At 40.4% G+C, this 72089-nt stretch overlaps 3 non-coding genes across 3 annotated transcripts; 1 reads left to right on the top strand and 2 right to left on the bottom strand.

The window, feature by feature from the left end:
- Positions 1–7098: 7098 nt before the first annotated feature.
- Positions 7099–7205, bottom strand: LOC122077707. The gene has a single exon (XR_006139944.1). It is a non-coding gene; the product is annotated as a small nucleolar RNA R71 (small nucleolar RNA).
- A 24861-nt stretch (positions 7206–32066) lies between these two features.
- LOC122077620 lies at positions 32067–32173 on the bottom strand. The gene has a single exon (XR_006139867.1). It is a non-coding gene; the product is annotated as a small nucleolar RNA R71 (small nucleolar RNA).
- A 6018-nt stretch (positions 32174–38191) lies between these two features.
- Positions 38192–38298, top strand: LOC122077619. Its single transcript, XR_006139866.1, has one exon. It is a non-coding gene; the product is annotated as a small nucleolar RNA R71 (small nucleolar RNA).
- Positions 38299–72089: the final 33791 nt, after the last annotated feature.

Here is a 72089-nt window from a genome sequence, read left to right on the forward strand (position 1 = left end):
TTAACTAAAAAAATTTCAAGACAACTAATAATAGAAATGCACATAGTAGGAGACAAGTGTAGGTGTGAAAGCTGTTTCATTATATAAAGAACATGATTACATATGCTTACATCAAATTTTCTCAAATAAAATGACTAAAAGAAGGAAACCTAATCTAGCCTAAATTTCTAGGAATTCAAATTGACATAAGCAAAGAATAGGAGATAAAAGTGCATAATTAACCCTAACACACTTCAGCTGGAAACATAAAAACGGCTGTGTCAAAAAGCATAAAATAGGGAAATCCTAAAAAATACTGTGGCATCATAAGCCACTACTTCTGCTGCTCTTGGTCTTGATCCAACCTTAGTTTTGCCTATGCCCTAGGCTCAGTCAAGGCAATCCCAAGGTAGAGAACCATGTCCTTCATATGCCTCTCCACAGTAGCAACTCGACTATCCAGGAGACAGTAGCTCCTATACATGCTCTCAAGACGGTTGTCTATCCTCCTAGAATGTTGTTGGTGGCATCCAAACAAGCCATTACATCATTCAATCCCTAAGGTCTCGAGCCCCTAGAGCCCTTGGATGAGGAAGCCACTGTTGTCCCCATAGTCCTTGGGGGTGGTGGTGGAAATACCCTTGGAGTAGATACGCCATGCTGAATAGGTGGATCAACACCCTCTTGATCACCCTCTTGGTCCTCCTCCTGATCATCTCCATTACCCCCTCCCTATTGATAACATCCATGGGCTACTGCCCCACTTCCTCCTCATCCTCTATCACCTCATCCATGACAAGGGTCATCTTCTTCAAGGACTTTTGGTTGAGTCAATGACATCAACTCCAAGTCTCTCTTTGTTCTCTAGTTCCACCCCAAATCAACTGAACACCATCGTCAGTAGCTTGCTGTATCAGAGATTCCAGGATCTACGGTCCTCGGCCTTTACCACCATAGTCCACATCAATAGGTAAGGGAGATGGAGTGGCACTCTCATAAAGGTATAATAGGTGACGTAGGCCTGAATACCGATGCCTAGTCATAATGCCCACTTATGGGAAGGACATTCAGCTGAATCATTCTACAAACCACCTTGGGGGCAGCATCATAGTTAACAATGTGATGCCACCTGGAGCCCTCCTTCGTGAGGATAATGTCCATCTCCTGCTAGACATCAAAATTTTGGAATTCATACGATGGCGTCCTGGGTGGACAATAGGCCAACTCCCCTTCATTGGAGATCCTCAAAATGGCCACCAACTTCGCCATGTTCAAGGAGATATCAACCCCCTTCACCAATGAGGTGATCCTCATATCCTCGGTGCCACAGTTCTCAAACTGAAGATTGTAGGAGAAGTAACACACAAGCCGAGGATAGTAATGCATATCTGGCATCAGAATCCAATACTTGCCCAGTTCCTCAAACTGCTAACAGATACCAAATTTTGGAAGGTCCCTTACTCGCACATACTTCCCAGGGTCAAAATTCTGGTACTCAAAAGTCTCCCAACAGTCTTTCTCGACCACAGAACGAAACCAAAAGTGATCATATTGCTCCTCTGTGGCGACAACCCGTTATTGCTGAGTGGCGGAACGACGGGAGAGAACTCTTCTTCCAGACATGATCATAGAGAACAAGTACCTGGGCTTTTGGGAAAAAAAATCAAAACCTAGGTTAGGAGAGGATGCTCAAATCAAAATAGAAAAATCTCAAGACCTAGGTTAAAGAAAGAGAGAAACTCACCTTAAAAGTGTAGACGACAGCAATTGGGGGAGAAAACACAAGCAAAAGGTGGGGAATGGCTTGGGCAACCTTCCTTGGCTATTCCTCCTTCCTCTCCACAGCTTAGAATAGGGTTTTGTGAAAGAAGAGGGACCCCTGTACCTATTTATAGTAGTTTCTAGGTCACCAAAAACAAGGTCACAGGAAACACCAGAGCTGGATCCGGTGAACTATTTCCGATAAAGAAAATTTTTGAAATTGGCCGCTGCCTTGTTCATCGGAAATATGACTGATATTTTCATTGAAATTTCACTATTTTTGGTGGAAAATCACCCCTGTTTTGGGTGAAGGTTACAGTGTGTAAATTTTTATTATTATATTTTTATTTTTAGGAATTAGTTGTTTATTGTTGTTAATTGAATAAATGCATGTGCTTAAGTGTGTACTACCATGTGGACCCCCCTCCTATGGATGTTAACTTTAACATGCTACTTGTACATGCATGTGTGACTAATGAAAATTCCTTAACAAGAATCATGTCACGAAGGAACACCCGATCTTGTTCCCGTGTATCATCTCCCGCTTCCCCTACGCAGAACCAAGGTAGACCATGTAATGTGCAGTTGGCCCCACCCGTTCTCTCGGCCCTAGATGTTGCCACCATAATGGGCAACATGATGCATAAGGTGGAAGAACGATAAACCCAATTTATGGCTAGGATCGATGCTTGCACCCCCTACTCTGAAATGTACCACCCGCACCTCTACTCTACTAGTGCCAGCCCCAATACCTATTGGCTTGGCCACCCCTCAAACATCCGATGGAGACAAGTGCAAGAACAAGTACAAGGGCGGGTGCAAAGTCAAGTTCAAGGACAAGCTCAAGTACATGTGAAAGGGTGGACCAACTTAACGAAAATGATGGAAAAGTTCCAAAGGCTTAGGCCCCCATACTTCTTCAATGTGGGCCAAGATCAATTGTTGCCATCAAGATAGATTGTGGGTATAGAGAAGATCTTTAGGTTGATGGGTTGCAATGACGAGCAGAAGATACTATGTGCTGGCTACCAACTGGAAAATGAAGCTGATGCTTTGTGGAGGGCTACCAAGCCCATTCTATGGGTAGACAACTGAAACCCTGATTGGGATGATTTTAAGGAAACACTCTTCAGGAACTATTTTCCCGAAAGCTTCAAAGACAGATAAAAAATTGAGTTCTCACACTTGGTGCAAGGGATCCATTTAGTACTGGAATATCAGCAATGCCTTGAGGAGCTATTCTACTTCGCTCCTGAGCTCATCGGAATTGATCATACAAAAGCCAAGAAGTTTGATAAGGGGCTGAGACTAAGTATCAGTTCAACAATGATTGGGTTGAAATTATAGACTTATGCTGAGGTGGTCTAACTAGCCAAGTCCATTAAGGACTGGCATAGAGATAACTTCATAGCACAACAGGGAATGGGAAAGAGGCCCATGGGGTCGGCTGATTCTAAGGGAGCAAGCAAGATTTCCAGAGGCCCTTATATCAACCCAACTCCAGTCCAATTTAGAAACCCAGAAGCAAGCCAAGCATCCCAGTCCTCCCGCTCTAGTGGTGTATCTCAGTCTATGGGTTCAAACTCACTGTGACTAGTCGGGTCACTTAGCCAGATGTGAGGGTAGCGATCATCGATAAATCTCCTCTCTCTCTCTATAAATCTTTTGATGTGTGCCTCCGTGGGCCCCGCACCACCATTTTGCAGGGCTCCGCTCTCTCTCGCTCTTGAGAGGAGGAGAAGTGTAGTTTGGAGGTACATCTTCCTTGGGTCGATGATGGTCCAATAAGGGAATGGGATTATGCAAAAGGGGTTTGGAGTTGCCACCTAGGGTTATGGGCCTAGGACCCAAGGGGTGGATCTGATCTTTAAAAAAGGGCCTTGTTAGGCACCCAATCAACCTAGTTCGACCGGTCTTCCTACTAAATGCTTGAGAACGAACATTTTCCATAATTATTTTTATACCACATGCATGGCTAAGTTATGACACATATATATACACTAATAAAAGAAATAATTACATATGTACACTAAAATAGGGTCAATAAAGAGTCTACATTATGCTAATTCAGATGAGAGATTATACCTGAGCTTAACCCCCTGTTTCAGGTCAAGAGGGATGGACCCCTGATTAGTACAGATACAGACTGTCTTGTGAATTCTCCCAGCTCAAGGGTAGGTGGTCTTGACCTTCAACTTCCTTCTTTTAGAGATGTTGATTGTGATGATCTTTCTGGTATTTGGATAGAGATTCGGCTAGGGAAGAGTGGTTTTCGAGCTAGTAGTCTGGAAAAACTTTGGCAAGGCTTCGGCTAGGGAAAGCTGGTTCCTAGACTAGTATTTCGGTAGAGCTTCGGTTAGGAAAATGTAATAAAAGGCTGAGACTTTAGTGGCAATTTGGCAGGGCTTCGGCTAGGGAAGGACAACTAGAAGGCTAAGGCTTGGGTGGTACTTTGGCAGATGTGAGGGTAGTAACTGAAGAAATCCCTTTCCCTTTGTGGGGAAAAAAAGACTTGCATTCAGTCCTCTCTCCTCTCTTTCTCTTTCTTAGGGAGGGGTGTATTGTTTGTGTGCTTCTGCGGGCCCCACATAGTCATACCATTGCTCGGAGATACGTGGGGGCCTATTTCACAAGAGTGTAAGGGTCAACATTGAGATGGGTATTTAATGATGGTCCATGATGAGCACATTTATGTATAAAATCTTAGGATGTATGCATGCATTATGAGCTACCTTAGGTTTTACCCTCTTTTTGTAGGTTTTGTATTTTAAAGGCCTTAAGGACTATCAGGTGTAATATCTCCAATTTTAAATGTAACGAGGTCCTATTTTTTTTTTTTTTTTATGGCTGTGAAGATGATGAAATTTTGAGCAAGATGGATGTGTTGCATTAAAAGTACACATTCGTTTAGACACCCGTGCACGTGATTATTCTTTTCCGGCCAGAAAATGAATAATAGACCAGAATAGAATCGAGATGTAAGCCCAACCCTTTTGTAGCTGTCCCAGGGGTACAAGAGAATATTTCATATGCCAACAAAGAATGAGGGGCCCACCTTGGGCACCACTCTCCCTCTCCTTGGGCGTGGAACACAAGATCTCCTATGTTTTAGAGATTTGGTTGAAGATTCTCTATTTTCCACCTACTTAAAGACAAGGGGCATGGATGAAATTTCCAATTAAATTAGTAGATAGCCCAAAATCATGCAAAGCAAGGAGAATAAATCGTCCAAGAAAGGGTTTGTGTGCAAGATAGAAGAGAGAGAAAAGAAAATAAAGAGAAAAAAAAGGAAGAGAATTCATTGGACTCCTCTCCTTTCTCTCCTACGATTCCCTCCTTTTCTCTCTTCTCTCTCTTGCACATCATCACCTTAGACCTAAAAAAACCCTAATTAGGAAACCTAAATCGTGGGAGACTCTCCCCTACCTACGATTCTCTCCCTTTCTCTCTTCTCTCCCCTCCACCTCATCAAAACCTAAATCGTTGGGCTCTCTTTTTACCCTATCTCCTTTCCATACATATCTCTTTTTCTCTTCTCTACCCTCCACCTCACCACACAAAAACATCCAAGGGGATCCACCCTTAGACGTCCTCCCTTCTCCACTATTCCCTATAAATAAAAAACATACAAGGGTGGAGAGGGCGCACTTCACTTTTAGGGTTTTCTTTTCTATAGTCTCTCTTCTACGGTTTTCTCTAGTTCTTCTTCTTACTTTTTGGTTTAAGCACTTATGTAATGGATTTTTATTTAATGAATGTAAGTTTCTTTTTTATGTTTATTGTTCATGGTATTCAGTTGTAATTTTACTTTCTAGTTCTAGGCTTAGTTCTAAGTGACAAGAACCAAATGTGGAGCACAAGTTTTCAAGTTCAGATTTGTCTTCTCTAAGTATAGCAATTTCAGATTTGGTTTATTCCAGATCTGGTTTTTAGGGCTGGTAGTATTTCAAATCAAACAAGAAGCAACAAGTTTTAATTCAAGAATGGAAGTTCAGGTAGGTAGGCTTCTTCATAAGTCTTCTTGCCCCCCTCTCATTCCCTCTTCTGGCTAACCATTCATTCTTAACTTAGGTTTTTAATTTTAGTTTTACTTTATTGTTTTCCCTTTCCCCCAAGGTCCTTGGCTAGACTATGTATTGGCTTTGCCCCTCTCTAGCTATGAAATCATCCTTTTATTGCCTTGACTTTCAGTTTTTTACTTTGCCTCACTTTCCCTAAAGCTAAGTGGTGAAGCCCTTGTAAGAGTTACTCTCTTGTCAAGTAGGGAAGCTTGCATTATTTGGAGTATATCGCTCAGGCTAAGTAGAGAAACCTACTTGTGTGCCTCAAAAGCTTTCTTCCTTTTTAGTCACACTTTTATTATTTATTTCAGCACTTTTAATCTATTGCTTTTTATTTTAGCACTTTTACTTTCAGCTATTTACTTTTATCTGAATGGTTTGAAGTATTTAAATTCCTAAATGTGTTGGTTAGGATTCTTTTAGTTGTATTTGTTTTAGGGTAGTAGTTAGAAGTAGATCACCATAGTTAATCGATACACTTTCGCGTTACTAAAAGAACCCAAAAGTAAAATGGTTTCTCTCCTTGTGTTTGAATCGTAGCTACACTGATCCATACGCTTGCGGTTACTTTTAAATGTCAAAAAATTTTTTGGCACCATTGCCGGGGAGACAGATCCATAGTTATATCGGTGGAGGTCGCCAAGCCTCACAGTATGGTAAAGACAGGCTCTGCCCTGTAGCAGTACCTCAGGAATTAAGCAACCATGGATCCCTACTGGTAAGCTCACAAAAACCCAAAAAAAATAAAAAAAAAATCATTCTTTTGTGCTTGTCTTATTCTAGTAGTTGTGGGTAGTTTTTTGTTGCATGAGTGCTAGGTGGGTACGTGATACTGAGAATCGGTTAGAAAGAAGAGATCCATCCAACAAGTTGTGACCCTATACCTATACTCTCATCAATAGTTTTCAATATGGGAGACCAATAGCAAAACCCTCTACTTAATTCTCTGAAAGATAGGTTCTACCCTGCTAGAGCAGCCCAACCTTCCTACATAGTTCTACCACAAGCCCAGGGCAATAATTTTAAGCTTAAATCTCAGTACATCACTATGTTGCCCCCACTTCCATGGGCTGACCTCTGAGGATGCATACCTACTTCTAAGGGAATTTGAAAAGGTAATGTTCTAATTAAGATCCAATAGCTTTCTGATGATGCTATTAAGCTTAGGTTCATCACTTTTGCATTGAAAGACCAAGCTAAGAAGTGGTTGTATGGGTTACCCACAAATTCCATAACCACATGGGAATACTTCACAGTTGTCTTCCTCAAGAAATTTTTCCCAACTCACAAGAGCAACAAGCTTAGAAGTGATATCCTTCAGTTTAGGCAAAAGCCTAGTGAGTCTTTTTCTAAACTTATGGAGAGATTCAAGGATCTACTCTAAGAATGCCCTCACTATAGCCTAAACTTATGGTATTCATGCCAAATAATTTATAAGGATATTGATTACCCAACTAAAAAAATGATAGAGTCTATATGCCCTTGGGATTCACATCTTTTATAAATGAAAAAAAGGCATGGGAATTCTTACTTGACTTAGCAGACAAAACCCGCGAGTAGAAATCAACCCAAGAAAGGGAAAGAACCATAGAAGAGAAAGGATATTTTGTGGATGATATAGTAGCCAAAGAAGCCCACTTGGATAGCCTAATCAAAAGGATTGAGGCTATTGTTCCTAGAGAGCCATTATTAGTCAATATGAATAAGATGTGTGCTTGGTGCCAGTCCCCTGGACATGTTATTGAAGAATGCCCCAACACCTCTGGGGGCACTTTCAATGGCAGTGTTAATGCCTTATATTAAAATAATTCATATAGTAACACTTAATTTCTCTTGGAACTAGGGCAACCAAGTATGGCCTTCAAATTTTCATAATCAAGGTCAACTAGGGGTGTCAACGGTCCGGGTTGGTGCTGTTTCGGTCCGGTTCCACCGGTTTCGGTGTGAGTTTGGAAGTGACCGAAACCGACCCATTAAGGATTTATCGGTTTCGGTCCGGTGTCGGCTTCGGTGCGGTTTGGGTTCGGGTTGGTACCGGTTTGGATTTATTAGGTTCATTTCGGTTTGGATCGGTTTTTAAACCGGTATGGAGCCATTAGGCAACAACCAAATGATGAATTGTTGAACTTCGGTTTCTTAAATCGATTTGTAACCGGGTTGGTTTTGGTTTTTGGTCTAGTTTGGATTCGATTTTCCATACAAATGTATACAAAACTATTCAAATTTTGATTTTTTTAATGAATTTTGGAGTGTTTCGGTTTCTTACCGGTTTGGTTTCGGTTTCGGTCTGGGTTTTGAGCCAGTTTTGGTTTGGTTTTGGGTTCATCCGGTTTTCGGTGCGGTTCGGTTTGGTTTTGGGGTTACAATACTCGAAACCGAACCGAACCAATAAGGCTTCGGTTCGGTTCGGTCTGGGTTGTTATCGGTTCGGTCCGGCCGATTTTACCGGTTCGGTTTAGGAATTGACACCCCTAAGGTCAACCTAGACCCAAAAGGCCTCAATAGCCTTTTTCCCCAAATACTTTTCCGAGGCCAAATATAAGACCTCAGGCTAGTTTTCCTAGGCCACCTCTCCTATCATCTTATTAGCACCCCCTGGGTTTACCAATACCAAAGAGGCAAGCAGATTAAGTGACTTGGAAAAGAATATGGCCCTCCTCATGACAAGTAATCAAAATCTTATGAAAGAACTCATCCAAGTTGTCTCAATTTTACGTGAGAGGGAGAAGGGAACATTGCCTAGTCAACCAGAGCCTAACTTTATGTATCAACCTGTTAGTTCACAAGCACCCACTATTGCATCACTGAATGTGGTACAAGGTCAGACCCAATAAGGGCCCCCCAACCAGTGTCATGCTGTTTATGCCCTTAGGAGTGACCGGGAGTACCAACAGAGTGCTCCTAAATCTTCCCCATCTATTACTCCTGTTAACTCTCCTTCTGTTGAGGACATAAGTGTGCCTCTTGTTCCAGGTTCGTCTGATGAACTTAAAGAAATTAAAGATGATTTGGTTGAAGAAACCAAAAATGATTCTTCTTTAACAGTCTTCATGTCTCCCCTTATCCCCTTTCCTAATCAGTTGGTAATTAAAAAGAAGACTACTTCCATGGATAAGATTTTAGAAGTCTTCAAAAAGGTAGAAGTGAACATTCCTCTTTTGGATGCCATATCCCAGATCCTCGCCTATGCAAAGGTCCTGAAAGATTTGTGTACTCACAAAAGTATCACTAGTAAGCCCAAAAAGGCGTTCTTAACAGGTAACATTAGTTCCATAATTACTCAGCCTGTAGCCATAAAGTTCTAGGGAGCCTTACCATAGCTTCTGCATAGGCAACACCTACATTTTAGAATGCCTTACTTGACCTTGGCACAATTGTGAATTTTTTACCTTACCACGTGTATAAGCAACTAGAATTAGGAGAATTGAAAGCCACTAGAACTACTCTTTAGTTAGCCGATAGGTCTGTTAAGATTCCTAAAAGGATGGTTAAGTATATCTTACTTAACGTGGGGGAATTTATTTTTCCTATTGATTTCATTGTTTTAGACACCCAACCAGTTTCCAACATTTGGGACTAGATCCCAATCATTCTTGGTAGACCATTTCTTACCACTAGTAATGCCATAATCAATTATAGGAACAACAACACTTTTATGGATTTTAATATCTTTAGGTTGGGTAAGCAACCAAATCCCTATGAGAAGGAGGTTCATATGCTCCATCTAGATTTCTTTAAAGACTTATTTTGATATTGATTTTGATTCTAAATTTCAAGAGTGTATGGAACAATTTGGTGAATTTGATGAGGGAATTACATCTGAGGTTTGGAGTCTCCATCCACCTATAGAGCCCATTGGACCCTTATCTATCTTAATACCTATGCCTTCCATTTTTGAACACTCTAAGCTTGAGTTGAAGGAGTTGTCCTCCAATCTTAATTATGCTTTCTTAGGTAAGGATCACTCTCTTCAAGTCATCATTACTTCTGATTTGACTTCAATTCAGGAGGAGGAGTTGATCGAGGTTCTAAAGGAAAATAAGGAAGCCATAGGATGGACTATGGCTAACATCAAAGGAATTAGCCCTTCTATTGTTCAACATCATATTCACCTCATTTAGGGGTCCAAACCTTCAATGAAACACCAGAGAAGAACTAATCCAGTGATGAAAGAAGCCATTCAAAATGAAATACTTAGGTGGATGGATTATGGGATCATTTATCCCATTTTTGATAGGGGCAAGAATTTTTGCAATAGATCATTTGAGGCCCTCATGAAGAAATATGGGATCACCCATAAGCTGGCTATACCCTGTCACCCTCAAACTAGTGGCCAGATTGAGGTATCCAATAAGCAGATTAAGCAAATTTTTGAAAAGGCTATCAACCCTAATCGCAAGGATTGGTCTCTTAGACTTGTGGGCACCTTGTGGTCTCACAGAACTACACTCAAGACTGATCTTGGACAATCTCCTTACCTCCTTGTGTATGGAAAGACATGCCATCTTTTAGTTGAGTTACAGCATAGATCCTTTTAGGCTATAAAGAAGCTAAATTTTAATCTGCCTACTACTGATACTCATAGTGGACTCCAACTAGCTAAGTTGGAGGAGTTTCGCAATGATGCCTATGACAATGCTAGTATTTATAAGGCAAAAACCAAAGCTTTTAATGATAGACACATCCTTAGGAAGTCTTTTACACTTGGTGATAAGGTTTTTCTTTACAATTCTAGGTTGCATATTTTTTCAGGCAAGTTGAGATCCCGTTGGGATGGTCCTCATGTTGTGTAGACTATTTTTTCTCATGGTTCTGTTGAGGTATTGAACCCTAGCACAAGTATAATTTTCAAAGTCAATGGTCAATGGTTGAAGCCCTTCGTTGAGTTGTCATCTTTTGTTCTGGAAGAGGTCATGGATCTTCATGAACCTCTTTAATCAAATGACTAACTTTTACCCTATTATGACCCCCTTGCATTGTCTTTGCTTTTAATTCTTTCCATGTATTGAGGACATTGACCTAAGTTCAGGGGAGGGAAACCAAGTTTTTTTTGCTTTTACTTTTTCCCTTTTTTTTTTTTTTTTTTTTTTTTTTTTTTTTTTTTGAGCTTGCTATGTATGAAGTCCTACTTTGGCTTTTGGCTAATGACCATACCATTCGGTTGCTTGATGGATGAAAGTAATAATTTTGATTAAGGTACCCATCTTGAACACATAATAACCCTATTGAGATGGAAGAAACAAGCCTGTGTCTTAAGGTGGGACTCTCTTTTGAAAAATAAGAAACCCTTGTTTTACGGTGTTGGACCTTATGTAAGTCCGTGTGTTCCTTGTACTCTTGAATTGGAGTTGAGACTTTTTTTTTGGGCATGAATTGACAAATACAAAATTTTAAATGAAAGGTGGAAAGTGATATAAAAGTTGATTTCCTTGGAACTAGACAGGGCATTGCGCCTCAGGAAGCGTGGTGTATTGATCGAAACTCTTAGGGAAGAAATTTCTAAAAGAACTTTGGCATCATGGTATAAGTGGGTATATGCAAAAAGTGAAGATACATAGTAACTTGGGTGTCTGGTGTTTGCTCCACTATGTCACTCAAGCCAATAGTAGTGGAGTAGGATAGAGTTTATTATAAAGAAAAAATAAAAAAGAGAACGAAAACCACACTGCAGGAAAGTAATTGCAAATGTCATCAATGCTTTGATAAAATGTTTGGTCGAGAACACTCCAAAGCCTTAGTCCTTGGTTCCCTATTACTTCACAAGTGGTTTTTCCTTAAGATAAGGATGTTTTGGAAGAGATAGGGTGAGTTCCAAATTAAGAAATATGCTTGTGCATGAAATCGATATGGGGTAATAAAAATTCAAGTGTGAGGGTCCGTAGATCAAGTGTAAGAGGAATCATCTTTGCTCCGGATCGGTATGGCCCTTACCTTTAGCCAAGGTTGGGATTTATTTTTTCTGAATTTTGGGTGTATTTTCACTGCAAACACCCACAAGACAACTCGTCCCCTAGGGGTGACCTATGGGCTTAAAGGCTTATTGCACATGCTAAGTGCAACCGTGATTCCTACGAAAGTGAGTTAGGTTTTTTATTGTTTACTTTTTATTCTTTTTCTTTTGCTCGAGGACTAGTAAAGTCTAAGTATGGGGGAATTCTATTGAGCACATTTATGTATGAAATCTTAGGATGTAAGCATGTATTTTTACATATTTAGAATGGAGCTACCTTGGGATTTACTCTCTTTTTGTAGGTTTTGTATTTTAAAGGCCTTAGGGACTATTGGGCACCATATCTCCAATTTTACACATAAAGAGGTCTAGTTTGTTTTCATGCTGTGAAGAGGATGAAATTCTAAGCAAGATGGATGTGTTGCATTAAAAGTATACATTCATTTAGACACCTGTGCACGTGATTATTTTTTTTTTATGCCAGAAAAAGAATAATGTACCAGAACAGAACCGAGATGCAAGCTCAACCTTCTGTAGTTGTCCTAGAGGTACAAGGGAATATTCTAGATGCCAAAAAAGAAGGAGGGGCCCACCTTGGATGCCACTCTCTCTCCTTGGGTGTGGAACACAAGATCTCCTATTTTTTAGAGATTTTGTTGAAGATTCTCTATTTTCCACCTACTTAAAGACAAGGGGCATGGACGGAATTTCCAATTAAATTAGAAGATAGCCCAATATCGTGTAAAGAAAGGAGAAGAAATCATCCAAGAAAGGGTTTGTGCGCAAGATAGAAGAGAGAGAAAAGAATAAAGAGAAAAAGTGGGGAAAAAAAAGAAGAGAATTCGTTGGACCTCCTTTCTCTCCTATGATTCCCTCCTTTTCTTTCTTCTCTCTCCTCCACATCATCACCTTAGACCTAAAAAACCCTAATTAGGAAACCTAAATTGTGGGAGACTCTCCCCTACCTATCATTCTCTCCCCTCCACCTCATTAAAACCTAAATCGTTGGACTCTCTTTTTCCCCTATCTCCTTTCTATCCTTATCACTTTCTCTCTTCTCTACCCTCCACCTCATCACACAAAATCGTCCAAGGGGATCCACCCTTGGACGTCCTCCCCTCTCCCCTATTCCCTATAAATAAAAAGCATACAAGGGGGGAGAGTACGCACTTCACTTTTAAGGTTGTCTTTTCTGTAGTCTCTCTTCTAGGGTTTTCTCTAGTTCTTCTTCTTACTTTTTGGTTTAAGCCCTTATGTAATAGATTTTTATTTAATGAATGCAAGTTTCCTTTTATTTTTGTTGTTCACGGTATTCAGTTGTAAGTGAAAAGTTCTAGGCTTAGTTCTAAGTGACAAGATCCAAGTGTGGAGCATAAGTTTTCAAGTTCAGATTTGTCTTCTTCAGGCCTAGCAATTTTAGATTTTGTTTATTCCACATCTAGGTTTTAAGACTAGTAGTATTTCAAATCGAACAAGAAGCAACAAGTTTTAACTTAAGTATGGAAGTTCGGGTAAGTAGGCTTCTTCATAAGTCTTCTCACCCCCCTTTCATTCTCTCCTCTCGCTACCCATTCATTCTTAGCTTAGGTTTTTAATTTCAGTTTTACTCTATTGTTTTCCCCTTCCCCCAAGGTCATTGGCTAGACTATGTATTGGCTTTTCCCCTCTCTAGCTATGTAACCATCCTTTTATTGCATTTACTTTCAGTTATTTACTTTCTCTCCCTTTCCCTAAAGCTAAGTAGTGAAGCCCTTGTAAGAGTTACTCTCTAGTCAAGAAGGGAAGCTTACATTATTTGTGGTGCATCCCTTGGGCTAAATAGAGAAACCTACTTGTGTGCCTCTCTCTAGATTTCTTCCTTTTTAGTTGAACTCTTATTATTTATTTCAGAACTTTTACTTTATTGGTTTTTACTTTATCACTTTTACTTTCAATTATTTACTTTTTGTCTGTGTGGTTTGAAGTATTTAAATTCCTAGATGTGTTGGTTAGGACGCTTTTAGATGCATTTGTTTTAGGGCGGTAGTTAGAAGTAGATCACCATAATTAATCGATACACTTTTGCGTTACTAAAAGAAGCCAAAGATAAAGTGGTTATTCTCCTTGTGTTCGACCTATAGCTACATTGATCCATACGCTTGTGGTTACATTTAAATCTCAAACAGTCCAATATGGGGGATTGGGCACACCTACTTGTGTGCCTCTCTCTAGATTTCTTCGCCTTTAGTTGAACTCTTATTATTTATTTCAGCACTTTTACTTTATTGGTTTTTACTTTATCACTTTTACTTTCAGTTATTTACTTTTTATCTGCGTGGTTTGAAGTATTTAAATTCCTATATGTGTTGGTTAGGACACTTTTAGATGCATTTGTTTTAGGGTGGTAGTTAGAAGTAGATCACCATAATTTATCGATACACTTTTATGTTACTAAAAGAAGCCAAAGATAAAGTGGCTGCTCTCCTTGTGTTCGACCCATAGCTACATTGATCCATATGCTTGTGGTTACATTTAAATCTCAAATAGTCCAATATGGGCGATTGAGATCATACAAAAGGGCTTGGGAGTCTCCACCTAGGATTATGGGCCTAGGACACAGGGGTGGGCCCAATTCCTAAGAAAATGGCCCAGAATTTAGTCTGGTCCAGAGAAGAAGGTACGTATCAGGTTATAGAGTTGGGAAGGTGTTAGGCACCTAATCTACCCGGTTCAACCAGTCTTCCTAATAGATGCTTGAGAACAAATATTTTCCACAATTATTCCCACACCGTATGCATGGCTAAGTTATCACACATATATAAGTTAATTGAATTTGATTACTTATGTACACTAAAACAAGGTCAATAAAGAGTCTACATTATGCTAACTCAGGTGAGAGATTATACCTGAACTTGAAATAGGTTTCGGGTGAAGAGGAGTGGACCCCCGATTGGTGTAGGACTTTCTTGTGATTTCTCCCGACTCAGGGGAAGATGGTATTGACCTCCAACTTCCTTTCTCAAGAGATGCTAACTGTGATAATATTTAGATAGAGTTCCGACTAGGAAAGGTTACTTTCGGATTTAAGTTTTTGTAGAGCTTCGGCTAGGGAATGCTACTTCTAGGCTTAGGTTGAGGTGGCACTCCAGCAGAGCTTCTGCCAGGAAGGGGCTACCGTCAAATTTGGATTTTGATAGAGCTTCAGCTAGGGAAGACTACTTCCGGCTTAGACTGTGGTGGCACTCTAGCATAGCTTCGGTTAGGGAAGGCTACTTCTGAGCTTAGGCTGAGGTGGCTCTCCCGCAAAGCTTCCACTAGGGATAGGTGGAGGGATTTAAAATGTAACCGTAAGCGTACAGATCAGTGTAGCTACGGGTTGAACACAGGGAGAGCAGCCACTTTATTTTTTTATTTCTTTTAATAATGAAAAAGTGAATCAATTAATGGTTGTGATCTAATTCTAATTACTGTCCTAAACATATGTATCTAAAATAACGTCCTAACCATTCGTCATCTAAGAATTTAAAGATGCAAGCCACACAATTAAAATTAAATAAATAAATAACTGAAAAATAAACAACCCACGTAATTAAAAAATAAAAAATAAAGAAAAAAAAATGCTGAAATAAAAATAAAGTAAAAGAAAGGGGAGAAAGCTAGAGAGAGACTCACAAGTAGGTTTCTCTAGTTAGCCTGAGGGATGTATCATAATATGAACTTCCGTACTTGACCAGAGAGTCACTCTTACAAGGGTTACTCTACTAGGCTTTAGGGAAAGGGAGACAATTAAAATAAAAGCAATAAATTGATGGTTCTATGGCTAGGAGGGGCAAAGCCAACACATACACTAGCCATGAACCTTGGTGGAAAGGGATAGCACTAATGTAACGACTGAAATTAAAATCTTAAATTAAGAAAGAAAAGGTAGTCAGAAGAGGAGATGAGAGGGGGGAGAGAAGACTACTGAAGGAGCCTACTTACTTGAATCAATGCTTGAACTTGAAAGCTTGGGTGATTTGAGATACTACCAGTACTAAAAGTCAGATCTGGAATAAACCAAATCTAAAATTTCTAGTGTTAGAGAAAACAAATCTTAAAAAAAAAAAACTGAACTTAAAAAAAAAAAGATGCTCCACGGCTCGTGATCTTGTCACCTAGATCTAAGCCTAGAACTATAACTTTAAAAATTACAACTCAATTGCATAAATCATAAACATAAATGACTGAATAAGAATAAAAAAGAGTGCTTGCATTAATTGACATAAAAAACTATTACAAAAGTGATTAAAGAAAAAATAGAGAAGAACTAAAACAAAAGAGTGAGAGAGGGAGTGATTAAAGAAAAAATAGAGAAGAACTAAAACTAAAGAGTGAGAGAGGGAGAGACAGAAGAAAACTAAGCATAAACTAGAAAATAAACTAAGGGGAATAATAAAATAGGAGGGGGGAGGAAGGGGCTTTTATAGGGTTTTTTTCTTGCCTCCTTTCTTCTACAAGTCTTCTTTAAGAAAAGAAAGAAATAAAATTAAATTAAATCTTGGTAAAAATCCTCATTCTCTGAGATATTGTGTGAAGGAAGAGAGAATCTGTTTCTATAATTAACAAATTCTATTCTTTCCTTACAATATTCATCAATATCTTGCAATCTTGATTAAATCAAAAAGGAATCTCTGCATAGCATCTTCAAGATCTTGTGAGGTGACAAGGAGAGAAAATAATCTTCAGGATTTTGTAAGAGAGAGGATGTGGTACCAATGAGTGGGTCCCACCTTTGGACTGGTTATTGATTCACTTTAAGCACTTTCTCTTGTAGACTTGGAAACTAAAAAAAAAAACAAGAAAAATAAAAGTAGTATTATCCAAAGTGGGGCAAAATGTACAGTTATATCCCTAAGATTTCACACATTATTATGCTCATCAATAGGCTATAGGAGGGTTTAGGCTGAGGTGGCACTCTAGCAGAGCTTTGGCTAAAGAAGGCTACTTTCGAGCTTAGGTTGAGGTAGCACTCCGGTAGAGCTTCCACTAGGGATAGGATATAGGAAGGCTTAGGCTAAGGTAGCACTTCAACAGAGCTTCCACTAGGGATAGGCTATAGGAGCGCTTTTGTAGAGGTGGCACTCCGATAGCGCTTCCACTAGGGATAAGCTATAGAAGGGCTTAAGAGGCTTGGGAAGGCTTGGGAAGAACTTCAAAGATCTTCAAAGAACTCTGAATAACTTTGAAGGAATTGGGAAGAACTTTGAAGGGGAGGGAGAGAAGGGCAATGTGTCTCCAACAAAGGTGCTCACCAAGTGTGTCAAATATGAAATTTCAAGGATGTGGTATTTATAGGTTTCTTGGACCAATGGGATGAAAAAGGGGATTTTCTTAGCCGATGGGGTGAAAAAGATGGTTTTTCAGGTAATAAGGTGCAGTGGCATAGGGTACGCTAGCAAGGTGGTATGGGGTACGCAAGCAGGTGAAGAGGGAAAGTCCACCAAAATCCGATCACCGAAGCGGGGCTGCTAGCAACCAACTCGTGGGGCAATGTCAGTCCAGGGTCGGGCCACTATGGTCGGGGATGGGGCTGCGTTGGTCCAGAGTGGGGCCGAGGGAAATATTCCCCAGATTCTGATTAGATGGCTCCGAGAAGATTCTACCTTCTGGGGTGATTGCAGGAGATCCAATGGTCTGATTTTAACACATCATATATCATTAGAAACGTGATTCTGAGTACTATCCATCTATATGGTCACTTTAGATCAAATTCCTTCGTATATGTGATGTTATAATTGGACCCTTCTTTTCTTCGATACCAGGACTTCTAGGTTTTCTAGGATTTCTGGTGTAAAGAGAGTGTTTCGATCAGTTGCATCTCTATTGATTGGAAGCGAAAGGCCAAGTCCATGATTCATGAGTCATCATAGCTAGGGAAGGGTGACAAAATTGGGTGTCTATAGTAGAGCTTTAGCTAGGGAAAGACTACTGAAAGGCTAAGGCATGGGTGGCACTTCGGCAGAGCTTCAGCTAGGGAAAGGTTACTGGAAGGCTAAGGCTTTGGTGGCACTATGGAAGAACTTCAGCTAGGTAAAGGTTATTGGAAAGCTAAGGCTTGGACGACACTTTGGCAAAGCTTCAGTTAGGGAAAGGCTACCAGAAGGCTAAGGTTAGGGTGGCACTTCGGCTAAGGAAGGCTAAGCAAGCCAAGGAAAGGGGCTAAAGGGGTGCTAGGATAGGCAAGGGAAGAGCTAGTGGGGGGCCATGCTTGGCTAGGAGGGGAAGAGGTGTGCTCACCAAGGCAAGAGGGGAGCCACCAAGGAAAGGAAGAAGGGTTTTCTCAAGTGTCAGTGTGTTTTTTCAAGTTGGGAGGGTATTTATGGATTTCTTGGACTAATGGGGTGAAAAAGGGAATTTTTCATCCAATGGGGTGTACCGGCATAGGGTACACTAGTGGGGGTGCGGGGTATGCAAGTGAGGGATATGGGATTTTCAGGTAAAAAATCACACTGGGTGTGGGGTCGCAGTGTAGTGGGCTGGGGCCGCAAGGCAATAGGGCGGGGCCGTGGGGCAATAGGGCAGGGCTGTGGGGTAGTGGGGTGGGTGTGTGTACAAAGCGAGGCCATGGTGCATGCGCACGTGTTCGCATAGGCATGAGGTGAGGCTGCAGGGTGGTGGCACGGGGCTACGAGGTGGTGAGAGGGGCTGCGGGTTATGGGGCAGGGCCGCATGGCCTTGGGGTGGGGCCGCGGGTATGCAGCACGATGCCACATAGGTGCGGGGCCACGAGGTAATGGGGCGGGGCCATAGGCAAGGGCCGTAGGGCCATGCTTAGAATATTCCCTGGATTCTGATCCGTTGGTTCTAGATAGATTCCCTCTTCTGGGGATGATTGTGGGAGATTCGATGGTCTAATTTTGACGTACCTGTGAGGGTAGCGGTTTGAAATGCGATCTCTCTTCTCCGCTTTGGGGGGTAGAAGAAAAGGACTTGCATTGATTCCATCCTCTCTCCTCTTTTTCTCTTTCATAAGGGAGGGGTGTGTCTTATGTGCTTACCCTGCGGGCCAGCACCACTGTATCGTCGCTCAAAAATACGTGGAGGCCTACTTCCCAAAAGTGTAAAATTTATCCTTCAATACGAGGATTTGATGATGGTCCAATATGGGGATTGGGATCATGCAAAAGGGTTTGGAGTCACCACTTAGAATTATGGACCTAAGACCCATGGGTGGGCCCAATTCTTAAGAAGAGAGCCCAAAAGTTGGTCTGGTCTAGAGATTTAGGGTAAGTGTCAGGTTGTAGAGTTGGGAAGGTGTTAGGTACCCAATCTACCCGGTTCAACCGGTCTTCCTACTAGATGCTTAAGAACGAACGTGTTCCACAATTATTCATATTTCGCATGCATGGCTAAGTTATCACACATATATGCATTGAGTGAATTTAAATAACTGTGTACACTAAAACATGGTCTATATAAAGTCTACATTATACTAATTTGGGTAAGAAATTATACCTATGCTTGACCACTGTTTTGGGTCAAGAGGGGTGGGGCCCCAATTAATGCTAGCACGAGCTATTTTTTGGATTCTCTTGGCCCAAAGGAAGATGGTCTTGGCCTCCAACTTCCTTTCTTGAGAGATGTTGACTATGATGATATTCGGGCAGAGTTCCGACTGGGAACGGTTACTTTTGGATTTCGACTGAGCTGGCACTCTGATAGAACTTTCGTTGAGGATAGGTTAGGGGAGGACTAAGCTGAGGTGGCACTCGGATAGAGCTTCCACTAGGCATGGGCTGAAAACCTAAATGCTTGAAGGACTTTGAAGGCCCGAAGAACACTTTAAAGACTTGAAGGAATCTTAAGAAGATCTCTCCGTAGACTGAAAGAACCTCACAAGGGGGGTGGGAGACTAAGGGAAAACTTTTCCAACACAAAAATCTCACTCAAAAAGGCAAAGGATTGAAGAGTTTCGAAGGCCCAAAGAACACTTCGAAGATTCGAAGAACACTTCGAATCTTATGATGATCTCTCCAAAGACTTGAAAAACTTCGAGGGGTGAAAGGGAAGGAGAGAGGGGAGAGATTCTCTCACTAAGAGGATTGGACTCTTGTGGTGTTATCGTGCATAAAACCAAAGGGAGGGGTATTTATAGGATTCTTGAACCAATGGGGAGAGAAAGGGAATTCCCTTGGCCAATGGTAGGTTGGACCAATGGGGTGGAGAGTAAAATTCTTTTGCCAATAGGAAAACTGAGTCATTTTTTGGGCCAATGGGAAGTTGCGGTGTAGGGTATTCACAAGCGGGTGAAGAGAAAATATCCTCACCCATTGGGTTAGTCGAACACAAATCCCAGCCATTTATGGTGGCACATGAGGCTAGGACCGGGTGCATGGGGCACATATGGGTGTGCGCAAGAGGTTGGTAGTGGTGTGCACGGGCTGCCCTACAACTGTGCGTAGGCTGGCCTACAGGCGCATACGGTCTAGCCTGCAGGGGCGTTGGCTAGGGCTGCAAGAGCACGGGCAGGGGTGCATAAGCAAGCAATGGGGGCACATAGGTTGTGCAGCAGGGGCACGTGGGCAGGCAGTGGGGGCACGCGGGCAGGTAGCAGGGGCTTGCGCGATGTGCCAAGGGGGCACACAAGTCATGCAGCAGTGGAGCACAAGAAGGTAACCGGGGAACGTGGAGGCCATGCAGCAGGGGCATGTGGGCTATGAAAGGCCCTAGTTAATAATTTGGCCAAATAATTCATGAATTATTCGGCCGAACAAAATTTTTTCGAATTAAATCAAAAATTCTGACCGAATCCGAATAAAAAATGCGCTTTTTACTAATTTGAATTTAAAACACGAATAATTTGGGCCGAACCGAATTAAACCGAATTATTCGGTCCACTTAAACAGTATTAAAAAAAAAAAAAAAAAACAAACAAACAAAACGTCATATGTGAAACCCACGGTACCCACCACCGAAATAGTTTTTTTTTTTTTTTCATCTTCTTCTCCCCCAAATTTCCGCCTCCTTCTTCCCATCTTTTTTCTCCACCTAATTCTTCTATACAATCGTACGAATCTACTCGTTGTTTCATTTCTTTCTCATAACTTCATCAGTTCATCCTATGATAGGGGAGATATCAAGCGTTGATGGATAATTTGAGGTTTCGGGGGACCAGGATAGATTCATATCGCCGTACCAATCAATCTTCTTTTATATTGTTGCTTTAATTTTGAAAAATTAGTGCGTCTTAGTACAATATGGGTCTTGTGAACCCAAGCAAAAGGATAATGAAAATTTTTTGTGGTCAATTTATTTATTTGTTTTATTGTAGTTGTAATCTTGCTTTCACTATTTTGGTGCCTAATCTATTTCATGAGTAGAAATTGGATTACAATAACCATTGCTTCCATCGCTCAATAACAATTTTTTCATAGTTTTTTACTTTATTGTATAAAGTAATTTTCTCTTTCTAAGTATACAAATCAAGTTAATAACTTGATAAATAAAAAATATACAATAAACTATAAAAATAATATCCGAATTTTTTGCCCGACTTTTATTTTTTTAATCGAATAATTCTCGAATCCGAATCCGACTCCGATTTTTATTTTGTCTGCTTTTTTGACCGAATCCTTAAATTGACCAATAAAATTATTTTGAATAATTCTCTGCCTAAATAATTCTCGAATCCGAATTTGCTAACTATGTGCAAGGCTAGCTGGGTTGGCTGGCTGGCTGGCCGGTGCGTGCGATATGCGCGCAGAAAAATATGATATTCCATGGAAGACTACGGGAGATCTGACGGTCTGATTTTAACATACCATATATCTTCAAAATTGTATTTCTGAGTACTATCCATTCGTACGGTCATCTTAACCAGATTCTTTTGTATATAAAAATTCAAAATTGGAGCCTCTTTTCCCCCGTATGGGGTTTTCAGGGTTCTTTAGATAGGGGATGTTTTTGGGTTTCTTTAGTCGATCATCTCTGTTGATCGGAAGCAAGAAGTCACGTCCAAGATCCGTATTTCATCATAGCTAGAGCGGGTGAAAAAATTGGGTGTCTACATAATGCCCCTCTTTGGCCTAGGCCTAGGCCTATGCCAACGACCAAAGGGTAAAGAAAATAACGACCACATTTTGTCACCTGGAGTATGTACTGCTGTCATTTTACTCATTTAATGACGGAATTGAAAAATGCAATAGGTAATATCTCTTAACTACTTTAAAGTTTTTGGACTTACCTAAGCGGTCGATTGTAGGAAAGAAATTTGTTGCTCTTCCAATCCTACAAAAGATGTTGGTACTTGTCTTTTTCTTAACTAGGATTCCATGTGCCAGTCTGAGGAAATCAATAATGAGATCGACCTATTCAGAACCGATTCAAAAGAGGTCAGGCCACCTAGGGCCAAGTTAATGAAATTGGGCCACTTAGGGCCGAGTCAATGAAATTTGGCCACCTGGGGCCGAGTCAATAAAATTGGGCCACCTAGGGCCAGGTTAATGAAATTGGGCCACCTAGGGCCAGGTCAATGTAATTGGGCCACCTGGGGCGGGGTTGATGAAATTGGGCCACCTAGGGCCGGTTCAATGTAATTGGGCCACCTGGGGTCGGGTCAATGTAATTGGGCCACCTAGGGCTGTCGAGTCAATGAAATTGGGCCACCTAGGGCCGAGTCAATGAAATTGGGCTACCTAGGGCCAAGTCAATGAAATTGGGCCACTTGGGGGTGGGTCAATGAAATTAGGATCTTGCATTATAGCCCTTGAATCTTGAAAACTTGGCTCTTGACTTAGAATATTTTAGCTTTTGATTTGGAATCTTTGAGCTTTGATTTTTTTTTACTTTGATTTGGAATCTTGATTCTTTGAATTTTTGACTTTGATTTTACCTTCTACTTCTACCTACCAATTTCACCTTCCACTTTCATGTGTTTTTATCTACCAAGTAGATTTTACTTTCCATGTGATTTTAACTTTTACCCACCACAAAAATATTTTGAATTTTGTTTTTTGGTGGTAAGAACTCTTAAATTGTACCTTGGAATTAGCATCTCAAATTTTTTTTTGGAGGATGAATTTTTAACCATAAAATGGTCCCCCCTCTTGTTTACTCACTTTTCCGAGTTTCTTAAGTTGGGAAGGATTTGTGAGTGAGTGAGCTCGGGTTTTAGAATCATCTCTAAGATCCGAACCATTTGGCATTTTTACGGGTTCCTTCAAATTTTTTCCAAAGATCTTCAAGTTTTCTTTGAAGTTCTTCATCTTTCTCTTGAAGATCTTCATAGATCTTGAGGAAGGAGCTCATTGGAGAATTTGACATCTTTTTAGGATTTTATGTAAATTAGGGGAACTTGTTGGGGTTCTTTATGATTTTGGAAAATATGGCTGAAAGAAGAAAGAGAAAGACTTGTGGAGAAGTCCAGTTGGATGGTTGTAGCAATTCCTCTCAAAGGGGTGAGGGCCTTGCAGATTGGTACTCCGGACAGAATTTCCATAACACTTGGAACCATATCTGTAACTCAGTATGTGGCTCTTGGGTAAGTCTTTACATTTCATTCATTGTTTGCTTATTCATTTTTTTTCTTTTTGTTTTGCTTTCCCTTATCATTTATTTTATATATATATATCTATATATATTTATTTATTTATTATTTTTTTAAATAAAAAGCATGATGGGGAAGTACCACCGACCTTGGCTAGATATGGCCATCCAAACACAGCTCAGCATTGGTACACGAAACTCCCCTACAGAGTGAGGGAGATAGTTGATTCATCATACCTGAGTTAATTGGCTTCCATAGAAACTACGAAGTTCAACCCATTATTGGCAGGGGCCCTGATGGAGCGATGGTGGCTGAGCACTCATTCCTTCCATCTTTCTATCGGCAAAATCACTATCACGCCCTTGTGTCTCTATGCCCTAACAGGCATACCATTTGGGAAGAGGCCTTTGACCCTTCCCGGTACTTTGAAAGTTAGGGAATTCACAGATTTGACAGGCATTGATATCAGGGGTGATCAGATATACATCTATCTTGGCGAGATCAGTGTTCCTTAGTGGAGGACCAGCCTGGGGGTAAACCCGGGTAATCTGGCATAGGTGACCCGTTCTTTCCTTTTGTTCACTGTGGGTCAATGTATCTTTCGTGACCTCCAAGGCAGGACAGACATTCGCATGGTTGCCTTCTTCTGGAATCTTCAGGACGTGGACACCTAGGACTGGGGCGGGGTTGCTTATGCATATTTTTTGTGGTCTCTGGATCTGTTATCATATGGAGACGGAAGGCTTCAAGGAGTGGGCTACATCCTCTAGGTAATCTCTTGTCCTTGTATACATTTCTTTTCATTTGGTTGCATTCTTTCACTTTGATTTTTCAAATTAGCCCTAGTGCTATGAGCATCTGGAGATTATGGCTCCCACACTGAAGGATCCTCAAGCATTGCCCTTCCCTGTAGTTGTGAGATGGGGAGATAGCGAAGTACACAGGGTCTGGCGCTATCCTCCAGGGACTACCGCCCGTTCTCTCCTGAATGGCCTTACAGAGGTAAGCCATGGTTTGTCTTTAAATCTCCTCATATTATGCGCCGTACTTATTTTTCCTTGAATCTACAGGTCACTTGGAGAACATTCCATCCTCTCACGTTCTTGGACCTTGATGAAGCTATTCGGGCTAGATATTTATTAGAGAACCAAGTCTTATTCAGGGGGATATGGGGCCATGCCTGGTATTTAAGGGAGAAAGTCATACCCCAATGGTCTAATGCTGATATATGCTTCTCTCCTTGTCTTCCTCCACCAACCATGCATTATCCAGAGTGTATTCCCATGGACCAGATCGAGAGACTAGCCGACGGAATATGGGATGATTCATTCCTTGAGTAGGATAGGGATTACAAGGCTTTCATTGAAGAAGAGACTGTTTGTACCCCTCTTGGTTCTGATGGTCCAGTAGTATGTTGCTCTTTCTTGAGTATCACTTTTAGTCTTTCAATTCCTTTTAGCCTTGAATGATGTTCTTTCAGGGGAAACACGACGTGTAGACCTTTCTACCATCCAATCACATGTCAGTGCTATTGGTCCATCCCAAGCCAGACCTTCTACTAGTGCGGATGGATCCCTCAGGCTAGCCACCATCCCCTTTCATGGCTTCCTAGGTTGGTGTTACCCCAATGCAACCAATCCTAGCCTCCCTCATCTTCTGGAGTAGAGAATAGATGTAGATGCTTCCCTTGGGCTGCCCATTCCTTATGACTATGTAAGTATCCAACCATCCCTTAACTGACTTTCAACCTTATTTGAATGATACGCTCTTTCTCAATCCATGGAGGTCTATTCTGAGATCAGGAGGATGCATCATGGCTTGTGTGAGGTGATGATCACCAATGTATTTTCTATCTCTTTTTTCTTTTTTCCCTTCTTCTTTCATTACTCTTCTTCTTGATCCTCTCCTATATTTCTCAGAATAGAAGGATTGCCGCCTTGGAGAGCCAAGTCAGCTCCTACCAACAGGAGAATGCCCAGCAGCATGCACTGATTCAAGATTTGACCCAGAGACTGGAGAATACTGAATTTGCATCGCCGAGCTCCTCGTCATTCCATGAGGGTGTCTTAGAGTTTGGTTCAAATGAGGATTTTGGCTCTTAGGGATCTGTTCCTGTAGTTCCTGCAAGCACAAACATATGTATATTTTTTCTTTTTCTTTTCCCTCCCTTGGTTTGTTCACTTTTTTTATTTTATTTTAGCATTTTATGAATGGAAACCTATCTTGGGCACAAAGAAAATTTCCTTTTATTTATGGTTTGGGAAGGTTTAGGTAAAATTAATTCCATAACTCAAGACTTCAATAGAGCAATAGTGGATAACACAAAAATCCATGTATTTTCTCATTTTACTACCAAGTGAATTACAAGAAAATGACTTCCCTACCATAAACGGGATAGATAGGGAACAATATAGGGAGACAATTCTTGGGGTGGGTAAAAGTTCACCAACTCCTCGGGGTTGCCTGCTTCCAATCCATACTGTCAACTGATGTAAGTGGGCAAGTAAAACGACGTATGAATCAATCCCATCAACCTAATGTAATTGTATCCAGGGGTCTTCATCAGAAAATCCTCCTGCGACTTCCCTGGACATCTCTATGCAGTGTCCTTGGTAATTCTTCCTTGTAGGTACTCTTTCCAATCAACAATGAGCTAGAAATCCGGGGCTTCTCTCCTTTCCTAGTAGCAAATAACTCCGAGTCAGCATTCTTTTAATGGCTTATTTAGCGTCAGCTTATCAAGTAGCCATAGTTGGAAAATGGTGGGATTTTCGTGATAATGATCATGTCCGAACCTATGGCTATGGCTCATGTCATCAAGTCCCTTGAATGACTTTGCAAGGATTGTAGGAATGATATCTCTTCATTTCTTCAATTGCCTTATCACTTCTATTAGGACAATTGGAGCACTGCATCCCGGAGTTCAAAGAACATAGTGAGATATCATGCATAGTAGATAAGCATCCTATGACCTTTCCTAATGGATTCACTCCCAATGGTAGGTATTGACTGAAGATCCTGGCCACCTTCAAAATATCTATCTTTCTATATTTGATGAATTGCTTCATTTCCTCCTTTTCCCATCTGAAAAAGTCCTGAATCTCTTTTGAGTGATCTTTCTTCAAAGATGGTTGAATCAACTTGCTCTTAGGTGGAGATAACATAGAAACTCAAAATTCCTCGAGAGTTGAATAGATCTCAACTAATCCAAACCAAAACACATGATGATTGGTATACTAGTGTTGAGGCACTTGTTGGAGTACATGGTGATGTAGCTTTATGCACCCGATCCTGTTGAGCATTGACATATTCACGGATTTTAGTAGTTCTGGTGCCGTCATGTTTATGTCCAAGGTTCATTTTCTCAATGTCTCATCCAACGAGTCTATGACTTTCCTTCAACCATCAACAACAAAAGGGAAGACGATGATTTACCAAGTATCACTCATTAGCTATTGACACAACCAAACCTTCACCACTACTGCATCAAACACACTTTTTTTTTTACTAATCAAGGATGGGGAATGAACTGGACTTGACATACTGGTGCCAAGTAGTGACTTTCAAGAGATAGAATCCTGGATAAGAATTTAAAGGACCATAGGTGAATGACAGATACCTAATGACCTTGTATGCCAAATGACGATTCTTGGGGGACATAAACTATGAATGTCTTTTAAGATACGTTGATTATTAATTTAGGCACCAATTTATTGCTTTGAGATGATTGAGACTGCACTTCCACATGTCAATTTGCCTATGTATCCCTTAAGAGGAATCAGGTCTAGCGTAGTTCGGGCTATTCACCCTATTAGACATAGTATCTCTTGAGTTGATCCATGTTGACCAGTCCGGGTATTTCTTTGTCGTTGTGGTCTATGAATTTTATAGTTTTGCCTGATAGAATCTCTTTGACAGTGAATGGGCCACTCTAGTTGGGCCTGAATTTCCCTCTTGGGTCATGAATTGGGGCTTTTTACTCTCGAAGAACAATTTCCCTCCATTCTATGTGATGGGGCTTTACATTCTTGTTGAAGGCCCTTGCCATTCTCAGTTGATATTTGTTTAGGTTGTTTATGGCTTTCATTCGCCTTTCATCAAGAAAGTTGAGTTCATTATGTCTGGCCTTCACCCATTCTCCTTCAGGTAACTAACTATCAAGAAGCACCCTTAGTGATGGTACTAGAATTTCCACGGGTACCACTACCTTAACCCAATATACTAAGGAGAAAGAAGTTGCCCCTATCGAGGATCGTCCAGAGCTCCGATATGCCTACAAAGCTAGTGGCAACTTGTCCACCCAATCCTTGTGTGTTTCAGCCATTTTCTTTAAGATCACCTTGATGTTCTTGTTAGCCGCTTCTACTGCCTCGTTGGGCTGTGGCTTGTAAGTAGTAGAGTGGTGCCTTCTGATACCAAACTTTGTGCAAATCTTATCAGTCTTACCCTAGAAATGGGATCCCTGATTTGATATCAAATCTTGAAGTACTCCGTATTGAGAATTGATATTTTCTTGCATGAATTTTGCTACCTTATCAGATGTGAGGACCACATATGACTGGGCTTCTACCCACTTGGTGAAATAGTCAATGGCTACCAAGATGAACTCGTACCCATTGGATGCTTTGGGGTTGATCTTCCCTATTATATCAATGCCCCGAGTAGAGAATGACTAAGGAGAATTGAGCGAGTGCAACTTCGTCGGTGGGATATGTATGATATTAGCAAATATCTAACATTTGTGGCATTTCTTGACAAAGGTCACGCATTCTGCTTCCATTGTATTCCAATAATATCCTAGCTTGAGAATCTTCTTAGCAAGCATCTTGGCATTCATATGGGGTCCACAGAGGCCTTAATGAATTTCCTCCATGATGGTTGTAGCTTGTTCTTCATCCACACACAACAACTGTATTCCGTCATAGGACCTCTTGTACAACAAGTCTTCTTGAAGGATAAACTGGGTGGCATATCTTCTCAAAAATTTCTTTTCTCTTTCTGTGGCTTCAACTGGGTATTTCCTTCATCGGATGAAATCCACAATATGAGCGAACCAAGACTGACCAACTACAGTGAGAGAGTTCACCGAATTGTGATAAATGTGCCTGCTTCTTTGTTCTACTAAGAATGGTCGGACTCTAGCCATAGGGTTGCATTCTACCATGGATGCCAAGGTTACAAGGGTGTTGATGAACCTATTGTTATCTCTCTGAAAGTATTTGAATGAGATCTTCTCACAGTGTTCAACTACCTCTTCCAAATGTTCTTGGTACGGTTCCAGCTTTTCATCTCTGGTCTTCTACTTTCCTTGTGCCTGACAAATGACAATGGATGAATCTCCATACACCTTGATCCTTTTCACCCCAATGGTTAGGGTAGCTTTGAGTCCCAAGGCACAAGCTTCATATTCAACAATGTTATTGGTACAGGTGAAATCAAGGTGGAATGATGAAGGCAAACGAAGACCGTTAGGAGTGACAAGCAATATTCTCGAACCACACCCCTTTTGATTAGCTGCACCATTAAAGAACAATTGCCATTCATTAGTTATGTTTTCTTCTTCTATTACTGTGATTTCTTCATTGGGAAGGGCAACATCTAGGGCTCTTCCATCTCCTATGGGGTGGGCAGCCAAATGATCAACTATGGCTTGCCCCTTGGTAGATTTCTGAGTAACATAGGCGATGTCAAAATCTAATAGCAGAAGTAGCCACCGGGCCATCCTTCCTGTTAGAGCTGGTTTCTCAAAGAGGTACTTGATTGGATCCATTCTTGAGATCAAACGTACTGGATAAGCTACCATATGGTATTATAGCTTTTTCGTTGCCCAAATCAGTGTGGCATAGGTTTTTTTGCAAAGATGTGTATCGCATCTCATATTCTAGGAATTTCTTACTGAGGTAATATATGGCATGTTCTACCCCCTTTTCCGTCTCTTTTGGTGCTCACAATAGGCCCATGGAATATTCTCCCACTGATTAGTATAACAGAAGTGGTTCTCCTTCCACTGGTGGTGTTAATACTGGTGGGTTCATAAAGTATCCTTTGATCTTATCAAAAGCTTGTTGACATTGATCATTCCATTATGTGGGCTGATCCTTTTTCAACAACTTGAAGACTGGTTCACAGACTGTAGTCAACTGAGCTATGAATCTGCTAATATATTGGATGTGTGATGAGCACATTTATGTGTGAAATCTAGGGTAGTAAAACATGCATTTTACATATTTAGAATGGAGCTACCTTGGGTTTTACTCTCTTTTTGCAGGTTTTATATTTTCAAGGTCTTAAGGATTATCGGACGCTATATCTTCAATTTTACATGTAAAGAGGTCCTATTTCTTTCCATGGTTGAGAAGAGGACGAAATTCTGAGCAAGATGAACGTGTTCAATTAAAAGTACACATTCGTTTGGTCACCCGTACAAATGATTATTCTTTTCAGGCCAGAAAAAGAATAATGGATCAGAACTGAATCGAGATGCAGAACCATCCCGTTTGCAATTGTCTCAGAAGTACAAGAAATACTCCAAATGCCAACAAGGATCGATGGACCACATCCTTAAGTGATTGAAGATTTGTTTTTGATAACAACAACTACCTAGTGTAGTTGGTGAGCTATGGTGTGCAAAATTCCCTTGCTCACCAAGGGGTCTCAAGTTCGAATCTCATAGCTATTTTTTTTAGAGAATTTGTTGAATATTTCCTGCTTTTCATTCACTTAAAGCACTAAGGTCATGGAGGGGATTTCCACATCAAATTAGAAGCAAAGAAAATCATGGAGAAGAGAAGAAAAAAAAAGGAAAGAGAAAAAAAGGGGAGAAATAAAGATTGTCCAAATCACATAAAGAAAGAAGAAAATCGTTCCTTGGAGGGAGAAAAAGAAGAGAAATAAATTAGAAAAAAAAAAGAAAAGAAAATAAGCAAACAAATTATAGGAAATTTCTCAAAATTTATTTCTCTCTTCTCTCTCCTCCACCATAGCACTTTTGGTCTCAAAAGATCTCACAACCAATTGTGGGTTTCTCTCTTTTAGGAAAGAGAAATTTGTTACCCTACCTCCCCATTCCCTATAAATACAACTCGTGTAAGAGGAGAGGAGACAATTCATTCTTCTTCTAGTTTTTTTTAGTTGCTCTCTCTTTCTCTTGCTCTCTCTTTAGTTTTAATTCTTCTTTATCTTTTCTTCAATCACTTTTGTAATAGATTTTTTTTATTTCAATTAATGCAAGCACTCTTTTATTTTTATTCAGCCTTTTATGTTTATGATTTATGCAATTGATTTGTAATTTTTTAAGTTATAGTTCTAGGCTTAGATCTAGGTGACAAGATCACGAGCCGTGGAGCAATTTTTTTTTCAAGTTCAAGCATTGATTCAAGTAAGTAGGCTCCTTCAGCAGTCTTCTCTCCCACCTCTCATTCCCTCTTCTGACTACCCTTTCTTTCTTAATATAGGATTTTGCTTTGCCCCTCCTAGCCGTAGAACCATCAATTTATTGCTTTTGTTTTAATTGTCTCCCTTTCCCTAAAGCCAAGGAGAGTAACCCTTGTAAGAGTGACTCTCTGGTCAAGTAGGGAAGCTCATATTATGATGCATCCCTCGGGCTAAGTAGAGAAACCTACTTGTGAGTCTTTCTCTAGCTTTGTCCCCTTTCTTTTACTTTATTTTTATTTCAGCAATTTTTTCCTTTATTTATTTATTTTTTTAATTACGTGGGTTGTTTATTTTCAGTTATTTATTTATTTAATTTTAATTACGTGGCTTGCGTCTTTAAATTCTTAGATGACGAATGGTTAGGACGTTATTTTAGATACATATGTTTAGGACGGTAATTAGAATTAGATCACAACCATTAATCAGTTCACTTTCGCATTATTAAAAGAAAAAAAATAAAGTGGTTGCTCTCCCTGTGTTCGATCCGTAGCTACACTGATCTATACGCTTGCGGTTACATTTTAAAATCTCAAACAAGTTTTTGACATCGTTACCGGGGAGACAGTTTCATGTTATTTTTCACTTTCTTTTGGTAAATCAGAGTGCTTTGTTTGCTTTGTTTTGTTTTTCCTTTTCTTTTATTGAATTCCTGAGAAGAACAACTTGCAATAATAGTTATATCGGTGGTGGTCACCATGCCTCACAGTATGATAAAGATAGGTTTTGCCCTGTAGTAGTACCTTAGGAATTGACCTGAGCAACCCCAGATCCCTGCCGACAAGCTCCCAAAAAGCCAATAAAAAAATCAAAAAAAAAAAAAAAAAAATCAAAAGGTTTTGCTATCCATTCTTTTGTGCTTGTCTTACTCTAGTTGTGGGTAGTTTTCTGTTGCATGAGTGTTAGGTGGGTACGTAATACTAAGAATCGGTTAGAGAGAAGAGATCCAACAAGTAGTGAGCCTATACGTTTTCTCTCTTTAAAACCTTTCAATATGGGAGACCAACATCAAAACCCTTCACCTAAATCTCTAAAAGATAGGTTCTACCCTGCTAGAACAGCCCAACCTTCCTATATAGTTCTACCACAAGCCTAGGGTAATAATTTTGAGCTCAAATCTCAATACATCACTATGTTTACCCACTTCTATGGGTTGATCTCTGAGGATGCATACCTATTTCTAAGGGAATTTGAAGAGGTATGTGTTCTAATTAAGATCCAACAGCTTTTTGATGATGTTGTTAAGCTTAGGTTTATCACTTTTGCATTAAAAGACCAAGCTAAGAAGTGGTTGTATGGGTTATCCACAAATTCCATAACTTCATAGGAACAGTTCACAGTTATCTTCCTTAAGAAGTTTTTCCCAACTCACAAGACCAATAAGCTTAGAAGTGATATCCTTCAGTCTAGGCAAAAGCCTAGTGAGTCCTTTTCCAAACTTATGGAGAGATTCAAGGATCTACTCGAAGAATTCCCTCACCATGGCCTAGACTTATGGCATTTATGTCAAATAATTTATGAGAGTATTGATTACCCAACTAAATAAATGATAGAGTCTATGTGCCCTAAGGGATTCACATCCTTTACAGATGAAGGAAAGGCATAGGAATTCTTACTTAATTTAGCTGGCAAAACCCGTGAGTGGGAATCGACCCAAGAGAGTGAAAGAACTATAGGAGAAAAAAGATATTTTGTGGATGGGATGGTAGCCAAGGAAGCCCATTTGGATAGCCTAATCAAGAGAATTGAGGCTATTGTTCCTAGAGAGCCATTATCAGTCAATTTGGTTAAGATTTGTGCTTGGTGTCAGTCCCCTGGACATATCATAGAATAATGCCCCAACACCTCTGGGGGCACTTCTAATGATAGTGTTAATGTCTTATACCAGAATAATCCATATAGTAACGCCTACAATCCAGGATAGAGAAATCACCCAAATTTCTTTTGGAATCAGGGCAACCAAGCAGGGCCTTCCAATTTCTATAATCAAGGTCAACCTGAACTCCAAAGGCCTCCTTTCCACAACAATATTTTTCTCAAAATACTTTTCCTAGGCCAAATGTAGGACCTCAGTCTAGTTTTTCTAAGGCCCTTCTCCTATCATCTTATCAGCAACCCCTGGGTTTACCAACACTGGAGAGGCAAGTAGAATAAATGACTTAGAAAAAAATATGGCCCTCCTCATGACAAGCCATCAAAATTTTACGAGAGAACTCACCCAAGTTATCTCAATTATGTGTGAAAGGGAGAAATGAGCTTTACCTAGTCAACCAAAGCCTAACCCTAGGCATCATCAGCCTGTTAGTTCACAAACACCAACTAATGCACCACTGAATATAGTACAAGGTCAGACTCAACAAGGACCTTCTAACCAATGTAATGTTGTTTATGCCCTTAGGAGTGGTAGAGAGTACCAACAGAGCGTTCCTAAATCTTTCCCATCTACTACTCCTATTAACTCTCCTTCAGTTGAGGACACAAGTGTGCCTCTTATTCCAGGTTCGTCTGATGAACCTAAAGATTCTTTTGAAACTAAAGATGATTTGGTTGAAGAAACAAAAAATGATTCTTCTGAACAGGGGCAAATCCCTAACAGTCCTTATGTTCATCCTATCCCATTTCCTAATCGCTTGGTACACAAAAAGAAGAGTGCTTCTATGGATAAAATTTTAGAAGCCTTCAAAAAGGTAGAAGTGAACATCCCTCTTTTAGATGTCATACCTCAGATCCCTGCTTATGCAAAGGTATTGAAAGATTTGTATACTCACAAACATATCACTAGTGTGCCTAAAAAGGCGTTCTTGACAAGTAACATTAGTTCCATAATTACTCACCCTATAGCAGCCAAATATAAGGATCCAGGGAGCCCTTCCATAGCTTGTGTCATAGGAAACACCTATATTGAGTTTAACATGTTTAGGATAGGCAAGCAACCACATATGGAAGAAGAGATCAATATGCTTGAGGATTTTCTAGATTTTTCTGATGATTTAGTTACAAACTTTGATATTGATTTTGATTCAGAATTCCAAGAGAGTATAGATGAGTTGGATGATGATAGTGAAATTTTTTTTTCTAAAGTCTTGAGTCTTCACACACCTGTGGAGCCCTTAGGACCCCTTCCTAATTCCATTCTCAAACCTTCCATAGTTGAGCCCCCTAAGCTAGACCTTAAGGAGTTGCCATTTAATTTGAGATATGCTTTCCTAGGGCCTGATTAGACTCTTCCTATAATAATTTCTTCAAATTTGACTTCTAGCCAGGAAGAGGAGTTACTTAACGTGTTAAAAGATAATAAAGAAGCCCTAGGTTGGACCATGGCTGATATCAAGGGTATAAGCCCTTCTATTATGTAACATCATATACATCTTATGGAGGATTTCAAACCATCCACGGAACCCTAAAGAAGAGCTAATCAGTGATGATGGATGCCATTAAGAAAGAGATCCTAAAGTGCTTGGATCATGGAATAATTTATCCTATTTCTGACAGCCAATGGGTAAGCCCAGTTCACATAGTGCGTAAGAAGTCTGGTGTGACTGTAGTTCCTAATACCAATAATAACTAATTCCAACCTGTGTCCAATCAGGGTGGAGAGTGTGCATAGACTATAGGAAACTTAATGTGGCAACTGGAAGGACCACTACGTGAACTGGCCGCATATGGATCTCCTGATTTTACCCTGGAGGAAGTTCCATGATGCCCAGTGAGCCTATTCTGATCTTGCTCTCCTATAACCGGAGTAGGGTCAACCCTGAGAGTCCGAAGTAGGTGGAGCACTTGTACTAACCCAATCTTGACTTCAATCATCTCAGCTTGTAATGTCTCAAAGGGGTGAACCCATGCTTGATCAGGAGCTTCCATGTCTATTGGATCCATGTGTACTGAAATACAATCACTTGGAAATAAGCTATCTTGAGGAGACTAAACGAGTTAATCGATTACCCTGGCGTGTCCAAATGGACTGCAGGGGAAAACTTGAGGTGTGGAATTGTGCCTGAACAAAAAAGTGGCTTATTTTAGGATTCTTGTATTCCCAACCCTTTGTTTATTCATCCACTCAATTATCAATCAATGGGCCATCCAAAGTTAGTCCATTTAATGATAGAGACTAGGTAGGGTTTGATGCCCCTAGTTCACTCAATGTCATAAGTGGGAGATTCACACAAATGGCTTGACCAGAATATCCCTATTAAGACATTCTTTGTTGATAAAGTCATGCTTTTCTTAATCTTACCCCACTAGGTGACCTTTCTCCTAATTTCCTCAGGTTTTTTAGATAATTCGACATTTTGCAGGGTTTTGACAGAAATTAGCCCGAATCACGTATACCAAATCATCCATATTTTATTTCTAAGGAGGAAGGACACCTTTTATCCGAAACCCACTTAAGAAATCATTTCTTTATGACTATAATGTATCATAGGAAAATTCCTTTTCAAGACCACAAAAAAATTATACAGATCAGCTTGTGGCGTTCCTAGCATTCTCCATCTATTTCCTACATGATACGAGGATAAAGTGCATAGACCTCCCTGAGGGTGCTAGCACAATTACAAACATCCTCGCCATTTAACAATACCCCACACCCTTATATAGGAAGTGGCTACCGTTTTCTCTTAGAGTACTCTCCATGGCATGCATTGACCTCCCCGAGGGTGCGGGCATGACAGGGAGTTTCTCGCCAAATGATTTCACTTCGAGCATGATGTATGATGTGGTTAGCTAATACAATTACAAACATAGGGTTAGTCAGATATATTTTCAAACAGACGTGGTGGAAAATGTTTTTGCATTTAGAGGTAGCATCTTGTATCAAAGCTTGACAATTCCCCAATAGAGTCGCCACTGTGAGGGTAGCGGCCGAATCGATTACTCTCTCCCTATCAGGGGAAGGTTTCCACTCGGGCCCTATCTCCTCTCTCTTCATCTGAGAGGATAAGAAAAGTATTGGTTGTGTGTGCTTCTGCGGGCCCCACACCACCGTATCGCCGCTAGAAAATACAAGGAGGCCTATTTCACAGGTATGTCTTGTTCATCATAAAGATGAGGCTTGATGATGGTCAAAAACCGGGGATTTGGATCATACAAAAGAAAAAAAGTTGGAGTCATCACCTAGGATTATGATCCTAAAACCCGGGGTGGGCCCAATTCCAGAGAAAATGGCTCGAAAGTCGATCTGGTCTAGAGATTCGGGGAAAGAGTCAGGTTATAGAATTGGGAAGGTATTAGAGACCCAATCTACCCAGTTCAACCAGTCTTCCTACTAGATGCTTAAGAACAAATATTTTTCACAATTATTTCTATTCTGTATGCATGGGTAAATTATCAAACATATGTACATTAAATAAAATTAACTATTTATGTACACTAAAATGAAATTAATTAAATATCTATATTGCACTAAATGAGGAGAGAGATTGTAATTGGATTTGAACCCTGTTTTGGGTTAAGAGGGGTGCGCTCCTAGTTGGCTTGGACTTTTTCGTAGATTCTCCCGACTCAGGGAAAGATGGTCTTGACCTCCAACTTCCTGTTTTGAGAGATGCTGACTATGGTAATTTGCGGACAGAGGTCCTACTTAGGGTTGGTTATTTTTGGGTTGTTGATTCAAATAGAGCTTCTGCTGGGGATGGACTACTCCCGGGAAAGGTTGGGTTGATATTCCGAAAGAGCTTCCGCTAGGGTCAGCTACTTTTGGAAAAAAAATCGAGTCAAAACTTTGGCAAAGCTTCCTCTAGGGATAGGCAACTTCCGGGAAAATTCGGGTCATAGCTTCTGTAGAGCTTCCACTAAGGATAAGCTACTTTCGAGAAAAGTGGGGTCAGAATTTCAGTAGGAGTTCAACTGGGATTTTTTAAAAATATATTTTTGAAAAATATGATTGAAGTGCTTCGAAGGCCCAAAGAACACTTCGGATCTTGACGAAGATCTCTCCAAAGACTAGAAACACCTCAAAGGGGGGAGGGGATTTAAGAGAGAGAAAGTGCTCTTCACAAAGAGACTAGAAAATGGCAAGTGGGTGTCTTTTTCAAAGGAAGGGGGTATTTATAGTGTTTTTGTGGGACAAAGGGGTGAAGGGAAATTTCTCTTCACCCAAAAATGTGAAAAGATTTTTTTGTTGTCCAAAAGAGTGCAAAGACATCTTTTTTTTTTTTAAAGAGGTGAAGGAAAACTTCTCTGTTACTTATCAAGAACGCCTTTTTAGGCACACTAGTGATATATTTGTGAGTATACAAATCTTTCAGTACCTTTGCATAAGCAGGGATCTGAGGTATGACATCTAAAAGAGGGATGTTCACTTCTACCTTTTTGAAGACTTCTAAAATTTTATCCATGGAAGCACTCTTCTTTTTGTGTACCAAGCGATTAGGAAATGGGATAGAATAAACATAAGGATTGTTAGGGATTTGCCCTTTTTCAGAAGAATCATTTTTTGTTTCTTCAACCAAATCATCTTTAGTTTCAAAAGAATCTTTAGGTTCATCAGACGAACCTGGAATAAGAGGCACACTTGTGTCCTCAACTGAAGGAGAGTTAATAGGAGTAGTAGATGGGAAAGATTTAGGAACGCTCTGTTGGTACTCTTTACCACTCCTAAGGGCATAAACAACATTACATTGGTTAGAAGGTCCTTGTTGGGTCTGACATTGTACTATATTCAGTCATGCATTAGTTGGTGTTTGTGAACTAACAGGCTGATGATGCCTAGGGTTAGGCTTTGGTTGACTAGGTAAAGCTCATTTCTCCCTTTCACACATAATTGAGATAACTTGGGTGAGTTCTCTCGTAAAATTTTGATGGCTTGTCATGAGGAGGGCCATATTTTTTTTTAAGTCACTTATTCTACTTGCCTCTCCAGTGTTGGTAAACCTAGGGGTTGCTGATAAGATGATAGGAGAAGGGCCTTAGAAAAACTAGCCTGAGGTCCTACATTTGGCCTAGGAAAAGTATTTTGAGAAAAATATTGTTGTGCAAAGGAGGCCTTTGGAGTTCAGGTTGACCTTGATTATAGAAATTGGAAGGCCCTGCTTGGTTGCCTTGATTCCAAAAGAAATTTGGGTGATTTCTCTATCCTGGATTGTAGGTGTTACTATATGGATTATTCTGGTATAAGGCATTAACACTATCATTAGAAGTGCCCCCAGAGGTGTTGGGGCATTATTCTAGATATGTCCAGGGGACTGACACCAAACACAAATCTTAACCAAATTGACTGATGATGGCTCTCTAGGAACAATAGCCTCAATTCTCTTGATTAGGCTATCCAAATGGGCTTCCTTGGCTACCATCCCATCCACAAAATATCTTTTTTCTCCTATAGTTCTTTCACTCTCTTGGGTCGATTCCCACTCACAGGTTTTGTCAGCTAAATTAAGTAAGAATTCCTATGCCTTTCCTTCATCTGTAAATGATGTGAATCCCTTAGGGCACATAGACTCTATCATTTGTTTAGTTGGGTAATCAATACCCTCATAAATTATTTGACATAAATGCCATAAGTCTAGGCCATGGTGAGGGAATTCTTGGAGTAGATCCTTGAATCTCTCCATAAGTTTGGAAAAGGACTCACTAGGCTTTTGCCTAGACTGAAGGATATCACTTCTAAGCTTATTGGTCTTGTGAGTTGGGAAAAACTTCTTAAGGAAGATAACTGTGAACTGTTCCTATGAAGTTATGGAATTAACGGATAACCCATACAACCACTTCTTAGCTTAGTCTTTTAATGCAAAAGTGATAAACCTAAGCTTAACAACATCATCAGAAAGCTATTGGATCTTAATTAGAACACATACCTCTTCAAATTCCCTTAGAAATAGGTATGCATCCTCAGAGGTCAACCCATAGAAGTGGGGCAACATAGTGATGCATTGATATTTGAGCTCAAAATTATTACCTTGGGCTTGTGGTAGAACTATATAGGAAGGTTGGGCTGTTCTAGCAGGGTAGAACCTATCTTTTAGAGATTTAGGTGAAGGGTTTTGATGTTGGTCTCCTATATTGAAAGGTTTTAAAGAGAGAAAACGTATAGGCTCACTACTTGTTAGATCTCTTCTCTCTAACCGATTCTTAGTATTACGTACCCACCTAACACTCATGCAACAGAAAACTACCCACAACTAGAGTAAGACAAGCACAAAAGAATGGATAGCAAAACCTTTTGATTTTTTTTTTTGATTTTTTTGATTTTTTTATTGGCTTTTTGGGAGCTTGTCGGCAGGGATCTGGGGTTGCTCAGGTCAATTCCTAAGGTACTGCTACAGGGCAAAACCTATCTTTATCATACTGTGAGGCATGGTGACCACCACCGATATAACTATTATTGCAAGTTGTTCTTCTCAGGAATTCAATAAAAGAAAAGGAAAAACAAAACAAAGCAAACAAAGCACTCTGATTTACCAAAAGAAAGCGAAAAATGTAACCGCAAGCGTACGGATCAGTGTAGCTACGGGTCGAACACAGGGAGAGCAACCACTTTATTTTTTTATTTCTTTTAATAATGCGAAAGTGAACTGATTAATGGTTGTGATCTAATTCTAATTACCGTCCTAAACATATTTATCTAAAATAACGTCCTAACCATTCATCATCTAAGAATTTAAAGACGCAAGCCACACAATTAAAATTTAATAAATAAATAACTGAAAGTAAACAACCCATGCAATTAAAAAAATAATAAAGGAAAAAAATACTGAAATAAAAATAAAGTAAAAGAAAGAGGATAAAGCTAGAGAGAGACTCACAAGTAGGTTTTTTTACTTAGCCCAAGGGATGCATTATAATATGAGCTTCCCTACTTGACCAGAGAGTCACTCTTACAAGGGTTACTCTACTTAGCTTTAGGGAAAGCGAGACAATTAAAATAAAAGCAATAAATTGATGGTTCTCTGGCTAGGAGGGGCAAAGCCAACACATACACTAGTCATGAACCTTAGGGGAAAGGGATAGCAATAATGTAATGACTGAAATTAAAATCCTAAATTAAAAAAGAAAGATTAGTCAGAAGAGCGAATGAGAGGGAGGAGAGAAGACTATTGAAGGAGCCTACTTACTTGAACTTCAACCCTTGAATTGAAAACTTGATCGATTTGAGATACTACCAGTACTAAAAACTAGATCTGGAATAAACCAAATCTGAAATTTCTAGTACTAGAGAAAACAAATCTGAAGAAAAAATAAATTGAACTTGAAAGACATGCTTCATAGCTTGTTCTTGTCACCTAGAACTTAAAAATTATAACTTGAATTGCTTAAACAAAAAAAAAATAAAAGACTGAATCAAAAATAAAAGTGCTTGCATTAATTGAATAAAAAGAACTTACAAAAGTGTTTAAAGCATAAACCTAGAACTAGAGCTAGAGAAAAAAATAGAGCAACTAAAAAAAAAACCCTAGAAGAAGAATGAATTGCCTCCTCCCCTTGTGTTAATTCTATTATATAGAGAATGGGGGAGAGAAGCTAAAGATTTTAGCTTCTAAAAAATTGATATTTTTTATCTTGTTGATGAGGTGGAGGAGAGAGAAGATAGAGAATTCTAGGAAGTGGGGAATCTCCAACAATTTTGCTTCCTTTTTTTTTTTTTTTCTCTCTTCTTCAAATGTGGGTAGCATATTGGATGATTTTTTTAATTATTATTTTTTCTTTTTTTTTCTTTTCCTATTTTTTCTCCCTTTTTTATTTTTCTCTTTATTTCCTTATTTCTCTCTCCTCTTGCGTAAGAAACCCTTTGACCAACCTCCTTTGAGTGATGAGTATGAAAGAGAAAATCTTCAAAAATAAAAACCTCAACAAAATGGCAGTTAAGAGGTTCGAACTTGAGACCTCCTAACAAGCAAGGGATTTTGCACACCACAACTCTCCAACTACGCTAGGTAGTTGTTGTTATCAAAAACGAATCTTCAATCACTTAAGGATGTAGTCCATCGATCCTTATTGCATTTAGAATATTCCTTATACCTTTAGAACAACTGCAGATGGGCTGGTTCCGCATTTCGGTTCAGTTCTAATCCATTATTCTTTTTCTGACCCGAAAAGAACAATCACTTGTATAGTTGACCAAACGAATGTGTACTTGCAATTAAACACATCCATCTTACTCAGAATTTCATCCTCTTCTCAACCATAAAAAGAAATAGGGTCTCTTTACATGTAAAATTGGAGATATAGCGCCCGATAGTCCTTAAAGCCTTAAAAATATAAAATCTGCAAAAAGAGAGTAAAACCCAAAGTAGCTCTATTCTAAATATGTAAAATACATGTTTTACTACCCAAGATTTCACACATAAATGTGCTCATCAGCCATCTAATTTGAGGTATGCCTTCCTAGGGTCTGACCAGACTCTTTCTATAATAATTTCCTTAAATTTAACTTCTAGCCAGGAAGAGGAGTTACTTAAAGTGTTAAAAGATAATAAGGAAGCCCTAGGTTGGACCATGGCTAATATCAAGAGTATAATTCCTTCTATTGTACAACATCATATACATCTTATGGAGGATTCCAAACCATTCACGAAACCTCAACGAAGAGCTAACCTTGTGATAATGGAAGTTATAAAGAAAAAGATCCTAAAATGCCTAGATCATGGAATAATTTATCTTATTTCTGATAGCTAATGGATAAGCCCAGTTCATGTAGTGCCCAAGAAGTCTAGTGTTATTGTAGTTCCTAATGCCAATAATGAACTGATTCACACTAGTGTTTAATCAGGGTGGAGAGTGTGCATAGACTATAGGAAACTTAATGTGGCAACCTGGAAGGACCACTTTCCATTGCCATTCATATACCAGATGTTAAAAAGGTTAGCGAGACATGAATATTATTTTTTTCTTGATGGATATTCTGGTTATAACCAGATCCTAATTGCTTTAGAGGACCAACATAAGACCACTTTTACATACCCATATGGAGCATTTACTTACAGACGTATACCCTTTGGGCTTTGTAAAGTCTCTGCTATGTTTCAACGATGCATAATGAGCATCTTTTTTGATATGGTCAAAAAATTCTTAGAAGTATTTATGGATAACTTTTTAATTCATAGGAATTCTTATTTTGAGTGTCTTCACTATCTTTCCCTAGTTTTAAAAAGGGGCATATCTAAGAATTTGGTTTTGAATTGGGAGAAATGCCATTTTATGGTTAAATCTAGTATTGTTTTAGGCCATGTAATATCCAAGGAGGGAATTAAGATAGATAGAGCCAAAGTGGATTCAATTGATAATTTACCACCTCCTCAATCTGTTAAGGACGTCCGGTCATTTCTAGGGCATGTAGCCTTCTATAGAAGGTTTATTAAGAACTTTAGTCAGTTAGCCTGACTTCTCACTTCATTACTTGTCAAAGATCAAACTTTTGAGTTTTCTAAAGAGTGCCTAGAATCCTTCAAGCAACTTAAGAAGGAGTTGACCAATGCACCTATTGTTTAACCATCTGTTTGGACTGAACCTTTTGAACTGATGTGTGATGCTTCAAATTTTACTATAGGAGTGGTTTTGGGTCAAAGGATTAATAAGTCACCCACTGTCATTTACTATGCTAGTAGGACCCTAAATGATGCACAACTCAACTATACAACAACTAAAAAATATTTTTAGTTGTTGTGTTTACACTAAAAAAGTTTCGGTCTTACTTAGTTGGGTCACATGTGGTGGTACACTGATCATTCCGCTCTTAGATACCTAGTTCAGAAGAAAGATGCAAAAGCCCTTCTCATTAGGTGAATTTTACTTTTGCAAGAGTTTGATTTGAAAATTAGGGATAAGAAAGGAGTTGAAAACTAGTTGTAGACCATTTATCCTGGCTTCTCAATTCCTTAGCTGTCGATTCTCCAGTCAACGAGAATTTTTCAAATGAATAATTACTTGTAGTGTCTAGTGAACTATGATTTACTGACATTGTCAACTTCTTAGTTTCAGGTGTGACTTCGGATCACTGGTCTTCCCAAGATAGGTATCGTTTCCTTTCCCAAGTTAAGCATTTCTTTTGGTAAGATCATTATATTTTTAAAGTTTATCTACATTGAGTGCCTGATCATGAGCAACACTCACTCTTATCTTTTTGCCATGATCATGCATGTGGTGGACACTTTGGACCTAAGAAGACTGCCACAAAGGTTCTCCAATGCGGATTTTGTTGGCCCACTCTTTTTAGAGATGCTTTTGATTTTTTCAAGGCTTGTCCCACCTGCCAGTCTTTTGGCCGTATCAATAAGAGGAACATGATGTCCCTCAATGCTATTTTGGTAGTTGAGATCTTTGATGTACGGGGGCATCGATTTCATAGGACCATTCCCTAATTTCTTTGAGAATTTATATATACTTTTGGCTATTGATTATGTTTCTAAATGGATAGAGGCCATACCTTGTAAATCTAATAACCACAAAGTGGTGGTCCAGTTTCTTAAAGAAAACATCTTTTCCCGCTTAGGTACACCACGTGCAATAATTAGTGATAAGGGTACTCATTTTTATAATTGACATTTTGAGGCCTTAATGAAAAAGTATGGCATCACCCATAAGTTATCTACTCCTTATCACCCCCCAAAATAATCACTAAGTGGAGGTGTCTACTAGGCAGATCAAACAAATCTTGGAGAAAACTATTAATCCCAACTATAAGGATTGGTCCCTTAGGCTCATTAATACCTTGTGGGGCCCATCGGACTACATTCAAGACCGACCTTAGTCAGTCTCCCTACCGTTTGGTGTATGAGAAAGCCTTTTACTTACCAGTTGAGTTGGAGCATAAGGCCTTTTGGGCCATCAAGAAGCTCAACTTTGATTTGTCTGATGTGAGAATTCATTATAGGCTCCAACTATCTAAGTTAGAGGAACTTAAGAATGATGCCTATGAAAGTTCTAGGATTTACAAGGAAAATACCAAAGCCTTCCATGATAAGCATATTTTGTGTAAATCTTTTACAATTAGTGATAAGGTCTTACTGTACAACTCTCGATTATATCTTTCCCCTGGTAAGCTTAGATCCTGATGGAATGGCCCGTTTATTGTCCATAATGTATATCCCCATAGGGCTGTGGAGATTCTGAATCTAGGAATAGGGTTAATTTTGAATGTTAATTGTCAACATTTGAAACCATTCCTCGAGTTTTCTACTACTGGTAGTGAAGAGGTCATGGATCTCCATGAACCTCTTTATACTGATCACTAACTTTTAATCAGGTATGATCCCCTTGCATTGTCTTTGCTTTTAATTCTTTCCAAGCATTGAGGACATTACATGACTTAAGTGTGGGGGAGGAAAACCAGTTTTTACTTTTTTCACTTTGTTTTAATTGTTTTTGTTTTTTGTTTTTGAGCTTGCTAAGAATGAAGTTCTACTTTGGATTTTGGTTAATGATCATACCATTCGATTGTTTGATGTGTGAAAATAAAATTTTTAATTAAGGTACACATTTTTAACGTATAAAAACCCTGTTGAGAAGAAAGAAGCAGGCATATGTCTTGAGATGAGACTTTCTTTTAAAAAATAAGAGACCCCTATTTTATGGTGTTGGACCATACGTAAGTCTTTGGTTTCCTTATACTCTTGATTTGGAGTTGGGACCTTATTTTTAATTTGGCATGAGTTGACAAATGCACAATTTTAAATGAAGTGTGAAATGTGGTATAAAGAAGAGTAAGAGTTGATTCCCTTGGAACTAGACAGGGCATTTCGCCTCAGGAAGCATGGTGACTTGATTGAAACTCTTACTGAGGAAACTTCTGGAAAGAAAAAAAAAACTCTCGCATCACTGTCTATGTGGGCATAAGCAAAAAGTGAAGCTACATAGTAACTTGTAACTTGGGTGTTTGGTGTTTGCTCCACCATTTCATTTAAGCCAAAAGTAGTGGAGTAGAATAGAGTTTATTAAGCAAAAAAAGGAGAAAAAAATATGCAAATGTCATTAATGCTTGGTAACATGTTTGGTAAAAAACATTCCAATGCCCTAGTCCTTGGTTCCCTATTTCTTCACAAGTGGTTTTGCCTTAAGATAAGAATGTTTTGGAAGAGACAAAGTGAGTTCCAAATTAAAAAATATGCTAGTGCCTGGAATTGATATGGGGTAATAAAAGCTCAAGTGTGGGGGTCCCTTGTCAGAGGAATTATCTTTGCTCCGGATCGGTATGGCCCTTACCTTTAGCCAAGGTTGGAATTGATTTATTCTGAATTTTGGGTGTATATTCATTGCAAACACCCACGAGACACAACTCATCCACTAGGGATGACCTAGGGGTTTAAAGTTTTATTGCACATACTAAGTGCAACCGTGATTACTACGAAAGTGAGTTAGGTTTTATTTATTTACATTTTAGTTTTTCTTTTCTTTTTGTTTTGCTCGAGTATTAGCAAAGTCTAAGTCTGAGGGAATTCTGATGAGCACATTTATGTGTGAAATCTTAGGTAATAAAGCATGCATTTTACATATTTAGAATGGAGCTACCTAGGGTTTTACTCTTTTTTTGCATGTTTTGTATTTTAAATGCCTTAAGCATTGTCGGACGTCATATCTCTACAACAACTACCTAGTGTAGTTGGTGAGCTATGGTGTGTAAAATTCCCTTGCTCACCATGAGGTCTCAATTTCGAATCTCATGATTGTCTTTTTTTTGGAGAATTTTGTTGAAGATTTTCTGTTTTTCACTCACTTAAAGCACTAAAGGCATAGAGGAAATTTTCACATCAAATTAGAAGATTGTCCAAATCTTCAAAGCGAGGAAAATCGTGGGAGGGGTTTCTTGCACAAAAAGAGAAAAAAAAAGGAAAGAAAAAAAGGGAGAAATAAATCTTGTCCAAATCTTTTCCCTCCTCTACATCATCACCAGAAGATTGTCCAAATCACACAAAGCAAGAAGGAAAATCATCCAAGGGAAAGAAAAAGAAATCGACCAATAAGGGTTGCGTAAGATTTGAAGCGAGGGAGAAAAAGAAGAGTGAAAAAAAGGAAAAAAAATGAGCAAAAAAATTATAGGGAATTTCTTCAAGTTTATTTCTCTCTTCTCTCTTCTCTCTCTTCTCTCTCCTCCACCTTAACATTTTTTGTTTCAAAAGATCTCACCTACCAATTGTGGGTTTCTCCCTTTTAGGAAAGAGAAATTTGTTATCATACCTCCCTATTCCCTATAAATACAACTCATGTAAGAGGAGGGGGGACACTTCATTCTTCTTCTAGGGTTTTTCTTTTTTTTTTAGTTGCTCTCTCTTTCTCTCTCTCTCTCTCTCTCTCTCTCTCTCACTCTCTTTAGTTTTAGCTCTTCTTTGTTTTTGCTTTAATCACTTTTGTAATAGCTTTTTATTTCAATTAATGCATGCACACTTTTATCTTTATTCGGCCTTTTATGTTTATGATTTATGTAATGGAGTTGTAATTTTTAAGTTATAGTTCTAGGCTAGATCTAGGTGACAAGATCACAAGCCATGGAGCATCTCTTTTTCAAGTTTAGTTTTTTTTTTTCAAGATTTATTTTCTCCAGGCCTAGAAATTTCAGATTTGGTTCATTTTAGATCTAGTTTTTAGGGTTGGCAGTATCTTAAATCACCCAAGCTCTCAAGTTCAAGCATTGATTCAGGTAGGTAGGCTTCTTCAAAAGTCTTCTGTCCCCCCTTTCACTCCCTCTTCTGACTGCCCTTTCTTTCTTAATTTAGGATTTTAGTTGTTAAATTATTGCTTTCCCTTTACCCCAAGGTTCATGGCTAGTATATGTGTTGGCTTTACCCCTCCTAGCCATAGAACCATCATTTTATTGTTTTTATTTTAATTACCTCCCTTTCCCTAAAGCCAATTAGAGTAACCCTTGTAAGAGTGACTCTCTGGTCAAGTAGGGAAGCTCATATTATGATGCATACCTTGAGCTAAGTAGAAACTTGCTTGTGAGCCTCTCTCTAGGTTTATCCCCTTTCTTTTACTTTATTTTTATTTCAGCATTTTTTTTCTTCATTGCTTTTTAATTGCGTGGATTGTTTATTTTTAGTTATTTATTTAATTAATTTTAATTGTGTGGCTTGTGTATTTAAATTCTTAGATGATGAATGGTTAGGACGTTATTTTAGATACATATGTTGAGGATGGTAGTTAGAATTAGATCACAACCAATAACCAGTTCACTTTCGTATTATTAAAAGAAGCAAAAAATAAAGTAGCTACTCTCCCTATGTTCAACTCGTAGCTACATTGATCCATACGCTTGCAATTACATTTTAAATCCTAATAGTATACCTGTCAGGGCATAGAAACACAAGGGCATTATAGTGATCTCATTGATAGGAAGATGGAAGGAGTGAGTACTCGGCCACCACTGCTCCATCAGGGCCCCCGCCAATACTTGGCTGAACTTTCTAGTCTCTATGGAAACCAATCGACTCAGGTATGATGAGTTAACCATCTCCTTCACTGTAAAGGGGCGCATCCTGTACCAACCTCGAGCTGTGTTTGGGTGGCCATATCTTGCCAAGGTCGGTGGTACTTTCCCATCATGCTTTTTTAAAATAAATAAATAAATAAATGATAAAAAATGAATGATAGGAGAAAGCAAAAAAAATAAAGAATGAATAAAAATTTTAAAAATAATAATAATAATAATAAAATGCAAGGACTTACCCATGAACCCTATACTGAGTTACAAACATGATTCTGAGTGTTGTGAAGTTGTGAGGGTAGCGGCCAGAGATGGATGGGCTATACATCCCCGTCCTCTCTCCTCTCTCTCTCTTCACCTTTATGGCGAGGAGGAGGGGGTTCGAGTCGTGTGTGCTTCACTTACTGGCCTCACACTATCGTATCACCACTTGGAGATACTTGGAGGCCTCTTTTGTAAGAGTATAAAATTCTTTTGATGATGGTCCAATTCGGGGACTAGGATCATGCAAACGGGGTTTGGAGTCACCACCTAGGGTTATGGGCCTAGGACCAGGGGGTGGGCCCGATTCCTGAGAAAAGGGCCCAAAATTTGGTTTGGTCTAGAGATTAAGGGTAAGTATCAGGTTACAAAGTTGGGAAGGTGTTAAGCACCCAATCTGCCCGATTCAACGGGTCTTTTTGCTAGATGCTTGAGAATGAACATTTTTCACAATTATTACTATTTCACATGTATGGCTAAGTTATCACACCTATATACATTAATTGAATTCAAACTATTATATACACTAAAACAAGGCTTATTAGATATCTACATTATGCTTAAATAAGGAGAGAGATTATACCCGAATTTGACCCCTGTTTCAGGTCAAGAGGGGTGGGGCCCAGATTGTACTGGCTCAGACTGTCTTTTGGATTCTCCTGGCTCAGGGGAAGATGGTTTTGACCTCCAACTTTCTTTCTTGAGAGATGCTGATTGTGATAGTATTTGGATAGAGTTTTAGCTAGGAATGGTCGCTTTCGGATTTGGATTCGGACAGAGCTTTAACTAGAGAAGGCTATTTTTGGGCTTAGGCTGAGGTGGCACTTCGGTAGAGCTTCTACTGGGAATGGCTATTTCTGGGCTTGGGATGAGGTGGCACTCTGGCAGAGCTTCTGCTGGGGATAGGATAAGGGAGGGCTATGCTGAGGTGGCACTTCAATAGAGCTTCCACTGGGAATGGCTATTTCTGAAAAGAAATGGGCTGACCTAAAAATAGATTGAAGAACTCCAAAGTCCCTAAGAACACTTTGAAGATCTAAACAAAATTTCAGATCTTAACAAAGATCTCTTCGTAGAGCCGAAGAACCTCAAAAAGTGGGGGTTTCTATCTCAAGAATGCCCAAGAATGCTCAAGAACACTCAAGGGAGGTGGCTCAAGAACATACTATTTTTGGCTAAAAACTGGATTTAACTTGGAATTTGGATTGAAGATCTTCAAGATCCCGAAGAACACTTCAAAGATCCGAATGAGTTTTTAGATCTTAACGAAGATCGCTTCGAAGATTAGAAGAAAATCAAGAGGGGGGAGGGGAGGAAAATCTCACTTTGAAAGGGGATTCTGGTCTATTGGTGTGTTTTCTTCTAAGGGAAGGGGTGTATTTATAGTTTTTTTTCAACCAAATATGGGAGGGGGAATCCCTTTATCCAATGGATGAAAGGGGAGCTCTTGCCTAAAATGAAGAGATAGGATTTTTGTCCAATGAGTAAAGGGGGGTTTTAAAGGCATATTTGGTGGGGAGGGTTTTTGTCCAGTGGGTAAAAGGGGTTTTCAGAAAAAATGGGAGGAGAGAAATTTTAGCTGGAAAAAGTGATTTTCAAAAAAAAGGAGAGAGAAACTTTAGCTAAAAAAAGGTGATTTTTAGAAAAAAAAATGGGAGGAGAGAGAAACTTTAGCCGAAAAAGGCAGTTTTCAAAAAGCGAGAGGAGAGAGAAAGTTTAGCCAGAAAAAGTAGTTTTCATAAAAGCGGGAGGAGAGAGAAATTTTAGCCAGAAAGGATAGTTTTTAGAAAAATAGGAGGAGAGAGAAAGTTTAGCCAGAAAAGTCAGTTTTCAAAAAAGTGAGAGGAGAGAGAAGGTTTAGTAGAAAAAGCAATTTTTTGAAAAGCAAGAGGGAAAGAAAGTTTAGTTGGAAAATATAGTTTTTTGAAAAGTGAGAGGAGAGAGAAGGTTTAGCCAAAAAAGGTAATTTTTAAAAAAGCGAGAGGAGAGAGAAGGTTTAACCGGAAAAGGTAGTTTTTGAAAAAGCAGGAGGAGAGAGAAGGTTTAGCTAGAAAAGGTAGTTTTCAAAAAAAAAAACAGGAGGAGAGAGAAGGTTTTGGCAGGGGCGGGTGATGTCACGGGTGAGCGAATGCATGGGTATGCGGGCATATGTACAAGGCATGCAGCAGGGGCTTACATAGTATGTATGGCGTGCAGTGTGCGATGGGGGCATGCACAGTATGCGGCGGGGCCGCGCACGCTGTACGACGGGGGTGCGCACAGTGTGTGATAGGGTTGGGCTGGCTAGGGTTGGCTGGCTTGACTAGGCTTGCTGGCTGGCTTAGCTTGCTAGCTAGGTGGTTGGTGTGCTGACATGCGCGCGAAAAAAATGTGATTTTCTAGAGAAGGTTGTGGGAGATTCGTTGATCTGATTTTGGCATACCATATATCATTGGAGTCGTATTCTGAGCACCATCCATCTATATGGTCATCTTAACAGGATTCCTTCATATATAAAAAGCCAAAATTAGACCCCTTCCCTCCCATGCGGGGATTTTTAGGGTTTCAGAGGTGGGAGTGTTTTGGGGTTATCTAGGTAGGTAGGAGATGAATTTTAGGGTATTTGGGTTAGGTGACGGGTTTTTCCAGGTTTTCAGCTGGACTGTCCTTGTGCGCGGCACATGTGTGGGAAGGCGTGATTTTTCAAGGATGATTGCCAGAGATCTGTTGGTCCAATTTTAGCATATCATATATCATCGGAATCGTATTTTTAAGTACTATTCATCTATATGGTCATCTTGACTAGATTCCTTCATATATGAAAAGTCAAAATTAGACCTTCCTCTCTCCTACATGGGGATTCTAGGGTTTTGGGTAGGGGAATGTTTCCATCAGCATCTCTATCGGTCGGAAGTCGGAAGTCTCGCCCAAGATCCATATTTCATCATGACCAGAGGAAGGTGACAAAATTGGGTGTCTACAGAAGTGTCTTTTTGGAGTACTAGTCCCCAAGGCCCTCATCCCCTTGAGAAGAATTGCTACAACCATCCAACTGAACCTCTCCACAAGTCTTTCTCTTTCTTCTCTCAGCCATATTTCCCAAAATCACAAAGAACCCCAAGAAGTTCCATAATTTACAAAGAAGCCCAAAAAGATGTCAAATTCTCCAAATGACTCCTTCCTCAAGAACTATGAAGATCTTCAAAAGGAAGATGAAGAACTTCAAAGGAAAATTTGAAGATCTTCGGAAAAAATTTCAAGAAACACAAAAAAATGCAAAAAGGTTCAAATCTTCGAGAAAATTCCAAAACCCAAGCTCACTCACTCACAAATAGTTCCCAACTCAAGAAACTTAGAATAGTGAGTGAACAAGAGGGGGGACCATTTTATGGTTAAAAAAACACATGAAAGTGGAAGGTGAAATTGGTAGGTAAAAGTGGAAGGTGAAATCAAAGTAAAAAAATTAAAGCTAAAAGATTCCAAATCAAAAGCCAAAATTCAAAGAGATTCCAAATCAAAGTCAAAATCAAAGCTCAAGGATTCCAAATCAAAAGCTAAAAATCAAAATTCAAAGATTCTAAATCAAGAGCCAAGTTTTCAAGATTCAAGGGCTTAAATGTAAGATCTCAATCTCATTGAACCGGCCCTAGGTGGCCCGATTTCATTGACCTAGCCCCAGGTGGCCCGATTTCATTGAACCAGCCCCGGGTGGACCAATTGTATTTACCTGGACCCAGGTGACAGAATTTCATTGACCAGGCCCCAGGTGGCCCAATTACATTGACCCGGGCCCAAGTGGCCCAATTTCATTAACTCGGCCCCAGGTGCCTAATTTTATTGAACTAGCCCCAGTGGCCCCATTTCATTGAACCGGCCCCAGGTGGTCTAATTTCATTGAACTGGCCCCAGGTGGCCCAATTGCATTTACCTGGCCTTAGGTGGCCCAAGTTCATTGAACCGGCCCCAGGTGGCCCAATTTCATTTACCCGGCCCAAGGTGGCCCAATTTCATTGAACCGGCCCCAGGTGGTCCAATTGCATTTACCTGGCCCCAGGGGGCCCAGTCTCTTTTATCTAGCCCTAGGTGGCCCAATGTCATTAATCTGGCCCCAGGTGGCCCAATCTCTTTGAATCTATTCCGAGTGGCCCGATCTCATTATTGATTTCCTTAGACTGGCACATGGAAGCCCGGTAAAGAAAAAAGACAAAGATCAAATACTAACATCTTTTACAGGATTGAAAGAGTAGTGAATTTTTTCTTGTAAATCAGCAGCCCAGATAAGTCTCAAACTTCAAAGTAGTTAAAAGACATTACCTGTTGTATGTTTCAACTCCGTTATTAATGAGCAAAATGACAGCATCGTTCTTTTCTTTGCCCTTCGGCCTTTGGCACAGGCCTCAACCTAAGAGGGGCATTCTGTAGATGCCCAATTTTGTCACCCCCTCCGACTATGATGAATTGTGGATCTTAGACGTGACTTCTTGCTTCCGATCAATAGAGATGATAATTGATTTAGGAAACCCAGAAACACCTCCTACCTAAAAAACCCTAGAAATCCTACGTGGGAGAAAAGAGGGTCCAATTTCAAATTTTATATATGAAGGAATCCGATCAGGATGACTGTATAGATGGATAGTACTAGAAAATACAATTCCAATGATATATGGTACGTCAAAATCAAACCGTCTGATCTGTCAAAATCTACCATGTGCTGTGAACCACGGCCAGCACCCCACATGCACCCATGTATGCCCCGAACACCCCTGCGCAGCCCTTTTGCACCCATGCCTACCATGTGCCGTGCACCGTAGTCAGCCCCCCACATGCACCCATGCATGCCCCGAACACCCCTGCGCAACCTTGTGTGCCATTGTCAATGGCCAAAATACATGTTCTGCAGACCTGGTGGGTGAAGAAATTTCCTCTTCACCCACTTGTGGTCCTAACCTTGTCCAGCTAGCATACCCTACTCCGCAACCTCCGGTTGGCCCAAAAAGATATATTCTCACTTCATGGGCCCAAAAAAAGACTCACTTTTCCTATTAGTCCCAAAAACCATCTCCTACCCCATCAGCCCAAATTTTCATTTTTTCCATCCCATTTGCTTAAAAGAACCATTTTTTTCTACCATTGGCCAAGGGAATTCCCTTTCTCTCCTCATTGGTTCAAGAATCCTATAAATATCCCCTCCCTTTGATTTTTCACAATACAATACCACAACATCCAAGCCTCCAAGTGAGCATCCTAGGAAGAGAAGCTCTGCCCTCTCTCCTCCCCTTCCCCCCTTGAGATTTTCAAGTCTTTGGAGAGATCTTCATAAGTTCTTCGGATCTTCAAAGTGTTCTTTGGGCCTTCGAAACTTTTTAATCCTTTTTCTTCTTTGAGTGAGATTTTGGTTAGAAGAAATTCTCCCTTAGTCCCCTAGCCCCTCTTGAGGTTCTTCTAGTCTTCGTGGAGATATTCGTAAGATCCAAAGTGTTCTTCGGGCCTTCGAAGTTCCTCAATCCTTAAGATTAGCCTATCCCCAGCGGAAGCTCTGCTGGAGTGACACCTCAGCCTAGCCCTCCTATAGCCTATTTCCAATGGAAGCTCTGTTGAATTGACACCTCAGCAAAAATCCAGAAGTAACCCCTCCCTAATAGAAGCTCTGTCGAATTAATACCTCAGCCCAAAACATGAAGGTAACCGTTCCTAGTCGGAACTCTGTCCAAATATCACCACAGTCAACATCTCTTGAGAAAGGAAGTTGGAGGTCAAGACCATTTTCCCCTGAGATAGGAGAATCCAAAAAATAGCTCGTGCAAGTACTAACTAGGGGTTCCACCCCTCTTGACTCAAAACAGGAGCTTAGGTATAATTTCTCAATAGAATTAGCACAATATAGACTTTATATAGACCTTGTTTTAGTGCATATAGTTATTTAAATTCAGTCGATTTAAATATGTGTGATAACTTAGCCAAGCATGCAGAATAAGAATAACTGTGGAAAATGTTCGTTCTTAAGCATCTAGTAGGAAGGCCAGTTGAACCGGGTAGATTGGGTGCCTAACACCTTCCTAGCTCAACAACCTAACACTTACCCTAAATCTCTGGACCAGACCAACTTTTGAGACCTCTTCTTAGGAATTGGGCCCACCCTTAGGTCCTAGGCCCATAATCCTAGGTGGTGACTCCAAAGCCTTTTGCATAATCCCAATCTCTGTATTAGACCATCATCAAATCCCCGTCTTGAATGATGAACTTTACACTCTTATAAAATAGGCCTCCACATATCTTCAAGCGGTGATACGACGGTGCAGGGCCTGCAGGGTAAGCACACACAACACACCCCTCCCTCATGAAAGAGAAAGAGAGGAGAGAGAGGATGGAATAGATGCAAGTCCTTTGCCCCCCAAAGGGGAAGAGAGATCTCATTTCTGTCCGCCACCCTCATAAAATGCAAAGTAACCTAGAGAATGTAGCCTACCTCCTTGAGGCCCCGAACCCCATATGCTAACAGATCTAGGGTTTGCAGAAGGTATGCGTAGGCAGCCCACCCCAATCCTATGAATCGGCCTCCAGAATATTCTAGAAGAGGGCCACCATACGGATGTCTACTCTACCCTAGATGTCGCTGAAAAGACACTATGCCACAGCAAATAGAAGGAAGGAGCGAGTTGACCTCGGTTCACCCTCAGCTCTTTTCTTATCTAGTGGCCACTGATCACACCTAGGTGGACATGCATCTCGTCTACCTCAATCTCAATACCTGTCAAATCTGTAAACTCCCATGTTGTCAAAGTCGCAGGAAGAGAGAGGAGCCTCCATCCAAAAGGTATGCTAGTCATAGTATAGAACCACAAGGGTATGATGGTGATCTTGCCAGTAGGAAGGTGAAAAGAATGGGTGCTTGGCCACCATCGCTCCACCAAGGCTCCCGCCAATGCCAAGCTAAATTTTTTAGTCTCCAGCGAGGCCAAGCGATGTAGGTAAGTAGAATCTACTTGCCCCTTTACCTTATGAGGAAGCATTTCATACCTTTCCTGGACTACATTTGGATGGCCATACTTGGCCAAGGTGGGAGGTACTCCCTCATTGTGCTCTTAAAATAAATATAAAAATGAATAAAAAATAAATAAATGCAATATATATAAAATAATGTAGAGAAAAGGAAAAGACTTACCCATTTACCCCCACATTGCATTACATATGTGGTCTCGAGTCTTGTGAAGTGTCAGCTTGATATACCAGCCTGCTGGACTATCATCCCATGAGAGGATGTACTACATCTCTCTCCAATACCCATTCAGATCTCTTCTGGAGTCCTCCTCTTTCTTCTTTCGGCCATATTTATCAAAAATTACAAAGAATCCCAAGAAGTTTTACAATTTGTAAAGAGGCTCGGAATGACTTCAAATTCTCCAAATGGCCCCCTCCTCAAGAACTATGAAGATGAAGAAGATGAAGAACTTCGAGAAAAACTTAAAGATCTTCGAAGAAATTTGAGAAAACTCGAAGAAATGTAAAAAACTTCAAATCTTCGAAAAAACTCAAGAATCCAAGCTCAGTCGCTCACGAATTGTTCTAAACTCAAGAAAATTGGATTGTGCAAGGGTAGCGGCCTGAAAAATGCGTATGTGTTCCTCCCCTGTGGGGCAGGGGAAGGAAAAGGCTTGCATCGATTTCGTCCTCTCTCCTCTCTTTTTTATGTGAGGGAGGGGTTTGTGTCATGTGTGCTCACCTGCAGGCCCGCACCGTCGTATCGGCCCTCGATGATGCATGGAGGCCTATTTTGTAAGAATGTAAAATTCATCATTCGAGACGGGGGTTTGATGATAGTCCAATATGGGGACAAGGATTAGACAAATGGGGGTTTGTCGCCACTTAGGATTATGGGCCTAGGACCTGAGGGTGGGCCCAACTCCTGAGAAAAGTGCCTAAAATTTGGTTTGCTCTAGAGATTTAGAGTAAGTGTCAGGTTATAGAATTGGGAAGGTGTTAGGCACCCAATCTACTCGGTTCAACTGGTCTTCCTACTAGATGCTTATGACCGAACATTTTTCACAGTTATTACTATTCCACATGTATGGCTAGGTTATCACACATATACATTGACTGAATTTAAATGATTATATACACTAAGACAAGGTCAATATAAAGTCTACATAATGCTAATTTGGGTAAGAAATTATACTTGATCTTGACCCCTGTTTCATGTCAAGAGGGGTGGGCCCTTGATTAGTATCAGCTCGGACTGTCTTTTATATTCTCCTAGCTCAGGGGAAGATGATCGTAACCTCCAACTTCTTTTCTTGAGAGATGTTCACTGTGATGGTATGCGGACAAAGTTTCGGCTAGGAATGGTTACTTTCAGATTTGGATTGGGATAGAGCTTCGGTTAGGGAAGGCCATTTCTGGATTTGGACTCAGACGGAGCTTCAGCTAAGGAATGCTATTTCTTGGGTTTAGGATGATGTGGCACTCTAGCAGAGCTTCCGCTAGGGATAGGCTAGGGGAGGGCTAGGCTAAGGTGACACTTTGGAAGAGCTTCCGCTGGGAATGGCTATTTCTAGAAAGATTCCAGGGACACTTGGACAGAGCTTCCGCTAGGAACTGCTATTTTTGGAAAGAAATGGATTGACTTAAAACTGGATTGAAGATCCCCAAAGCCCTGAAGAACACTTTGAAGATCAGAATAGAGCTCTGGATCTTGACAAAGATCTCTTTGTAGACCGAAAGAACCTGAAGGGGGGAGGGATTTCTATTTCTAGTAAAGCTCAAGAGCACTCAAAGGGGGAGGCTAAGAACATACTATTTTTGAAAAAAACTGGACTGGACTTAAGAACTTGGATTGAAGATCTTCAAAGTCCCGAAGAACACTTCGAAGATTTGAATAAGATTTCGGATCTTAATGAAGATCGCTCCAAAGACTCAAAGAAAATCAAGAGGGGGAGGGGAGGAGGAGAGAGGGTTTCACTATTATGGAGTGAGGTGGGGTTTGTTGGTGTCCAAAATCCAGAGGGGGGTATTTATAAGATTTTCGGGCCAATGGGGTGGAGGGAGAATTTTTAACCAATAGACAAAAGAGCGTTTTTGGGCTAAAATGGGTAAAGAGGGCTTTTATCCAATGGAAAAAAGGAGTTCTTGGACTAAAATGGGTGAAGAGGGCTTTTATCCAATGAAAAAAATGGGTTTTTTGGGAGAGGATTCTCGGCTAAAAAGTGGGTTTTTGGTCACCCACCGGATCAGTGGAATGGGTGTGCAGGTAGTGGAATTAGTGTGTGGCTCCTAGCACACAGGCAGTGGCATGGGTGTGCGGGCAATGGCATTGGTGTGCGGCATATGGCATGAGGGCAGTGGCATAGGTGTGCGGGCAGTGGCATTGGTGTGCAGCACATGGAGCGTGAGGCAGCATGCACATGGGCACAGGCAGTAGTAGGGGCTAGGCAGCACCCATGCATGGGCTACAGCCAACGTGGGCACAAGGGCTGCAGCTAGAGTGGGCACGCGGGTTGTAGCCAACGGGCACGTTGGTAGGAGCCAACAGGGGCCCGTGCGCAAGGCTTTGCATGCTAGCCTACTAGCTAGCACACATAACACGCATGCAGGTAGGGCTGGCTGGGCAGCAGCCAGCGTACACGATCACTAATTTTTCTATCGATGATCATAGGAGATTTGATAGTCCAATTTTGACGTGCCATATATCATCAAAATTGTATTTCCTAGCACTATCCATCTGTATGGTCATCTTAACCAGATTCCTTCTTATATCGAAAGTCAAAATTAGACCCTCCTCTCTCCCGCGTGGGGTTTCCAGGGTTTTTAGGTAGTCAAATGTTTTTGGGTTTTCTTAGTCCATCATCTCTGTTGATCGGAAGTTGGAAGTCACGTCCAAGATCTACATTTCATCGCAGCCAAATGAGGGTGAAAAAATTGGGTGTCTACAGAATGTCCCTCTTTGGTCGAGGCCTGTGCCAATAGCTGAAGGGAAAAGAAAAGAACGACCTCATTTTTGTCACCTGGAGCATATACTGCCATCATTTTGCTCATCAATGTCAGATTTAAACAATCCAATAGATAATATCGTTCAACTACTTTAGAGTTTTAGGACTTACCTAGGCGGCCGATTGTAGAAAAGCAATTCGTTGCTCTTCCAATCTGCAAAAGATGTTAGTACTTTGATCTCTGGATTTTCTTTGGCTAGGCTTTACATGTGTCGGTATGGGAAATTTGGTCCCCAGGCTAGGTCTTTCGAGCCAATTTGGACTATATGAGACCATCAGTTACAAGAAAAGAATTCGCTGCTCTTCCAATCTTACAATAGGTAAAAACATTTGATTCTTTGATTTTCCTTAGCTGGGCATCACATGTGCCAATTCAGGGAATTTTGTCTCCCGACTGGGTTTTTTTTAGCCAATCTGGACTATCTGGGACCGTCTGTTACAAGAAAGGAATTTCTGCTCTTCCAATCTTACGATAGGCAAAAACATTTGATTCTTTGATTTTCCTTAGCTAGGCTTCACATGTGCCAGTTCAGGGAATTTGGTCTCCAGGTTGGGTTTTTCGAGCCAATCTGGACTATTTGGGACCGTCAATTACACGACAGGAATCGCTGCTCTTCCAATCTTAGAACAGGTAAAAACATTTGATTCTTTGATTTTCCTTAGCCGGGCTTCATATGTGCTAGTTCAGGGATTTAGTCTATGAGATCGGGTCACTTGGAGCCGACACAAAGAGAAATGACCCTCTGGGGCCGAGTAAATGCAATTGCACCATCTGGGGCCGGGTCAATGAAATTGTTTCTCTTCTTAATTTTCCCTTGATTTCCTAATTTTTGGTTCTTTGATTTAGAACCTTGCTTTTACTATTGATCTTACTTTTTGCTTTTTACCATTGATTAGGAATTCTTACCTTTATCATTGATTTTTCTTTTACCATTGATCTTGCTTTTTTGCGTTTTACATTTTACCATTGATTTGGAATTCTTGCCTTTATCATTGATTTTTCTTTTTTGCTTTTTACCCTTGATTTGGAATCTTGCCTTTATAATTTATTTTGCGTTTACCATTGATCTTGCTTTTTGCTTTTAACCTTGAATTTTGACCATAAGAAATTCTTTTACTCATCAATAAAGATTTGACCTCTTTTTCAGGTGATATAATTTCCACCTAGCACATGAATTTGAATTTTACCTACGTTTTGATTTTTACTTTCCATTTTTCATGTGAATAATTTTCACCTACCACCAAAATAATTTTGAGTAAGGAACTTTGATTTGCACCTTGGGATTGAAATCTAATTTTTTTTTTGTTTGGAAAACAAATTTTTTCCTATAAAATGGTCCCTTTTCCCTTGTTCATTCCTCATTCTAACTTTTCTAAGTGAAGTGAGTGGGTTTGAGTTTCTGGAACCTTCAAGTTTTTCTTGAAATTCTTCATCTTGTTCTTGAGGGAGGAGTTATTTGGAGAATTTGATATTCTTGTGGATTTTTATGTAAATTGAGAAACTTTTTTGGGGCTTCTTACAAATTGGGAAACTTCTTGGTTCTTTTTGTGATTTTGGAAGATATGGCTAAAAGAAGAAAGATAAAGACTTGTGGAGAAATCCAGCTGGAGAGTTGCAGTAGTTCTTCCCACAGGGATGAGGGCCTAGCTAATTAGTACTCCGGGCAAACTCTTCACAGTAGTCAGAACCGCATCTGCAACCCCGTATGGGGCTCTTGGGTAAGTCTTTACATTTCATTCATTATTTTGACCATCTTTTATTTTTGTTTTGTTTTTTATTTTTTATTTTTATTTATCTTTTATGTTTTTTTTGTTTTATTTTGTTTTATTTTCTTTATTTCCATTAGCACGAGGAGAGGGAACCACCTACCTTGGCCCTGTATAGCCATCGGAACATGGTTTGGTCAGGTATAGGATACTTCCTCGTAAAGTGAGAAAAATAGTTGATGCATCATACCTGTGCCAATTAGCCCTTGTAGAGACCCGGAAGTTCAATCTGGCACTGGTGGGGGCCCTGATGGAGCGGTAGTGGCCGAGTACTCATTTTTTTCATCTTCTTGTTGGCGAGATCACCATCATGCCTCTGTGCTTTTATGCCTTGACAAACATTCCATTTGGGGGTAGACCCATGGGCCCTACTTAGGATTCTGACTATCAGGGAGTTTGCAGACTTGACAGGCCTTACCATTGCGACTGACCAAACACATATCCATCTAGGGGAGATTAGTGCTCGATGGTGGAAAATCGGCTTGTGGATAAACCCTGGCAATATGGACTAGGTGGCCTATTCTTTCTTGCTATTTGCCGTGGGTCAGTGCCTTTTTAGTGACCTCCGAGGGGGAGTAGACATTCTCCTCGTATTCTTCCTCTAGAATCTTGGAGAGATAGATTTTTGGGACTGGGGTGGGGCCGCCTATGCATACCTCTTGTAGACCCTAGACCTGTTGTCATATGGAGACCGAGGTCTCAAGGGAGCAGGCATCATTCTTTCGGTAATTTTCCTTCTTGTACTTATTCCCTTTCATTCATTTGAATTGCACTTCCTCACTTTGATCTCTTGAAACAGCCTTGGTGCTTTGAGCACTTGGGGACTATAGCTCCTAGACTGAGGGATCCTTAGGCATTCTTCTTCCCCATAGCCATGAGGTGGGGAGACAATCAGGTGATCAGGGCTCGGCCCCATCCTCCAGGGACCACTGCTCGTTCTCTTTTGAACGATCTCATGGAGGTATGCCATATTTGACACTGAAATTCCTTTTATCATGTGCTATACTTACTTTTCCTTGGATTTGCAGGTCACTTGGAGACCATTCCAGTGCCTATTATTTTCAGATTCTGAAGGAGTCACATTGGCTAGACACTTATCTGAGACCCGAGTCCTTTTTCGGGACATATTGGGGCCACGTCTAGTATCTGGGAGAGAGTGTAGTACCCCAATGGCCGGATGTCAAGTCACGCTTCTCTCCCGGTCTTCCTCCATCCACTATGCACTGCCCAAAGATCATTCCTGCAGACAAATTGGAGAGTTTGGCTAATAAAGTATGGGATGACTTATTCTTTAACCGGGATAGGGACTACAAAGCCTTCTTGGAGGAGGAGACAGTATGCACCCCTTTTGGTCCATGGCCTAGTGGTATGTTGCCCTTTCTTGAGTATTTCCTTCAAATTATTTCTTGTTTTGGTTTCGATTGATGTTCTTTCAAGAGAGAGCATGACGTGTAGATCCTTCTACTGTTCGATCACACATCAATGCTATTGATCCTTCACAAGCGGGACCCTCTACTAGTGTAGGTGGGTCTCTCAGAGTTACTAGCATCCCCTTCTGTGGCTTCCTTGCTTGGAACTATCCCAATGCAGCCAACCCCTGTCTCCCTCATCTTCTGGAGCAGAAAACAGATGTAGTTGCTTCCCTTGGGCTACCCATTCCTTATGACTTTGTGAGTATTTGATCATCCTTCAATTGAATCTTGACTTCCTTTGGTTGATATGCTTTTTCTCATGTGTCTCTGGAGGTCTATTCTAAGATCATAAGGATGCATTATAGCCTGTGCAAGGCAATGGTTGCCAAGGTATTTCATACTTTCCCCTTTTTCTTTTGCCCTTCTTCTTTCATTATTCTTCTTCTTGATCCTTTCCTCTATTCCTTAGGATGGGAGGATTGCCGCCTTGGAGAGCCAATTTAGTTCCTATGAGCAGGAAATTGCATAGCAGGATGCATTAATTCAGGACATGACACAGAAGCTAGAGCAGACTGGAGTAGCATCCATGGGTTTCCCAGTACTCCATGGGGATAATTCTGAGTATGGTTCAAATGATGACTTTTGACCCATAGGGATTTGTTCCTGTATTTCCTACAAACACAAACACATGTATATTTTCCTTTTTCTTTTTCCCTCCCCCTTGTTTGTTCATCATTTTATTTTAGCAACTTACGAATGAAATCATATCTTTGGTACAAAGAAAACCTTTTCTTTTTGTTTATGGTTTGCAATGTTTAGGTATAATCAATTCTATGACTCAAGTCATAATTAGAATAATTAGGACAACACGAGCACCCAAATATTTTCTCATTCTATTACTAAGTGAATTACATGAAAAGGGGAATGATTTTCCTACCATAGACAGGATAGGTGAGCAACAAGGAGGGGAGACAACTCTTGAGGTGGGTGAAAATTCACTAACTCCTCTGGGTCCATCACCTTAAGCCCATATTGTCAATCAATGTATGTAGGCAAACAGAAGGATGCATGAGTCAATCCTATAAACCTGACATAATTATAGCCAGGGGTGGTCTTCATAAAAAAAATTTCTTGTGGCCTCCCTGGGCACCTCCATACGATATCTTGCACAATCCTTTCCTACAGGTACTTCTCCCAATCAGTGATAAGGTTAAATTCCATAACGTCCCTCTTGTCTGGTAGTAAAGAGCTTCGAGTGGGCCTCCTTTTAATGGAAACTTCAGCTTCTCAAGGAGCCAAATCTGAAAAATAGTAGGAATCCCTTGATAATGATCTAATCCAAACCTATGGCCATGACTCATGTCATCAAATCCCTTGAGTGTTTTTATAAGGACCATAGGGATGATGTCACCTCCTTCCTTCAACTATTTTACCACCTCAATTAGCACGGGCAGTGCACCACGTTTGGGGGTTTGGAGAACATAACGAGCTATCATGCAAAGTAAATAAGCATCTTGTGATCTCTAATGATGGATTCCTCCCATTGGTAGATATTGGATGAAGATCTGGGCCACTTTCAGAATGTCAATCTTCCCATACCTGACAAATTGCTTCACTCCTCTTCTTTCCATCAGAAGAAGTCTTGAATTTTCTCTGAATAATATTTCTGCAAGGGTGGTTAGAACATCCTGTCTTTGGGTGGGGATAACATACAAACCAGGAATTCTTTGAGAGTTGGAAAGATCTCTACTAATCCAAACCGAAATATATATAGGTTGGCATCCCACTATTGAGAAACCTACTGGAGTAATCGATGATGTAATTTCACACATCTGATCGGACGGTGGAATGATACATTCATAGATTCCAGCAATCTTAGTGCCCTCATGTTCATGTCTAAGGTGCATTTCCTCAACATCTCATCTAACGAGCTCATGTCTTTTCCTAAAACCATCACAAACAAAAGAGATATGATGATTTATCAAAGCATTACTCATTAGCTAATGACTCAAACAATCCTTTACTATTGCTGCATCAAGCACTTTTTTTTTGACTAATCAAGGATGGAGAATAAATTGGCCTTGATAAACTAGTGCCAGGTGGTGATTTTCCTTTAGGGGATGGAATCTTGGATAAGGGTTTCATGAACCATAGGTGAATGACAGAAACCTAATGGCCTTACATGCCAAATGGCGTTTCTTGGGGAATAGAATCCTGGATAAGAAGTGACGGGCCAATGGGTGGATGATAGATACTTAATGGCCTTGTATGCCAAATGGCGATTCTTGGGGGACACAAGCTATGATGATCTTATAAGATACTTTGATTATTAATCTAGGAACCAATTTATTACCTTTAGATGGTTGAGACTGCACTTGCACATGTCAAGTTGCCTATGTATCCCTCGAAAGCCTCGGTATTTCTTCACCATTGTGGTCTATGAGTTTCACAGCTTTACCTAGTACAATCTCCTTGACGGTGAATGGGCTGCTCTAGTTGGGCCTAAATTTCCCTCTTGGGTCATGAATTGGGGTTCTTTGCTCTCGAAGAACAAGTTCACCCTCCTCTATATGGGGGGGCTTCACATTCTTGTTAAAGGCCCTGGCCATTTTCTGTTGATATTTCTTCAGAATATCCATGGCTTTCATGTGCCTTTCATTAATAAAATTGAGCTCGTCATGTTTGGCCTTCACCCACTCTCCTTCAGATAGCTGACTATCAAGAAGCACCCTTAGGGAATGTACTAAGATTTCCTCGGGTGGAACTGCCTCAACCCCATATACCAAAGAGAAAGGGGTTGCCCCTATCGAGGATCGTACAGAAGTCCGGTATGCCCATAAGGCAAGGGATAACTTATCAGCCTAATCCTTGTGTGTTTCCTCCATTTTCTATAGGATGACTTTGATGTTCTTGTTGGCTGCTTCCACTACCCCATTGGTTTGTGGCCTATACATGGTAGAGCAATGCCTTTCAATACTGAAATTTGTGTAGATTTTATCAGTTTTGCCCCGAAAATGGGATCCCTGATCTGATATCAATTATTGAGGTACTCCATATCGGGAAATGATATTTTCTTGGATGAATTTTACCACCTTAGCAGATGTGAGGACCATGTAGGACTGAGCTTCTACCCACTTAGTGAAATAATCAATGGCTACCAAGATGAACTCGTGACCATTAGATGCCTTGGGGTTGATCTTTCGAATGACATCGGTGCCCTAAGTGGAGAATGGCCAAGGTGAACTGAGCGACTACAACTCCGTTGGCGGGATATGTATGATGTTAGTAAATACCTGACACTTATGGCATTTCTTGACAAAGTCCACGCAATCTGCTTCCATTATATTCCAGTAATATCCTAGCCTGAGGATCTTCGTAGAGAACATCTTGGCATTCATGTGGGGTCCACAAAGACCTTGATGAATTTCCTCCATGATGGTTGAAGCTTGCTCCTCATCCACACACAGCAACTGTATTCCATCGTAGGATCTTTTATACAACAAATTTTCCTAAAGAATAAACTTGGTGGAATATCTTCTCAGAAAATTCTTTTCTCTATCAGTTGCTTTAACTAGCTACTTCATTTCCTTGATAAAATCCACTATGTAAGCTAACCAAGACCGACCATCCATAGTGAGAGAGTTCACTGAATTCTGATAAATGGGCTTGCTTCTTTGTTCTACCAAGAACGGCCGAACCCTAAACATAGCGTTGCATTCTACCATGGAAGCCAAAGTTACAAGGGTATCAGCAAACCTATTGTTATCTCTCTAGAAGTATTCAAACGAGATCTTCTCAAAGTGTCTAGTCACCTCTTTCAGATGTTCTTGATATGGCTTCAACTTTTCATATCTAGTTTTCCACTTTCCCTATGTTTGGCAGATGATGATGGATGAATCACCGTAAACCTTGATTCTTTTCACACCAATGGTCAAAGCCGTTTCGAGCCCCAAAGTACAAGCTTTATATTCAGAAATATTATTGGTACAGGGGGAATCGAGGCGAAATAATGAAGAAAAATAAAGGCCATCAGGAGTGACAAGCAATATTCCCACATCACATCCCTTCTGATTGGCTCCTCCATCAAAGAATAACTACCATTCAGTAACTATCTTCTTCCTCTATTGTGGTGATTCCTTCATTAGGAAAGGCATCATCCAAGGATCTTCCATCTTCTGTGGGGTGGGCAGCCAAATGATTGGTAATGGCCTGCCCCTTGATAGATTTTTGAGTAATAAGGTGATGTCAAACTCTGATAGTAAAAGCAACCAACGGGACATTCTTCCAATTAGGGCTAATTTCTTGAAGAGGTATTTGATGGGATCCATCCTTAAAATCAAGTGCACCATATAGGAAACCATGTAGTGTTGTAACATTTTCATTGCCCAAATCAACGCAGCATAAGTTCTTTCCAAAGATGTATACCATGTCTCATATTCTAGGAACTTATCAGCAAGACATTCTTCCAGTTAGGGCTAGTTTTTCAAAGCAGTATTTGATGGGATCCATCCTTGAAATCAATTGCACTAGATAGGAAACCATGTAGTGTTGCAACCTTTTCGTTGCCCAAATCAACGCAGCATAAGTTCTTTCCAAAGATGTATACCGTGTCTCATATTCTAGGAACTTATTGCTGAGGTAATATATGGCATGCTCTGCCCCTTCTTTAGTCTCTTTTTGTGCTAGCAATGAGCCCATGGAATATTCTCCCATGGATAAGTACAAGAGAAGTGGTTCTCCTTCCACTGGCGGTATCAATACTGATGGGTTCATGAGGTATCCTTTGATTTTGTCAAAGGCTTGTTGGCATTGGTCATTCCATTTAGTGGGTTGATCCTTCTTCAGCAGCTTGAAAATTGGTTCACAAATTATAGTCAACTTAGCTATGAATTTGCTAATATACTGGATGTGACCCAAAAATCCTCGTATTTGCTTCTCAGTCCTAGGTGTGGGTATTTCTTGAATTGCCTTGATCTTGATAGGGTCGACTTCAATGCCTCTTTCACTCACCAAGAAACCTAACAACTTTCCTATTGTTACCTCAAATACACACTTCTGAGGGTTTAACTTCAGCTGGTACTTCCTGATTCTTTCAAAGAAACGCCTTAGCGTGGGAATATGCCTCTATTGATCTTTTGGCTTTAATATCATGTCACCCACATAGACCTCCACATCTTTGTTCATCATGTCATGCAATATGGTCATAGCTACTCTTTCATAAGTTGCCCTGGCGTTCTTCAGTCCAAAAGGCATCACCTTGTAAAAATAGGTTCTAGTGAAGGCCATCTTCTCATGATCTTTTGGATGCATGCTTATTTGGTTGTATCCAGAGAATCCATCCATAAATAATAACAAAGCATGCCCCACCATATTATCCTCCAATAGATCAATATGAGGTAATTGGAAGTCATCTTTAGGGCTTACTTTGTTAAGATCTTGGAAGTCCACGCACATTCGTACCTTGCCATCTTTCTTCGGTACTGGTACAATGTTGGCCAATCATTGGGGGTACTTGACCACTTGTAGAAACCCTGCATTCCACTGCTTCACAACTTTTTCTTTGATCTTCTCACTCCATTCTGGTCACATTCTTCAAAGCTTCCACTTTACTAGTTTTGCCCCAAGGTATGTCAACAATCGATGCTGCACGATATTGGGGCCGATACCAGGCATATCCTCATAGAACCAAGCAAATTCCTCGGTGAATTCATTCAGAAGACTAATCATCTATTCTGCTTCTTCATCAACAAAGGTAGTGCCAAGTTTTACCTCTCGAAGGCATTAGTCGGTCCCTAGATTAATAACCCGAGTATCCTCACTGATGGGTTGGGATTTCTTTGGTTTGCATTGTTTTATTGATTCTTGATATTTATTAAGATCATCATCAGAAAAAGGAGGCAAGTCATACTCAGAATCAGAAATTTCATTTATGAAAGAATGAGTAACAGACTCAACATAAAAGGACTCTGGATTCTCCTTAAGAGGGGAGGTCGACATGAAATCATAAACAACAGACTCGACTATAGACTTGATAACTGGCTTAATGCTTTCGCCAAGGGTATTTAGGCTAATTGACTTAATAACATGAGCAAACTTGAAGTTTTCTCCAATGTTTGTCTAGTTCAGGAGCGGTTCAGTGGCTTGATGAATGAGGAGGTGTGGCAAAGGGTCTTCTTCTCCTTCTAAGGAAGTTGCTGCTTCTTCAGTGGTGTAATGGTTCTTCTGGATAAGTGCCTGCTTCTTCATGAATACTAGCTGATCAATCTCATGCTCTCAGAAGCTAAAATTTCTAAGGGGTGAAGATGGGTGGAGACCGCTCAATCCTTTTTCTATAAAGTCCAACTTTTTGAGCCTATTGAGGGATGCCATTCCGGTACCTCAGTCACATCTTGGCCACCTTCATGAGCCTTCCCGTTGCAGTTGGGTTGGGTATAGTACATACAAACCATCATTCTCTATGCTCTTCTTTGCTTTGCATACGCACTTCTTTATCTGAAAGGATGAGACTTAAGCTCATATAGCTGTCGGGCTCTTGGCTCTTGTAGGAGGGTGCAAATGTAGCATTTCAAATCAATGGGAAGTGGCAAATTCCAGGTGAGCCTTATCTTCTTTTCCCATTCTCTTTTCAAGAGGACTTGAGGACTTGGTGCTTCCTTCAGTTGGATCAATGTTGTAGGATCACCAGAGGAAGACCGAATCTCAATCAATGTAATTTTTTCTATCCTGGTGATGCAACTGTCTTGATCACTTTCTTTGACTAGCATTTTCTATTGTTCCACTTTATGAGTCACCCAGTCAAAGCCGTCTTGAAAAAATACTTCAAATTCTAGTTGCATCTTTGCAGCGGTTTCATCAAACCATGGTTCCACATTTTTGTAGAAAAGGAAATCCTCTCCTTCTTTCACAAAATACCCATTGAGAGTATGGTAGTAAGAGACGAAGATCTTCCTAGTCATCTACAACACTTTCTACCCTTTGACGGTTGGAGGAGTGTACTCAAGACCATTCTTTCCTTTGTTCACCACCAAACTAGGCTGCTTTGGAACTCCTTGATGATATTTTCCTAGCCCCATGCTAGGAAAATATTACATATTCTTCACCATTTGATTCACTGGCGGACTCCAGAGGGCTTCATAGTTAGCTGGGATTTCCTCTTTTGGAACTTCTTTGGCAATGGCTGTACAAGTTATGTCTAATTCAAAACCACTTAGTTGGACTTCCTGGTCTTGTTCTTCCCCATTTTCAATATTGGCTAAGGTGTTAACCATCTCGGGATCTCCAACTACTGTGATCACATTTCCTTCATGAATGAACTTCATTTCTTGATGGAGACTAGAGGACACTTCCTTCGCAGGATGCAACTAAGGCTTTCCCAAGAGCATGTTAAAAGCCGTAGGTATATCAATGACTTGGAAATCAATATCAAACTTCACCGGGCCAATCTTTATGGCAAGGGTAAAGATGCCAAGGATTTTCCTCTTGGTATTGTCATATGCCTGTATGGTTTGGGTAGTCGGCCTCATTTCTTCCAAGTTGATGCCAATACTCTTTTTTGATCTCAATGGTAGCACATTCAAAGTGGACCCATTGTTAACAAGAACCTGGGGAACCACTTTGTCAAGACACTCTATTGTGATGTGAGAGTACAATTGTGCTGGACCCCTTTGAGAAGCTCTAAATTTGAGAACGGATTGCACCGCATATATTGCCCCTACTATATGTGCGAGATGTATCGAATTTATCTAGATTGGCACCTGTACATTGGTGAGAGACTTCAAGACTGCTACACGGTGTGTAGGGGATGCCATCAACCATCCCCAAATTGAGATATTCACTTGTGACTTCTTCAATTGAGCCAAGACTAGGTTCTCTGGCTCTTTCTTCAAGCTGCTAATCTTAGCCTCATTAGCCCTTGACTGTTCTACTACTAAAGCCTTGCCCTTATAGTCTTTTCCACTTCTAGTTTCCATCATGTTGACAAGTTTCTTCATAATAATCTATGCGGGATAACAATCTTCATCATCACTATTTATTATGGTGATTATCCCCACCATGGGATCATCCTCTTCTTCTGATTCTGCTTCCCTGCTAGGGGTGGAAAGTCGAGGTCCTCCACAAATATCCACAACCCTGGCTCATAACTTTTTGACTGTAGTAGAAAGCTATTGGAATGTAACGTCTATTGCCTCTGCGAATGTGTCATCTAGCCCTATTTCCTTCAGATCATCCAATTGCTTACGGTAGTAACAATCACTGATAGTTACTTCACCTAGCATGTTGTCAATTTCTTCCACTCTTTCCTGCATCCTCAATGTGTTGGAGTATATTTCACATAGCTTTTCTTCCATCTCTAATGTAGGTTTTGGTTCATCCAAATAAACTTGCATCGGCTCTCTAGATTCTTCATCACTTTCTGAATCTGATGTAGAATCTTCTCCTCCCATGTAAAGGGAAGGGTAAATGCAACTTGTTGGATCAACTATTAGGTCATCACCACTGATAGCATAGACTGAGAAACATGTCCAGTGGTCTGGTGAGTAACATTCTAACTCATCATCATTATCATTGTGCCAAGCCCCTTGGTAGTCATCCCAGTCTAGCTACTCATCATCCTTTTGAGAATCAGAGTCATCTTCATCCTTCTCATCTTCATTCTCATCCTCATCGTCGTCGTCATCATCTTCCTCTTCACTAATTTCCCCCTCACTTGGTTCTCCATCAGATTCTTCTGGACCATTAAATTCTCCTTCATCCAAATGCTCATAGTATTCAGAGCATGTGGACCAGAAGATTTCCATAAGGTTGGTCTTGACATCACTGGCCCAAAGTTGGACCAGTTCAGGTTTATCATCCTCTGTATCACTCCTTATGTGGATTAGGGAGGTGTATTCTTTGATCTGTTCCCCTATAGCCAATGTGGCTACTGCTCTGAGAAGATCACCTGTAACCTCTTTAATAACCTCTAGATTGTCTTTTGAAGATATAGTAGGTTGAATTAGAGAAGTGGGATCACTCTCCTGGTCTTCTCCTAAAGTATTCACCGATCCCATTGATGAAATCATCTTTGGGGAGTCTAGTAGTGTAAGCATATCCTTCTAGTTGTACCCGTCCATCCATCCTTCTTTTGGGTTATATACCGAACCTTGAAAATGGGATTGGTATGAGGATGATGATGGATATGAAGATGATGTAATGTGAGAGGTAGGATATGAAGATTAGGGGTGATAGGATGAGGAAATTCCTCCCCCTTGATGGTGGGGTGAAGGTTGATGGTATGGCAGAGGTTGATAATATGGTGAAAGTGGGAGGTATGGTAGAGGTTGGTGATGTGGTACGGTAAATTCTTCTATTGATGAGGAAGGATGAACGACGAGAGTCCGATATTCTGATTCCTCTGATGATTCTCTTCTTTTGGGAGTCCTCATGACTCTAGCCCTTTAACTCATGAGTTTCCTGTAAGCGTGAGCATTCATATGATTCTTCTGAGCTCTAGGTACAATGAGTTGAGTGGGGTCACTCTCTGTGGCTTCTTTATCTAGATTGTTCACATGATCAAGGAGTGGATTGGTGTTAACATTGGGAGGTTGCTTCACCTTGACCTCAATGGTTCCGTTGTCTACCAAGTCCTAAATTACATGCTATAAATACAAACATCTTTCAATGTGGTGCCCCTTCTGAGTGTAGTAAGCACAATATTCATGATCCCTATACCAAGCTAGAGGAGGGTTGTTGACCATTCTTGGAGCCACTGTCCCTAGCAATCCCTGTTCCTTTAACTTCTCATACACTGCCGTCACAGGCATTTTCAAATTAGAAAACTGCCTCCTTAGACGAGGGGCCTTTTGGGAGAGTGCATCTACTTGTATTATGAATAGTTGTGAAGAAGTGGCTGGTGAGACTGACTGCTGAATTGCACTCACCACATTAGTTTTCGGACCCTTTCCTTATCCGACTCTAGTGTTCTTCCCTACATCTTGGGAGGATCCTTGATACTGAGCTTCCCCTCGGATTCTATTTTCCACATGTGTGCCGGTGGCTATTAGGGCATCAAAAGTCTATAAATGTTCATAGTAGAGGACATCATAATAGGGCTTTGATAAGTTCTCTATCAACATCTCTACTTGCTTTGCTTCCGAAGGTTGATCTGCAATCTTGGCGGCCTTATCCCTAAACCTCATCAAGAAGGCGATGAATCCTTCTTTGGGCTGTTGTCTCAATGTCTCAAGCTCTCATCGCTTTACATCCATTTCGATGTTGTATAAATATTGCTTAGTAAAGGCTTGCCCCATCTGGTTATCCGTAAGTTGCCACGACTTGGTGATACTGAGGAAGACTTTGAGATGAGCTTTGGAGTCCCCTGACTCATCAAACCTATCGGTCTGCCACTTGAATTTCTATGGAATCCTTGCCCCAAAAAAGAAACTTATTTCATCTGAATCCACTACTTGGCTTTCCGAGCCTTTTCTTGCTCGAATCATATTCTCCAACTTCTCTAATTGCTCTCTAAGTTTCCTTTCTTTCTCTGTCTCTAGAAGTTCCATTCGGACATGTGCTATAAATTCCTCTTCCTTATCTTCAATCACTACCCTAGGAGGAGGGACCCTGGAATAGGCCCCTCGTTGATCATTTGGATGGATAGGCGAAAATCCTCTTTGACTAGTTGGTCTGACTTGCTTTGGTTCTCCTAAGTCAACTCTGGAAGAGTTCCCATGATAACCTGTAGCTCCATTCTACTCCACATCTCTTATAGCTAATGCTGGCTCATTCCTGGGATCAGCTCTGGGAGGGTTCTGAAGTGCATGCAATATCCGAGCTATCCCTCTCTTGACTTTAGTAATTTCTATCTGCAAGGTCTCCATGGGACGGAACCAAGCCTATTCGAGTGATCCAGAGTCAGGTGGATCCATACTAACTGGATTGTAATCACTTGGTATTAGACAATCTCAGAGAGATGATGGAGGTGACACTGGACTTAGGCGAGTCAACCGATTACCCTGACACATCCAAGGGACCACAAAGAATACTTGAGGTGTGGAATTGTGCTTGAACCAAAAGTGGTTTATTTTAGCATTTTTGAATTCCCAACCACTTGTTCACACATTCACTAGACTAAGAACCAATGGTCCATCCAAAGTTAGTCCGCTTAATGATAGGGGGTGGATAGGGTTTGATTCTCCTAGTCCACTCGATGTCACAAGTGGGAGATTCATACAAATGGCTTGTCGAGAATATCCCCATAAAACATTCCATGTAATAAAGGCATGCTTTCCTTGCTCTTTTTCCCATTAGGTGTCCTTTCTCTTGATTTTCTCGGGACTTCTTGGGACTTTACGTGACTTTGACGGGATTGCCTCTAAGTCACGTATTTCTTAAGGAGGAGGGACACCTTCTATTCAAAACCCACTTAAGAAAGCAATTCTTTACAATGGAAATATAATGTAGGAACATTCCTTTTCAAGACCACAAACAAGTTCTACAGTTAGCGTGTGGCACTCATAGATTCTTCATTTATTTTCTATATTATGCTGAGTATGTAGTGGATGCAATAGGACAGACAAGGCTTCCTTGACAGGATCTATATACACAAGGTACGTGATCCTTTTGATATACCCATAGGTACGAGATCAAGGGGTAACTTCCTTACCCAT

This window comes from Macadamia integrifolia, chromosome 4 (assembly GCF_013358625.1).
Source record: "Macadamia integrifolia cultivar HAES 741 chromosome 4, SCU_Mint_v3, whole genome shotgun sequence".
Lineage (NCBI taxonomy): Eukaryota > Viridiplantae > Streptophyta > Magnoliopsida > Proteales > Proteaceae > Macadamia > Macadamia integrifolia.